The sequence below is a fragment of the Podarcis erhardii genome (assembly GCF_964252035.2).
Source record: "Podarcis erhardii genome assembly, chromosome: 1".
Lineage (NCBI taxonomy): Eukaryota > Metazoa > Chordata > Lepidosauria > Squamata > Lacertidae > Podarcis > Podarcis erhardii.
Genome location: NC_138497.1, coordinates 10,075,098 through 10,147,186, shown reverse-complemented (window position 1 = coordinate 10,147,186; position 72,089 = coordinate 10,075,098). Strand labels below are relative to the sequence as shown.

The 72,089-nt window shown below is 45.8% G+C and overlaps 1 long non-coding RNA gene across 1 annotated transcript; it reads left to right on the top strand.

Moving 5' to 3' along the window:
• The first annotated feature begins 14,016 nt into the window (after positions 1-14,016).
• On the top strand, positions 14,017-54,885 carry LOC309345584. The gene is made up of 3 exons (XR_014158313.1): positions 14,017-14,121; positions 26,270-26,940; positions 54,781-54,885. It is a non-coding gene; the product is annotated as an uncharacterized lncRNA (long non-coding RNA).
• Positions 54,886-72,089: the final 17,204 nt, after the last annotated feature.

Below are 72,089 nucleotides of genomic sequence, written 5' to 3'. Positions count from 1 at the left end.
AAATATCAATGACTTCCCTTCTTCTCTTCCCATGGTTCATTTTACATATCATAAATCTGTACATATTTTACAAAAACTATACCAATCGGTATTCCATTATTGCATCCATCAAAACCCATTATTGCATCCATCAAAACTTATTTATACTGTTGAATTTGTCTTAATGCTGCCAATGTTTTCAAATGTACACAATTTCCCCCCATATATTCAATAAACATTTTCCAATCTTCTTTAAAGGTGTTTTCTTCTTGTTCTGTTATTCTATACATCAGGTCTGCAAGCTGTGCATATTCCATCAGTTTAAGTTGCCATTCTTCTTTGGTTGAGACCTCGCTTGTTTTCTATTTTTGGGCTAACAAAACATGGGCTGCAGTAGTAGCGTACATAAATAACCTTTTTTTTGCACCTGGGAATTTCAGTCTCAATTATCCCGAACAGAAAGGACTCCGGTTTTGGGGGGAAAGTACTTTTAAACATTTTTTTTCAATTCATTATGAATCATTTCGCAATACTCTTTCACCCTTTTCCAAGTCCACCACATATGAAAGAACATTCCCTCTGCCTCTTTGCATCTCCAGCACTTATCAGATTCAGTCTTATACACATGATGGTGTTTCTTATTATCTAGCCCTTCACCCTAAGGTCCCAAGTAGGTTACGAAAATTAAAACAAAATGTTAAAATCAGTTAAGAAGCAATTTTCAATCACAGAAATTTGGTGGATCCTAAATTGTCAGAGACATCACCTTGCCAACAAAGGTCCATATAGTTAAAGCTATGGTTTTCCCAGTAGTGATGTATGGAAGTGAGAGCTGGACCATAAAGAAGGCTGATCGCCGAATAATTGATGCTTTCGAATTATGGTGCTGGAGGAGACTCTTGAGAGTCCCATGGACTGCAAGAAGATCCAACCTCTCCATTCTTAAGGAAATCAGCCCTGAGGGCTCACTGGAAGGACAGATCCTGAAGCTGAGGCTCCAATACTTTGGCCACCTCATGAGAAGAGAAGACTCCCTGGAAAAGACCCTGATGTTGCGAAAGATGGAGGGCACAAGGAGAAGGGGATGACAGAGGACGAGATGGTGGGACAGTGCTCTTGAAGCTACCAGCATGAGTTTGACCAAACTGCGGGAGGCAGTGGAAGACAGGAGTGCCTGGCGTGCTCTGGTCCAAGGGGTCAAGAAGAGTCGGACACGACTAAACGACTAAACAACAACAAACTGTCAGGTGACAAAAGCCAGAGCAGCGGATTCTCACATGAAGGTGAGTCCCTCACCTGCCGATCCTCTTGAGACCATTCTTCAGTCCGTGGCCTGTAGCTATTCTTGGGAGCAGAACAGGCCTGCCTCGAGGTCAACTCTCCTTCTTCTTCTTTAGCGATCACTCGTAGCCGAGTAAGATTGTCTTCCATAAACACAGTCTTAACAGTGAGTCTGTAAGTGACTGTGGAGGCCAATTCTGGATCCACACGCCCTTCCACAGTGGGGACCTTGGTTTCCAGGCGGGAGTTGATCATGGTGTGGATTTGCCAAGTGTGCCTTCCTCTTAGCACGTTTCTCCCTTTCATCCTGAGTTCGAGCATCTTCAGAGCCCATGACACCTTTGGTAAAGGCTGTTATCTGACTGGAGTGCTCGCAGGCCAGTGTTCCCCAGTTGTTGGTGTTTATACTACATTTTTTAATATTTGCCTTGAGACAGTCTTTAAACCTCTTGTTGACCACCAGCATTACGCTTTCCATTTTTAACTTCGGAATAGGGTAGTTGTTTTGAAAGACCATAAACGGGCATCTGCACAACATGACCAGTCCAACGAAGTTGATGTTGAAGAATCATTGCTTCGACACTGGTGATCTTTGCTTCTTCCAGTACACTGGCATGAGTTCGCCTGTCTTCCCAAGTGATGTGTAAGCCTTTTCGGAGTCATCATTGATGGAATCTTTCGAGGAGTTGGAGATGGCAACTCTTAACTACTCCCCTGCTCCATTGATGTCCATTCCCCACTTTATTTAAAAGTTATCAGGGATGACTCACACCCCGGCCATCACCTCTTTAATCTTCTACCCTCGGGCAGGAGATATAGAAGTACAATCAGCCGTACCAACAGGCTAAAAAATAGCTTCTATCCGTGGGCTGTTAGGCTGTTGAACAAAAAATAACATAGAGAAATTGACTTGCGAGGTGGTGTGTTGTTTGATAAGAGAGTGAGTGTTTGGGGGGAGGCTCATTTAATTTCATTGTTCACAGGTTGTACAGTGACTATAAAGGTATTATTATTATTATTATTATTATTATTATTATTATTATTATTATATAGCCCTTGATTTCTTTTTCTTGGTAAATGAGTTTCCCCATTTTCTGTTGTGACGTGGGGTTTGTGATTTCAGCTCTCTTGACATAATATGCTGGAGACAGTTCTCTAGTAACACTTCTTTATTAAAGCAACAAGACTGAGACCTGAGGAGGGGAGAGCTACATTTATAGGGACAGGGAACTAGCTAGAAAGGATACATTTTGGAGGGAACAATATCAGGCAATCACAGTCCTGCCTTTTGGAGGAAACCAATAAGACAGAGGATCCAAATACAGCAGCTTAAATGAACCAATAGTAGCTGTACCCTCTGGAACCAAAAGGCAGTTACTTTACCCTAATGCAAATACAGACAATAATAATAATACAGATATAAAATCCTTTGACTCAATACACAACATTTTCTCTGCTGCACTCCTTGCATTTGTAAAGTCCTGCTCTGTCCCCTCCTTGCTTCTGAATAGGCCTTTCTCTCTCCTTTCCTTCTTTTAGGACTCTTTTAATCTTCCAGGAGCCACGGAGAGATCTCAGCTAGAACAAAATGGCAGAGTCCATCCAACTGGGATAACCGTTCCCTTTGTCAGAGCAAGTCTTTTGTGTGAGGCAGACGGAGAAATGAAAATGACAGGGGCGGGTCCCACCCCCCACCCCCCACCCCCCAGTTTCCACCAGACTTAGTCACAAGTACAAAAAATAATAATCCTAGCAGGATGGACCTCAGTCCTTCCGGCAATGCAGCAGTTGGCTTAGCCAAGCTCTCTCACCCATTTCTCTATCATTTCAGAAGGGCAAAGTCCCTCAGCAAAAACGGCGGTAGCTACAGGCTCATCAAAGACCCAACTAATGGTAGGTTTTTAACTAGGTGAAGTCCAGAAAGTGTAGGTTTTCATGTGCATCTAATAGTTGTTAGTATTTCACTCCTGCCATTGCAAGGGTCCTCTGATCCTATTGTTTACTTTCTGTTCTGTGAGAAAGGAAACCTGTCTCTGTGACTTCCGTCTCTAGTAGTATTGTACTCTCTCTTTCTTTCTTTCTTTCTTTCTTTCTTTCTTTCTTTCTTTCTTTCTTTTTTTCCCCAATAATTTTTATTAAGTTTCATACAAATAGAACACATACTGTAAAACAAATAAAACAAAAGTAATAATAATAATAATAAAAAATTACAAATGAAACTAATAAGACATATGAAAACAAAAAATATAACAACAAACACATAAACAGCACAAATTCATTAATTAGTTAAAGTTCCAATCTCATAAACATATTATTTGACTTCCTCTAGTCACTCCCATCTGAATTTCCTTGTATCTGAGTGTAACAGCTTTCCAATATCATTATTCAAAAAAACAACATTCCATTTATAATCAGATTTCTTAACATTTCTTAACATTCTAGATCTCATTTATTTAACTAAGGCCTGATTGGTGCTTTCAAGTAACTTCTAATTTTTAATTACAATATTTATTCAAATAGTCTTTAAATTTCTTCCAATTTCTTCCAATCTTCTTGATATTCCTCTTCTTTCTGGTCGCAGATCCTTCTGGTAAGGTCAGCTAGCTCCATAAAGTCCATCATCTTCATCTGCCAATCTTCCACACTTGGTAATTCTCGCGTTTTCCACTTCTTGGCTATTCGAGCAGAGGTTGTATATTGTACTTTTTCGATGAGACAGGATGCCTGTATGAGGGCTGCACCTCTCATACGTGTTTGTTATGTTCTTTAATCTGTAATTAGTAGAAATAAAGTAAAAGGTAAAGGTAAAGGGACCCCTGAGCATTAGGTCCGACTCTGGGGTTGCAGCGCTCATCTCACTTTACTAGCCGAGGGAGCCGGGTCACGTGGTCAGCATGACTAAGCTGCTTCTGGTGAACCGGAGCAGCACACAGAAACATCATTTACCTTCCCGCCGGAGCGGTACCTATTTATCTACTTGCACTGGTGTGCTTTCGAACTGCTAGCTTGGCAGGAGCAGGGACCGAGCAACAGGAGCTCACCCCGTCGCGGGGATTCGAACCGCCGACCTTCTGATCGGCAAGTCCTAGGCTCTGTGGTTTAACCCACAGCACCACCCTAGAAATAAAGTAGGTATGCCCAGATACCTCCTCACCTCTGTCTGCACTGCTTGTACTCTACAGAGTGCTGGGTGCTCACAAGAGAGCAGCTGTGAGTCCCAGAACACCAGTGAGTCCCAGAGCTGTGAGTCCCAGAACACCAGGACCCCTTCCCAGGAATGCCGCGTAGCTGTTCCAGTTGCCGGAGAAGGCCATGGGGCCTGCAGGAGTGTTCCATTAATAGTCACTTGGGAAGAGAAATTCATCGGCAGAGTAAAGAACTGAAATCAGGGCCAATGCAAGTCGCTTTGCTGGGGGAGACAAAGGACAGAATCATGCCCCCCCCCCCGTGTTCCCTGCCAGACCCTCCAAGTGTCCCTGTTTTCTAGGTACAGTCCCTGATTTACAGAAGCCATCCCGGTTTCTGATCTGATCCTGGAATGTCCCGCTTTTCCTTAGGACATCGGTTCTCATACTGTGGGTCCCCAGATGTTGTTGGACTACAACTCCCATCATCCCTGAGCTCTGACCTTGCTAGCTAGTGATGGGAGTTGTAGTTCAACAACATCTGGGGACCCACAGGTTGAGAAAGGCTGCCTTAGGACTTTCCTATTTTCATTGGAGAAATGTTGGAGGAGATGGAGTTATGTGACCCCTGAGCCAAAGAGATACCGTATTTTTTGACACACACAACCCCCCCCCCATGTATAAGATGACTTCTATTTTGGGGAGCCCATAATTAAGAAATTTTAAAATTAAGCAAGTTGTTGAGCTTCTTTTGTAAGTTCGCTGAGCTGCTGGGCAGCCTTTTGATGATCTGGTGGGTGGAATTGGCGCTGTAATTCCCCTCATACTGGCACTCACCAAATACCCTTCTCTTTGCCGACATTCCCTGCTACCGCTGCAGCACCAGCCCTCGCTTACTTACCGTATTAACCCGTGTATAAGACGACCCTCAACTGATTTCAGAAAAAAGGTCATCTTATACATGGAAAAATACGGTAAGTAACTATACAACCTCTAGAAGACATCTGAAGGTTATAGGGAAGTCTTCTAATGTTTAATGTTTTATTGTGTTTTTATATAAGTTGGAAGCCGCCCAGAGTGGCCGTCAGATGGGTGGGGTATAAATAATAAAACTGTTGTTGTTGTTGTTATCAAGGAATAGGATGTCCCTATTTTCGTCAAAGAACTGTTGGAGAGTATGCCCTGCACAGAAGTTGGCTGAATTGTACTTCCACCCTAGCAACAGAATATTATTATTATTAGCTTTGCTCAGTGCTTTTTTCTGGGGGTACGCAGGGGTATGCGTATCCCTAAACATTTTGTGTTGCCCCGACTGACCAATGGACAGACAGACTGATATGCCAGCTGTCTCCGCAGTATCAGTGTGGATTAGAGCTCCGTCGTTCTCCTTGCTGGTGGCTTACGGTGAGATCTTGCAAGTTCTCGCTGGAAAACAATGGTGCAGTCAGTGCCACTCCTATGGTGGCAAGGCAGGTGGGGCAGCCACAGGGGTGCCACCTGTTGGGCTTCCATCACTCGAGGCAGTTGCCTCCCCTTGCCTCCGAAGAATTGATGCTTTTGAATTATGGTGCTGGAGGAGACTCTTGAGAGTCCCATGGACTGCAAGAAGATCAAACCTCTCCATTCTGAAGGAAATCAGCCCTGAGTGCTCACTGGAAGGACAGATCCTGAAGCTGAGGATCCAATACTCTGGCCACTTCATGAGAAGAAAAGACTCCCTGGAAAAGACCCTGATGTTGGGAAAGATGGAGGGCACAAGGAGAAGGGAACGACAGAGGACGAGATGCTTGGATAGTGTTCTCGAAGCTACCAGCATGAGTTTGACCAAACTGCGGAAGGCAGTGGAAGACAGGAGTGCCCGGCGTGCTCTGGTCCATGGGGTCACGAAGAGTCAGACATGACTAAACGACTAAACAACAACAACCTTCGCAGCAGCAGCAGCAGCAGCAGTCCCCCCAGACGTGGCTGGCATATGCTCCAGGGCCGTCTGTATGTGAACAGATGTTCCACGAGGCAGGCACAATCTGTACTCGCAGAAGCATTTTAGAGATCGTAGCCCTGGCGAGCATGGCGTGCAAAACTTGAGTCCTCCCAGGTGAAGGACAGCAAAAGGAGAAGTGCCCAAAATAATTCAATTGGCAAAGGACCACCAGTGGATGAGCAGTGCATCTTTATATTCAGTAGCCCTGCGTAAGTTGGGGACGCCCACAGCATACATTTAAAGAGCATGACTGCCCCCAAGAATCCTGAGAACCATAGTTCATTAAGAATCAGGGCTGTCTTTACTTGGGGGTGCAAGGGGTGCAGGGCATCCGGGCACCGAATTCGGGGGCGGCAGCAGGTGCCCGCCGCTGAAACAACATAAGCTCTTAACTATCTAACTGTTATGAAATCATAATTTTGATCAAGCTAGAAAAACAAAATACATATATACCTAGGTATTGCCGAAATGTATACCTACTGTTTCACTAAAGGATTTTCGACTTTGTGCGCTCATTTACCAAAGACGCGCCGTGCCAGCGGCAGCGCTTGTCAGACTCAACGACGCCGTGCACACAAAATTAACTCTTACAATAAAAGTTAATTTGGGGCTAAACTAAATTTGTGGGCGCTGGGCGGATCTTTGCACCCCAGCGGCGCATATGCTAAAGACTGTGCAGTTAAGGATGCTGGGGACTGCAGGTCTGCAAGGGACATACTACAGTTCCCAGGCTTCTTGGAGGAAGCTATGTGCCTTTCTCGCCCTGATCTGGCCACAGTGATCCATGCGACGGTCACCTCCAGGCTTGATTATTGTAACTCGCTCTACGCGGGGCTGCCCTTGAAGCTGACCCAGAAACTCCGGCAGGTGCAGAATGCCGCGGTGAGGCTCCTTACAGGGTCCTTGCCGTGGGATCACATTCATTCAGTGCTTTACCAGCTGCACTGGCTCCTGGTGGAGTTCAGGGTCAGGTTTAAGGTGCTGGTTTTGACCTTTAAAGTCCTAGGACCCTCGTACCTACGGGACTGCCTCTCCTGGTATGCCCCGCGGAGGACCTTAAGGTCCACAAATGACAACATTTTGGAGGTCCCAGGTCGCAAGGTGGTTAGATTGGTCTCGGTTAGGGCCAGGGCCTTTTCAGTACTGGCCCCAACTTGGTGGAACGCTCTGTCACAAGAGACCTGGGCCCTTCGGGACTTGCCATCTTTCTGCAGGGACTGCAAGACAGAGCTGGCCTTTGGTTTGGACTCAGTCTGACCCTTATGTTTTCTCTCCCCTTATGATTTTTATCTATGGGCTACTTTTAAAATGAGGCTGCATTTTAAATTGCATTTTAACCTGTATTTTAAATTGTCCCCCCCATTATGTTTTTTTACTGTGATTTTATTGGTGTTTGCCACCCTGAGGCCAGCTTTGGCCAGGGAGGGCGCGGTATTATTATTATTATTATTATTATTATTATTATTATTATTAATTATTTGCTTTAAATGTGCATTGAAAGTGCTTGTTGCAGATTATTATCACTTATTAAATTTGTATCCCACCCTTCCAAGGACAGCAAACATCAACATCCTAAAACAGCAGGATTAAATCAAAACACATTTTAAAAGAATTAAATACTTAGAACATCTAACAACCTTCTGAAGCGGGAGTGAAAATCATGAAACCATATCCAACGCTGACTTACTATTATCCTTAGCCTTTGTTTATAATATATGAGGCACCTCAAATAAAGATGCATTTCAAGATAACGAAAGATGACAGACTAGAGATGAAGATAAACTCAATTGTGACATAAAATATTTTTCAGATCTATTTGCTTTTTGTGAGATACTGAGTGTGCATGGAACTGTATACAGGAACTGGCTTTCATTTTGTTAGCTGCACATATGTATGTATTAAATACTGGGTTTTTTTTTACATTTATGTATATAGTTTTTTTAGCTCATTCAGAAAAAACCACAAATGAAATATTAATTGTGCAAATTTCTGTGCAGAAACACTTAACAAACAACTAATCCAGAACGCGGCAGCTAGACTGATGACTGGGAGCGGCCACCGAGACCATATAACACCGGTCTTGAAAGACCTACATTGGCTCCCAGTACGTTTCCGAGCACAATTCAAAGTGTTGGTGCTGACCTTTAAAGCCCTAAACGGCCTCGGTCCAGTATACCTGAAGGAGCGTCTCCTCCCCCTTCGTTCTGCCCAGACACTGAGGTCCAGCGCTGAGGGCCTTCTGGCGGTTCCCTCACTGCGAGAGGCCAAGTTACAGGGAACCAGGCAGAGGGCCTTCTCGGTAGTGGCGCACGCCCTGTGGAACGCCCTCCCACCAGATGTCAAAGCAATAAACAACTACCTGACATTCAGAAGACATCTGAAGGCAGCCCTGTTCAGGGAAGTTTTTAATATGTGACATTTTAGTGTATTTTTCATCTTTGTTGGAAGCCGCCCAGAGTGGCTGGGGAAACCCAGCCAGATGGGCGGGGTACAAATAAATTATTATTATTATTATTATTATTATTATTATTATTATTATTATTATTACAGGGGGGGAAATCACCTGACCTGTTTCAAGGAGATATACATTTTCTTCCATTAAGATGTCTACAGTGTTATTGTTGTTGTTGTTGTTTAGTCGTTTAGTCGTGTCTGACTCTTCGTGACCCCATGGACCAGAGCACGCCAGGCACTCCTGTCTTCCACTGCCTCCTGCAGTTTGGTCAAACTCATGCTGGTAGCTTCGACAACACTGTCCAACCATCTTGTCCTCTGTCGTCCCCTTCTCCTTGTGCCCTCCATCTTTCCCAACATCAGGGTCTTTTCCAGAGGATTTCCTTCAGAATGGATAGGTTTGATCTTCTTGCAGTCCATGGGACTCTCAAGAGTCTCCTCCAGCACCATAATTCAAAAGCATCAATTCTTCGGTGATCAGCCTTCTTTATGGTCCAGTTCTCACTTCCATACATCACTACTGGGAAAGCGATCGCTTTAACTATACGGACCTTTGTTGGCAAGGTGATGGACAGGTCATAGTGGAGAATTTTGACCTCTCTCTCTTTCTTTCTTTCTCTCTCCCTCCCCCCCCACTCCCCCCTTTCATATCCTGAATGCCCAATTTCAAAGGTGAAATCTGAACGTTCACATGGCAGTTAGTTAATTGAAGTGCTTTTGTAAGAATTGGACCTCCAAATCTCATGCAGTGGTCAGCTGATAAATAAGGCACTCAACTAGGGTGAATAATCTTGTCACATATTTTCCACACATTTGTTTCCACACATTTGCACTGCAGGATTCAGAAAAGTCCAAAATTTCAAAAGATGGTTGTGTTTTGGTTCACATATTGTTTTAGAAAGTGCAGATTTTTGCCTTTCAGTGCTAACAGAAACAGGTTTTTCTCTCCCCATTGAGGCACAACCCAAAACTCCTCCTTCCTTATTTGCAATAGTAAGAAAGGGTTGCTCTTCAGTGACCCAACCCTCTTGCATTGCAAGATGTTTCCAAAGAACGCTTCAATCTCCCAGGACATTCTATATAAGATCTCAAAATAGCTGTCTTATTACAAAAGAATTTCAGAAATAGACTGGAAAGAGAAGTTGATGAATTGCAACTTACTACCAAACTTAAAACCATGGAGAGACCTGGTCTGAATAGAGACATTGGATTCTTATCTCATTATACATGATAAAGCTATTTTTAGCCATCTCACTCCTTGCTTTTTCCTGCAAGACCAATTGCAGTCCTTAAGTCAACAGGTTTACCAAACCTATCAGCCAATCACCCATTCCCACCACCCTTCTGAGTAATACCCCTCCCCACCCTCTCACTACAGTGGTACCTCTGGTTACATACTTAATTCATTTCAGAGGTCCATTCTTAACCTGAAACTGTTCTTAACCTGAAGCACCACTTTAGCTCGGGGGCCTCCTGCTGCCGCCGCGCTGCTGCTGCGCGAGTTCTGTTCTCATCCTGAAGCAAAGTTCTTAACCCGAGGTAATATTTCTGGGTCAGCGGAGTCTGTTACCTGAAGCGTATGTAACCTGAAGCGTATTTAACCCGAGGTACCACTGTACATATAAGGGTCTAGTGACTTCTGTTTCAGTGTATCTGCATGAATGAATTTTATTATTTCGGTCACAGACCAGTTCCAGCCCACATACAATATCAAGGAAGTCATAAAACACGATAGAGATACATTTGAATTTGCAATTAGGTATAACAGGGACAGGGACGCGGGTGGCGCTGTGGGTAAAACCTCAGTGCCTAGGGCTTGCCAATCGCATGGTCGGCGGTTCGAATCCCCACGGCGGGGTGAGCTCACGTCTTTCGGTCCCAGCTCCTGCCCATCAAGCAGTTTGAAAGCACTCTTAAGTGCAAGTAGATAAATAGGTACCGCTTCATAGCAGGAAGGTAAACGGTGTTTCCGTGTGCTGTGCTGGTGCTGGCTTGCCAGAGCAGCTTCGTCACGCTGGCCACGTGACCCGGAAGTGTCTCCGGACAGCGCTGGCCCCCGGCCTCTTAAGTGAGATGGGCGCACAACCCTAGAGTCGGACACGACTGGCCCGTACGGGCAGGGGTACCTTTACCTTTTATAACAGGGACAATACAGATATAGCAACAGTTAAATATATAAATTAAAATTTAGTCACTAACATAGAACCTAAAATTATCATTATGATAGCACAGCTTGTTCCCTAAGTTTTATGGCAATCTCACAGAATTTGGTTACCCTTAACATGATCTCAGGATCCTTGTCCTCTACCAGTGAATTTAAACATTGAAGTTCAGATTCATTTGGAGATTTTTGCATAGCAGGGGTATTTTATTTGAATAGACAAACATTTAGTGTATCTGAAGAAGTGTGCATGCACACAAAAGCTCATACCAATAACAAACTTTGTTGGTCTCTAAGGTGCTACTGGAAGGAATTTTTTAATTTTGTTTCAAGGAACGACAGTTCTGCTGAGTTGATCTGGCTAAGAGAGAGGGGAAACTTGGGCTCCTCGCCTTGTAATTAAAATCCACCTCATCTTTTTCAAGTTTCTTCCTGAGAAGCTTGTTGTTCAATGCATTTTGGAACCAAAGTACTCAGCTATTAAGTCATATTGCAAAACGGAGCATTCTGACATGTTAATTATTAAACAAAGCTTTCATCCTTTCAAAGAACACTATTAATCATGTTAAAAGTCTCCTTTTCATGTTTAAGGAATATAAAGTCTTCAGAGGTAATTGAATTTTTTAAAAAAATCTTACTAAGAATTTTGTTTTGTTTTGCATTGCGCACCTCCCCCCCCCCAAAAAAAAAAATCCGCCCCAAACCACTTCATGTGATTGACTGCCAGAATAGCGCTGTGGCATGCTCCTACGTAAATCTAATTAAAATATTGAACACAGCCCAATTAAGAGCTATTCCCTTATAGCAACTTTTCTCTATTCAACTGAGCCAGAAAGCACCAGCTGTGCGAGATGGAAGGCTTTTTATTTATTTATTTATTTATTTATTTATTTATTTATTTATTTATTTAAAAAAAGATTGCAAAGAGACAACCATTGGCTCAAATGGTTCCCAAACTTCTGATAGCCGAAGCACGACCTTCCCTCGCGCCCTTTCCAGAATTAAAATTAGAATCACACTTCAATCTGACACCTACAAACATGCCAGGGGTGTGATAAGTCAGAATCTCCTGCCTTCAGAGGAGCCCAATCTGCTGTGCTGCTACATGAAATTCTGGCCTCCTAATGGGAAGAAGGGAAGTCCAGAACTCACGCAGAGAAGCAAAGGACAGCCTCTTCTGTGGATTGATCATCTTCCAACCGCTTTGCATCGAAAAGGACTGAATGCATGCTCCCGTTATAAGCAATGCAGAGGCTGCGGAATTCAGGCTGTACCGAAACCTCACATTTCTGAAGTTTTCTTTCCTAACAACTCGCAACTTGTGAACAGACTGCTTACAGATACAGACTTTGTTTAGATAAGTACAGACCCTCCAAGTGTCCCTATTTTCCAAGGATATCCCTGATTTAAAGAAGCTGTCTAGATTTCTGATTTGATTCCGGAATGTCCCACGTTTCCTTAGGATGTCCCTATTTTCATTGGATAAATGTTGGAGGGTATGGAGTTATCTGACCCCTGAGCCGTCTGAAGGCAATCCTTTATAGGGAAGGTTTTTTTAAATGTTTACTTGTGTTTTCATATATGTTGGAAGCTGCCCAGAGTGGCTGGGGCAACCCAGTAAGAGGTGTGGGGTACAAATGGAAAAAATGTCATTATGGAATGGAACGTCCCTATTTTCATAGGAGAAATGTTGGAGGGTATGTAAATATGATAACATCTGGAATGAGTTTATACAGATTGTAGCAGGCTATTGAAGCTCCAATACTTTGGCCACCTCATGAGAAGAGAAGACTCCCTGGAAAAGACTTTCATGTTGGGAAAGATGGAGGGCACAAGGAGAAGGGGACAACAGAGGATGAGATGGTTGGACAGTGTTCTCGAAGCTACCAACATGAGTTTGACAAACTGCGGGAGGCAGTGGAAGACAGGAGTGCCTGGCGTGCTCTGGTCCATGGGGTCACGAAGAGTCGGACACGACTAAACCACAACAAACAACATTAACATCTACGTAGGTATTAGGATAGTGACACTATATCAATTTATATAAGAATGTATCGGAGAATCTCATATTGCATTTTTGTCTATACCTCAAATATACAGTGGTACCTCGGGTTACATATGCTTCAGGTTACAGACTCCGCTAACCCAGAATAGTACCTCGGGTTAAGAACTTTGCTTCAGGATGAGAACAGAAATTGCACGGTGGCAGCGCAGCAGGAGGCCCCATTAGCTAAAATGGTACCTCAGGTTAAGAACAGTTTCAGGTTAAGAACAGACCTCCGGAATGAATTAAGTACTTAACCCGTGGTACCACTGTATAGTGTTCAGATCAAGGGAAGTAATAGTACCACTCTATTCTGCGTTGGTCAGACCACACCTGGAATACTGTGTCCAGTTCTGGGCTCCACAGTTTAAGAAGGATGTTGACAAGCTGGAAGGTGTGCAGAGGAGGGCAGCAAAGATGATCAGGGGTCTGGAAACCAAGCCTGATGAGGAACGGTTGAAGGAGCTGGGCATGATTGACCTGGAAAAGAGGAGACTGAGAGGAGATAGGATAGGCGCCTTCAAATATCTCAAGGGCTGTCACATGGAGGATGGAGCAACTGTACATGAAACCCTCATCATAAAAACTTAAAACCATCTTCATCCAAACACAGATCAAATCAAAAGAATACAGGTAACTAATTTATGTTTCTGCATAGGTTTTCTGAAACAAAAAGAAAGTTTTCAGCAAACTTTGGTTGCACAAACCTAATGAAAATGGCTCTTAGAGAGAGGTGACACACGTCCCATTTATTTCTCCTCTGATCACCATCACTGCTAATGCTCTCGACACAAGCAGACCCTCCCGGGGTGTTAAATGCAGATGAAGAAACACAGGAGGCAACAGGCCTCACCTGGTATGTCCTTTAGAGAAAGCCCATAGATTTTGCCCTGGGCCCTTCCTTTGAGCCCCCGTTGGAAAATTCCCCCAGAACCGGGTCACGTGTAGAGCGCAACTTCGGAGTCTGCAAAGCACATTCCGTCCTCAGACTGTTCTTGAGCTCACTAAGGGACGGGGAGTGCTGCAGCGCTAATGAGATGGCCTCGTCCAAACACATTAGCGAGCTTCGCGTCAGATTAAATCTGTACTTCTACGGGTAAGAAGCTTTTTTAAAAAGGGGGGGGGGGAGAAAGAAGGAAAGACTCTGCTAACAGGCTTTCAGGTTGTACTAATAAAAAAAAAAAATTCCAACGAAAAAAAGAGAGAGAAGAGGGGCAGTCTCTTCCTGGGAGATGCAGGACAAAAGAAGAGCAGCGAACATTGTGTTTGTGATGGACGTTTTCAAATAGGTTGCTGAGCAGCTTGCCAGAGATCTCGGAAGGCTGGTGGCAAAGGCCCAGAAAGCCAGCTTTGCAATGTCTGCATGAGACAAATTGGCAAAGCCAGCCACAGGCTGCAAGTCAGAGATCCCTCTTAGGCTTTCACATAAAATCATAGAATTGTAGAGTTGGAAGGGACCCCTCAGGTCATCTAGTCCAACCCCCTGCAATGCAGGAATCCCAGCTAGAGCAACTGTCCTGATGGCCTCTGTCCTGGTACTGTCATGCCCCACCTCACCTGCTGAAACAAACAGGGCTACCTGGAGGTGCCGAGACTTGAACCTGGGACCTTGTGCATGCAAGACAAATGCTCAGCCACTAAGCTAATGTGGAAACTAGGAGAACTGAGGCTGAGACTGGAGAAATGAGCAATGCAGAGCAACCCAAACTAACAAGAGTTGCCCATCTCTACCACCAGTCTGAAGTGGGTCCTATTTAGCATCTCAGATCTTCCCACATGCATTAACCAAGCCTGTATTACAACATTCCTAGAGTGAACATGTTTCCACATGGGGAGGAACACTTGTCCAGCCAGCAGGTAAACTTCCTGTTTCCTTCTGGGCTGGGACAGACTTCCTCTGCATGTGACTAGAGGTGGGCGTGGCCTCACCTGTGCAGGTAACGACAAAAGCACAGGGCAGGGCAGCCATCTCTCTCTATTTTGACTACATGCATCAAAGAAGCAACATCTGCTTAGCCAAAGATGCCCTCTTGGCTTCCAGCCAAGAGAGGACAAAAAGATTGTCTTCTTATGAGAGAGTTTCCAGGTATATGTTACTTTTCTAAGCTAAGTCTGCCTTCTGGGATCCTATTGTGAACAGAATGATATGTGAGTAAACTTTTTCTATACTTTTAGAGAAGACTGTGTAGTGTCTTATCTTTTATGGGGGAATAAGGGGAAAATACCAGAACAGTTATTATAGAGGCTTTAGCGAGCCTGAGCAAACGCATCCGCTGCAAGTTTAAAAAGGGGAATGTTACTCTGCTAAATTGTGGAACTTGTTAACACAAGTTGGAAAAGGATATAATCAGACAATATATCTTCTCCTGCATCCCTGAACATTCCCACCCCCACCCCCCTTTTTTGGCCACATTTGCTTGTTGCTGAGTCTGGCAAAGCAGTCAGGAGGAGAGATGGATGAATCACGACACTCGAAGTCAGAGGGAAAAATTCTGAAAAGGAAAAACGTAATTAAGGGATAAATTGAAACGTGAAAACACCTGTGATCCAGTGACCAGAAATGATTATTTTAGAAGAGGAAAATGATCCTCATCAGCTTAATTTTATTTTTATTCCATCACTCTGGGGGAAGATGAACATCTTAGTCATTTATGGAACATAAAACGAGCTCCTTCTCTTTGCTTTGTTAGCAGTAATGAGTGTTTCGTGGCAGTAAATTTTCATTAGGCGTGCGGCGGACAACATAACTGTCTCGGTGTATTCTGTGAGCTCTCACGCATGCCTGCAGCATTCGCCAAAGCTTGAAGGTAAACTTAGTGACCAGTGACAGTGGGAAACGTTTTCTTTTTTTAGCAGAAGTAGAATGGTGAGTGGAGAGATAAGTTTGTTCACGGCCAGTTCCAGGCTTGAGAAGATTTTCGGCACGAAAAAAGAGCATCAGAAGAGCCTGGCTGCTGGATCAGATCAAAGACCCACCTAGTCATAGAATCATAGAATTGTAGAGTTGGAAGGGATTCCTGGGGGTCATCTAGCCCAACCCCTCTGCAATGCAGGAATCTCAGCTAAAGCATCCATGACAGATGGCCATCCAACCTCTGCTTAAAAACCTCCAAGGAAGGAGAGTCCACCACCTCTCATGGGAGTCTGCTCCACTGTCAAACAGCTCATACTGTCAGAAAATTCTTCCTGATGTTGAGTCGGAATCTCCTTTCCTGTAACTTGAAGCCATTGGTTCAAGTCCTAACCTCCAGAGCAGGAGAAAACAAGCATGCTGCCTCCTCCATAGGACAGCCTTTCAGATATTTGAAGATGGCTATCCTATCACCTTTTCCAGGCTAAACATACCCAGCTCCTTCAAGAGCTCCTCATAATGTTTAGTTTCCAGACCCTGGATCATCTTGGTCACCCTCCTTTGCACACATTCCAGCTTGTCAACATCCTTCTTAAACTGGGATGCCCAGAATTGGACACAGTTTTCAAAGTGTGGTCTGACTAAGGCAGAATAGAGTAGGGCTATGACTTCCCTTAGGGGACGCAGGTGGCGCTGTGGGTTAAACCACAGAGCCTAGGGCTTGCTGATCAGAAGGTCGGCAGTTCAAATCCCCGTGATGGAGTGAGCTCCCGTTGCTTGGTCCCTGCTCCTGCCAACCTAGCAGTTCGAAAGCACGTCAAAGTGCAAGTAGATAAATAGGTACCGCCAGTGGTGTAGCGTGGGTTGTCAGCACCCGGGGCAAGGCAAGTAATTTGTGCCCCCTAACCCATGGATTTGCGCCCCCTAACCCGTGGATTTGCGCCCACTAACCCTAACCCCCAGATGTTGCGCCCGGTGCGGCCGGCTCCCCCCGCACCCCCCACGCTACGCCACTGGGTACCGCTCCAGCGGGAAGGTAAGCGGCATTTCCATGCGCTGCTCTGGTTTGCCATAAGCGGCTTAGTCATGCTGGCCACATGACCTGGAAGCTGTACACCGGCTCCCTCGGCCAGTAAAGCGAGATAAGTGCCACAACTCCAGAGTCGTCTGCGACTGGACCTAATGGTCAGGGATCCCTTTACCTTTACCTTTACCTTTACCTTTACCTTTATGACTTCCCTTGATGCTCTAACCAACTGAGCTATCCTCTTCTCACCATAGCCAATCTCCCACCTTGAGATTCCCAGCAACAGCCAACTGCCTCTCATAGTGGAGACAGAAGAAAGCCATCATGAAATTTTTGGTGGATAAAATATTACCTTTTCTCAGGATTGTGTGATTTGGGGTGTAAATTGACTAACCCACAACTCTTCTTGGCAAACCCATCTGTTCTGTGCTTTGATCTGACACCTAATCTATCTCCTTAATACCTCGGTAAGTTGTCAAAATATTATCCAAGGCTGGTTTTCACATCACAAAATGCTCCACGGAGAAGGAACACGGCACCAAAGGGAAAGATGTGTCTTCCTGCCACACAAATTTTTTATATTTCTGTCTCTTTCGTTCCTGGGGTGGGTGGTGGAGGGGAAAAAAGTGTTGTTCCAGGTGTGTATTTACTGCGCAGATTGCTACGTCTACGTCAAATCAAATGATAACAGAATGGAAAGAAGCTGTTATTAAACAAATCAGCATATTCTGGGCGTCATCAGTTTTCGTGACACACAGCTCTCTAAAAGCACTCCTTAAAACATCGACCCTGTTATTTCCAACACAGCGGTGCATATTTTGTATGGTTGGATGGAAATGGGATCAAGGATGGCGAGCTTTTCTTAAACCCTTCTGGTGGCAGGGAAAAGGACCCCTGCTTTCAGCGATTCTCTTGGGGTGTTAAACGGGGATCACCGCTGTAGACCACCCCTCGTTCAAGGGACTCAGGATTCCACAGGAACTGCAACCAGGTAAATGGAAAGCATGGAGACTAGTAAGCCGGATCTTTATTTTTTCGCAACAAAATTTTACTTCTAAGATAGCAGAAGAAGCAGCCCTGGGCAAAGGTTGCAACGCCTTTTTAAAGCTCAATTTTCCCCAAAGATCCACCCCCAAAAGCATCATACAAACATCATAACATATGACAGAAAGAGGTGGAAATTTGAGTCCTTAACCAGTCACTTTGTCAATCAAGATCCCCATGAATGGCAAGTCCCTGCTTGTCTTTCACCTTTCGGGCAATTGTTCATATTTTCCATTCATGTTCAATCAGTCATTTCCTTATCTGTGTTGCACATTTCTTTATTTGTGCATTGATAGCTGTGATCTTTGGTTTGACTTTTCTTTACAATTAAACCGTTTTTTATACAATTTCTAGTCTTCACTCATGTTTTCCTTGAGCTTTCATTCATAAAACTGGCTGAGATTAATAACCTCCACTAGTAGAAACCTTCTTTGACCTACCTAGTTTAATAGTTTAATAATAATAATAATAATAATAATAATAATAATAATAATAATAATAATTTTAGTACCCCACCCATTGGACTAGGTTGCCCCACCAACTCTTCGCAGCTTTTACCATATATGAAAAAGTAATAAAACATTTAACCTTAAAAAGCTTCCCCATATAGGACTGCCTTCAGATGTTTCCTAAATGTTATATAATTACTCATGTCCTTAACATCTGATGGGAGGGCGTTCCACAGGGTGGGTGCCACTACCGAGAAGGTCCTCTGCCTGGTTTCCTGTAACTTCGCTTCTCTCAGTGTGGAAATCACCAGAAGGCCCTCGGAGCTGGACCTCAGTGTCCGGATGAACGATGGTGGTGGAGACACTCCTGTAGGTATAAGGGCCGAGGTTCTGCTTGCAGTTCTTCTCAGAGGAGCTGTTGCATAAGGGAGTTTAAAGTCTAAATGACCACTGGGTCTGATTGGATTGCTCTCAGCAGAGTCTGACATCATGTGTGTACATGTGTATGTGCATTTATTCATAACAGGGGTGACATTGAAAAGAGACAAAAGAGACATATGCCCATTTGGAGTGAGGGCAACAGAACACCAGAAACATTACCTTCATTCTGAACTGGCTTCATTTGCCTTCAGTGGCATCATCATACGGTTGAGTCTGATTGGTTAGTATAATGACACCATCACATTCACAATGTGATCCTTGATTGGGTGCGATTACCATTCCGAATATGTTTCCGAGCACAATTCACAGTGTTGGTGCTGACCTTCAAAGCCCCAAACGGCCTTGGCCCAGTATTCCTGAAGGAGCGTCTCCACCCCCATCGTTCAGCCTGGACACTGAGGTCCAGCTGCAAGGGCCTTCTGGCGGTTCCCTCACTGCGAGAAGTGAGGTTACAGGGGACCAGGCAGAGGGCCTTCTTGGTAGTGGTACCCACTCTGTGGAACACCCTCCCATCAGATGTCAAAGAAATTAAGAGCTATCTGACGTTTAGAAGACATCTGAAGGCCTGTTTAGAGATGCTTTTAATGAATTATGTTTTAATGTATTTTTAACCGTTTGTTGGAAGCCGCCCAGAGTGGCTGGGGAAACCCAGCCAGATGGGCGGGGTATAAATAATAAATTATGCTTATGCTTATGATTATGATTATTACTATTCCTAGGAAGGAGACCACCCAGGTTCATGAAGTTGGCACCCAAGCAACAACTGATGGCTGGAGAGACCATGAATGTTGCAGGGTGCTCAAAGCCCTGGAAAGCTCTTCCACAGAGAGTACAGCCAGGATAAGGCCATTAGTCAGACTAAGTTTATTAAATTTAAATTACTTGCTGAAAAGTACTGATGAAAATTTAAATTTGTTGCAATTAATTATTTCTAACACTCCTAGGCTTCTCTCGCTCTTTTTGTTAACACGCCTCTGTGGAAGCAGCAGACTTTAATGATCCCTGAGACTATCTGATGCGATTCTTAAAACGAAGTGGCAAATTTACAATACTAATATCTTTTCTATCTCTCGCCATTAAAGATGCATGTGAGTTGAGGCAGCCCTGAAAACACTCCCAGCTTCTGTAATGGTCAGAAGCCGTGGGATTATTTGCAGAGAATTTCCACCCTAGCAGGTATTCTCAACCTTTGCCACAGTGTTTTGTGCCTAAGCAGTGATCAAAACAGCTTGAATTCCCCCCAAGCACTCGGCCAGTTAGCAATTATATGCTCGCATATTTGTGTATATTTGCACTTTTGCCTCATTCGTTTTATCTAATAGGCTGCAGCCCATATAAAAATAATAAGTACATGGATAGGAGTGAACCGGTAGATTTTCTAAAAGCTTTTGACACTGGCTCTCCCCAAAGGCTCCTGCTTAGGCATGGGCAGCGGCGGGGAGAGTAGGGGAGAGTAGAATTCAATTCAGTTTGCATTTGCAGTCAAAACTACATCAAATGCACTTTCTGAAACAACATGAGAACTGTGAAGCAGTGATGTAGTCCTCCAAACAAACAATATCTAAGATCTTCTAGGATCTAGGGGTCCAGTGCCAATTTTAAAGGGTAAAGGTAAAGGGACCCCTGACCATTAGGTCCAGTCGTGACCAACTCTGGGGTTGCGGCACTCATCTTGCTTTATTGGCCAAGGGAGCTGGCGTACAGCTTCCAGGTCATGTGGCCAGCATGACTAAGCCACTTCTGGCGAACCAGAGCAGTGCACAGAAACGCCGTTTACCTTCCCTCTGGAGTGGTACCTATTTATCTACTTGCACTTTGACGTGCTTTCGAGCTGCTAGGTTGGCAGGAGGTGGGACCAAACAACGGGCACTCACCCTGTCGCGGGGATTCGAACCGCCAACCTTCTGATCAGCAAGTCCTAGGCTCTGTGGTTTAACCCACAGCGCCACCTGTGTCCGTGCCAGTTTTATGTATAAACTAAACAAGCTATAGCTTAGGGCCCCACTCTCTTGGGGCCCCCCCAAAAAATATAAAGGGAAAAAACAAACTGGATGTACATTTCCAAAATATAAGATAAAAAACAAATAAAATAAAACCTACATACAGCAACAGTGTTTTGTGTTGTGTAGGCTCCTATGATGTAAGTAATGGGCCCCACCTGCTAGCCTGCTCCCTAAAATATCACTGGTTGGTTCATTTCTATAAATAGGGCGCCTACATTCTACATGTGCAAATGGCTTTAGGTACCTCTTAGGTCCATAAATTACCATAAAGCATATATTTGACACAAAAAACAGCAACAATTTGTTGTTGACAAAGGACAGCTGGACCTATAAAGGGCCCCATTACCTTCAGTAGCTTAGGGCCTCATCAAGCCTCAATCCGGCCCTGTAGGTTCTGGCCCTGTAGGGGTCTTAGTGGACTTCGTGCTATTTTTCTAGAAAAAGAGGTGCCAAACTCAACATGCATGCCTCCCTTGTTCTCTTTTAATGGCAATAGCCTGAGAGGTGCCAGAACAAAAAAAGCTAAAGCTAGGCTGCATCAATGGAAATACAGTGGTACCTCAGGTTACAGATGCTTCAGGTTACAGACGCTTCAGGTTACAGACGCTTCAGGTTACACACTCCACTAACCCAGAAATAGTGCTTCAGGTTAAGAACTTTGCTTCAGGATGAGAACAGAAATCGCACGGCGGCAGCGGGAGGCCCCATTAGCTAAAGTGGTGCCTCAGGTTAAGAACAGTTTCAGGTTAAGAACGGACCTCCAGAACAAATTAAGTTCTTAACCCAAGGTACCACTGTATAGTGTTCAGATCAAGGGAAGTAATAGTACCACTCTATTCTGCCTTGGTCAGACCACACCTGGAATACTGTGTCCAGTTCTGGCCTCCACAGTTTAAGAAGGATGTCGACAAGCTGGAAGGTGCGCAGAGGAGGGTGACCAAGATGATCAAGGGTCTGGAAACCAAGCCTGATGAGGAACGGTTGAAGGAGCTGGGCATATTTGGCCTGGAAAAGAGGAGACTGAGAGGAGATAGGATAGGCGCCTTCAAATATCTCAAGGGCTGTCACATGGAGGAGGGAGCAAGCTTTTTTTCTTCTGCTCTGGAGGGTAGGACTCGAACCAATGGCTTCGTTACAAGAAAGGAGATTCCAACTAAACATCAGGTGAAACTTCAACAATAAGAGCTGTTGGTCTGTGGAACGGACTCCCACAAAAGGTGGTGGACTCTGTTGGAGTTTTTTAAGCAGAGGTTGGATGGCCATCTGTCATGGATGCTTTAGTTGAGATTCCTGCATTGCAGGGGGTTGGACTGGATGACCCCTGGGGTCCCAAATCTACAATAACACGGTATTTACAAGAATGCATATACTGGAAGGAAATGTGCGCAGATAATAATAATAATAATAATAATAATAATAATAATAATAATAAGGGCAGCTAACATCATAAAACTAACACAGTATACAAAGAACATAAAAACAGGCAATCAATTAACTGATAGCATAGTGATAATAACAAACACAAATGCATTGAGTAAAGTATGGAATATTTCCCTCTGGAAAAGCTGGGAATGGAGTAGCTTGGAATTGTTAGCAGTGAGTCTTTAGAGAGGGAAAGTCTCAGGAGGTGAGATCTCCTCTTTCAAAAGTTTCTGTTCAGTAAGAAAAATAAAGACCAAAAAAATAAAAACAAAGTTGTTCTCGTACCCTGAGTAATATCAGCATCATCAAACTGTGCTCACCAACAAACGTAGCTTGGCATTTGTTTTCCATTCTCTCATATAAAAAAAAATCTTTTAAATTGTTAATCATGGTCTGTCTCCCAAGGAATTCATATTTTAATGGTCTAAGCACAGAGACCAAAGCACAGCATTCCTGCTAAGAGCAGGAGAGGAATTTGTGGGTAAATGGAGAAGGAAATAAAACCCTATCGGACATTATGTGTTGTGCACCTTTATAAAATAATGATTGAATCACTGGCAGGATATTTGAAAAGCAGCTGAAAATGAACCTGAAAGGAATGTTGTTGTTTTACTGCTATGTTTTATTTATTGACTCATTTTAAAAGAAATGTCTAGACCGGCCTTCATCCTACTGATTCCAGGGTGGTGTACAATAATAAAAACACAATATTTTAATACATTTTTTTATTTTAAAAACCGCAATATTGTTTAAAAGCAATAAAACTTAGAGGAAACACAGATGCACAAGAATTAAGCAGAACAGAGGCACTCTAAAATGTCTGGGCAAACAAAAATGTCTTAACCTGCTGCCAAAAGGATTGTTTCATTATTTCCAATTGAGCCTCTCTGGAGAGGATATTCCAGAGTTGGGGTGCCACTGTGAAAAAGGCCCTACCTCTTCTCGGCCATAGCCTTGTACCTTCATACCTATCACTTAAGAAGCCAATGGAAATACTGTCCTGGATGACACAGCCAATGGGCCAATTGTCAGTCAACAACTTATACGGCAACTTTGTGAATAATGTAAACAGATCAGGCCAAAGGTACTGCAGATATTAATATTGTGCAGCTTGAAGTGGCTGGATGCATTTAAAAAGACTTTTCCTTTTGAAATGAAGCATTGCCTAGAGTCATTAAAATATTCTTCAAAGTTTTACTTGCGGAACTCCTCAAAAGCAGAACAAAATATCTCATGCTGTCCAGCACAGGCTCAGCATCTTAGAAATAAAAGGTAACTCCAGCTTCATTATTTTCAAATAAGGGAGGCCTACAATTTGGATTAAAAAAATGGCTTCCAGGTGGAAAAATAAAAATTGGAAACAGAACTGTTAGAACCCAAAACTAAGATATTATCAAGAATGTATAACTTGCTGTTGAAATGGAATACACAGGATGAAACGGTAAAATCTGCTATGATCAAATGGGCACAAGATGTTGGACATAACATTATGTTTGCTGACTGGGAACAGTTGTGGACCACAGGTATGAAATTTACGGCATGTAATGCCTTACGAGAGAATATTATGAAAATGATATACAGGTGGTACATGACACCAGTCAAGCTTGCAAAAATCTATCATCTGCCTGATAATAAATGCTGGAAATGTAAAGAGACTGAAGGTACATTCTTTCACCTTTGGTGGACGTGCCCAAGGATTAAGGCTTTCTGGGAGATGATTTATAATGAAATGAAAAAGGTATTTAAGTATACTTTCCTGAAGAAACCAGAGGCCTTTCTCCTGGGCATGATCAGCCAACTGGTGCCAAAGAAGGACAGAACTTTTTTTATGTATGCCACAGCAGCAGCAAGAATACTTATCGCAAAGTATTGGAAGACACAAGATCTACCCACCCTGGAAGAATGGCAGATGAAAGTAATGGACTATATGGAATTGGCGGAAATGACTGGCAGAATCCGTGACCAGGGAGAAGAGTCGGTGGAAGAAGATTGGAAGAAATTTAAAGATTATCTACAAAAACACTGTAAAATTATTGAATGTTAAAATGAAGTTGGAACGAAATGAAGTGGTTTTAGCAATAAGGTTAGCAATAAGGCTGCTCTGTGGCAAACAGAAACTAACACCTTCCTCTTAGTGTGTTTCTCCCTTTTGTCCTGAGTTCAAGCATCTTCAAAGCCCATGACATCTTTGGTAAAGGCTGTTCTCCAACTGGAGTGCTCGCAGGCCAGAGTTTCCCAGTTAGTGTTTATACTACATTTTTTAAGATTTGCCTTGAGAGAGTCACTAAACCTCTTGTATTGACCACCAGCATTAAGCTTTCCATTTTTAAGTTCGGAAGAGAGTAGCTGCTTTCGAAGATGAGAATCAGGCATCTGAACAACATGGCCAGTCCAACGAGGTTGATGTTGAAGAATCATTGCTTCGACATTGCAAGCAGGACCTGAGTGTAACAGCACCCTCCCCACTTGTGTTACACAGTGACTAATGTTTGGTAGAATACTGCTTCAGGCAGTAGAGGCAGAACACAGCGATCATGGATAATAGCCTTACCCTCCATGAATTTCTCTAATACTCTTTGAAAGGTTTGTGGACAATTGAGTGCCTTTTTTGGACTATCTGAAGAAATAGTATGATGAACTCGCAAGCAGGATTTGAGCTATGAGCAACAGAAGTAATTAGATTTTGGCATTGTGGTTATCATTGGATAGCCAGAAGACAGAGAGCAGCAAAAGGGGAGAAACATCAACTCCATGGGAAAAGGTGGGATCAACAAAAATAAGAGAAAAGACAAAATGTTGTTTTGACTGTATAAGTCAAATAAAATGCAATTGAAAAGGGGGGAAATGCTCTTTTAAAGCCATCCTAATTGGTGGCCATCACAACATCTTGTGATATTCCTCTGTCATGCCCTATCCTTCCTCGCTGTTTTTCTAAACTGAAAAGCCCCAGTTGCTGTAAGCACATTGGGGAGTTGTTCCAACCCCTTGGTCATTTTAGCAGACCCTTTCTGAACTTTATTTCCAGTCCTGTAAGTTCCCTTCCTGAAGGGATGTGGCCAGAACAATAAACTGTACTTCTTCTCAAAGGCAGCTCCAGTTGGTGCCATATAATCTTCCTTCCTTGCCAACCACAAACAAACAGAGTGGTGTGTGATTTATCTGCTCAATTACTGTGCTGTGAGGAGAGCAGAGGGGACAGTTCAGTCCTAAGTACTGTAGATTGCATTTTGCTGGCCAAGAAGTCTTCCTCAACCAATTTTGGTCCAAGTTCTACTTGGGCAGTTTATTCATCAAGTCGAATGCATCAGGGAGACCAGAGTAGAGGTGTGCAATCTATCTTCCTACGCAAGCTTTCTGTTCCCTCCTTTTCTTTTTCTAGACCGGCCTGTTCTAGGTGTGTTACCCATCAGCGTGATGAATCACCAAAATGCTTTGTTTGCCCTATTCTCTATGTGAATCACTAGAAAGGTTTGCTGGTGGACAGTTGAGGGAATTAGATCATGATATGATACGATATCTTTATTGTCATTGTCCCATGAAGAACAATGAAATTGAAAAATCTACATAAGACATTCAAAAACCCCTAAAAACTCTGAAACCCCATTTTAAAATGCAATATACTATAGAGACTCCTTATGCTGCATTTAGAACCAGAATTGCATTTGTGTAGAAACTGTTTCTCAGACGGCTAGTCCTGGTCTTTATAACCCTATACCTTCTTCCAGAAGGCAGAAGCTGAAAGAGATCATTTCCGGGGTGTGTACTATCATGTGCTATCTCTGCAGCTTTCTTATGGCACCTGACAGCATAGATTTGATCTAAGGTGGGAAGAGTGCACCCAATTATTCTCTCTGCAGTCTTTACAACCCTGGACAGCATTGTTTTTTCCCTGGCCGTGCAGCTCCTAAACCACACACACAGACCATAAATTGTTTTTCCGGAGGATTCTGAGAAAATATAACCTCTGCTGTGCTCTCTTCATCAGGTCTTTGCTGTTTTCTACCCAGGTTCGGTCATCTCTCAACTCCATTCCCAGAAATTGAAACACCGAGACCTGTTCCACGCACTTCCCCTCAATAATAAGTGGCTGAACAATAATTCTCACTGAGGGGTCTCCTCTCAGCATGGTCCCACATCCTTCAGGGAACAATCCACACCATTGCCCAGAAGGAGCAAATGGAGGCTGCCTTCCTTATCCTGGATTCTGCCACTTGAAGAGGGCAGGAGGGAAGGAGAATGAGGTCCAAAAGAAGGAAGAGCAGTGGCAGCAAGGAGTTAGAAGTGGGGGCCCTACAGGCATGTAGTCCTTGGCTGATACCCAGAAACGCTGACCTTTGACAATGAACTTGCCTAAGCTATGGCACTTCAGATTACAGGAGGGGGCATGTATAGCTCAATGGTTCTCCATACAACAGGGGTGCAAAAAGTCTAGCGTAGACTTTTATGCCAGTGTAGCTTCCTGCTGGAGGAGACTCTTGAGAGTCCCATGGATTGCAAGAAGATCAGACCTCTCCATTCTGAAGGAAATCAGTCCTGAGTGCTCACTGGAAGGACAGATCCTGAAGCTGAGGCTTCAATACTTTGGCCACCTCAGGAGAAGAGAAGACTCCCTGGAAAAGATCCTGATGTTGGGAAAGATGGAGGGCACAAGGAGAAGGGGATGATGGAGGACAAGATGGTTGGACAGTGTTCTCAAAGCTACCAGCATGAGTTTGACCAAGCTGCGGGAGGCAGTGGAAGACAGGAGGGCCTGGCGTGCTCTGGTCCAGGGGGTCACGAAGAGTCGGACACGACTAAACAACAACAACAAGCTTCCTGGGGGAAAGGGTTGATTGTTAAACCTGGTCGGTCGGCATCCATCTGTCGTGGGAAACAAAGGAGGAATGTGCCTTTGGAGGTGAAGTCAAACTGTTAGAAGGTGCAGTGCTTGCTGTGGTTGTAGAGACCAGTACAGGAGAGACATGTTGTGTTGCACCCGGGGCAGATGAAGGTGTCCGGTTGTTCTGCTGCAGATGCAACATGGCATTTCTTCTCTCTGCACTCCTCCCAATGGTCATTCTTCCTCTGGTCACTGCTGTGGATACACAACCTGACTGTGTGTCATCAGTTACTGTGGTTGCCTCAAGGGATTCCCATAGGACAGGGTTGATGTTGCTAGACTTTGTGTCACATTTGCAGACATCTTTGCAATGCAGAGTTGGCCTGCCAACAGGCCTGGAGCCTGAAGCCACGTCCTTGGGGATCCTGCCATCTTCCATTTTTGGGAACATGACCAAGGCAGCGGCCGTAGACTTCACTGAGTCTGGGGTGCAAACATGCTGGGATTGTGGGCTTGGAGAAACACATCTTTGTCTGAGACTTTGTCCTGCCATGGGATACCCAAAATCCTCCTGATGCAACGGACATGTGGACAGTGGTGGAGGAAGGGCGTGGGGGGGGTGCGGTCCGCCCTGTGTGTGTGTGTGACAAAATGAGGGTTTTTTATTTTAAAAAATGGGCTCACAAAACTTTTTAGGAGTGATGTGGTGGCTTAGGCGCCTGCAGGTTCCACATCTGCCTACTGCCTCTCCATCAGCCAGTGTGGAGCCAGTGTGGTGTACTGGTTAAGAGCGGTAGACTCATAATCTGGTGAACTGGGTTCGATTCCCCACTCCTCCGCATGCAGCTGCTGGGTGACCTTGGGCCAGTCACACTTCTCTGAAATCTCTCAGCCTCACTCACCTCACAGAGTGTTTGTTGTGGGGGAGGAAGGGAAAGGAGAATGTTATCCGCTTTAGGACTCCTTAGGGTAGTGATAAAGCGGGATATAAAATCCAAACTCTTCTCCTCTTCTTCTTCTCAGCCGCCCTACAGCTGAGGGGGAGGCAGCAGAGGGTCTCCAAGCATTGGAGAGGCTCGCCCCATCCCCCATGGGTGGATTGCCCCGCCTCCTTGGGCAGCCCACTCCGCCCCCATGGGTGGATCGCCCCACCCCCAGCTGCAGGACATGCCCCTGCACCAGGCACCCGGGCAGTTAGCTACACCGCTGCATGTGGAAGAGGTTGAGATGTCGCTCCTGACAGGTGTAAGTTGCCCACGACTTGCATCCGTAAAGCAACATGCTCAATGCACAAGCCTGGTAGACCTTCATCTGGGTATCTGTTACATCACATTCTCCCATACCCTTTTGAAGAGGCAAGCCATTGCCATAGCTGCCTTGCCAATACGCCTGTTAAGCTCTTTGTCAATGGAGAGGTTGCTGGTTATGGTGGAACCCAGGTAGACAAAACTGTCACTTCAACCATATATGGAGGGCTGAAAATCCCAGCCCCTGATCTAATGAGAACATGGGAGGAGCCCTCCTGCCTCAAACTAAAGACCAGTCTTTTCCATTTAAGGCCCCATAACTGCCTTCCCAATAACTCTGGCATAAGGTAAAGGTAAAGGGACCCCTGACCGTTAGGTCCAGTCATGGATGACTCTGGGGTTGTGGTGTTCATCTCACTTTATTGGCCGAGGGAGCCGGTGTACAGCTTCTGGGTCATGTGGCCAGCATGACTAAGCCACTTCTGGCAAACCAGAGCAGTGCACAGAAACGCTGTTTACCTTCCCTTTGGAGCGGTACCTATTTATCTACTTGCACTTTGATGTGCTTTTGAACTGCTAGGTTGGCAGGAGCAGGGACCGAGAAATGGGAGCTCACCCCGTCGCGGGGATTTGAACTGCCAACCTTCTGATCAGCAAGCCCTAGGCTCTGTGGTTTAGACCACAGTGCCACCCGCGTCCCAACTCTGGCATAAGGATCTCCTAACAGCTCTCAGCACCCTTAAGAAACTACACCTCCCAGAATTCTTTGGGGGGCAGCCATGACTGTTTAAAGTGTTCCTCACTCTTGTCTTATGCAGTGGGGGCAGAGACCACGGATTCTGACACATCGCAGCGCTGAAGCGATAGGCCACAGAATCTGTGGCTGGATCTAGACACATTAAAAAAGCATTAGAGGAAAATGGAAAAAACCTCACATTGCTGAAACATCAAACTCCACAGCGCAATCTGGTGCCGCACGTTTATGATGCAATTATGACGATAGAATTGCCTGAATGCAGCTGAGTCCTGTGTCAGCTTTCAGGGTGTCACAGAGCTCTTTCTCCCCTTAGAAGCAAACACAAGGGAGCTTTCACAACATAATATTGCCACAGAAAGGAAGACCTGAAGGTCTAGCCCTTCTTCTAATGGAACGACTCATGAGCAAACTTGTCAGCAGCTAATTCTGCACCCCACAGCTTGATAACTGTGATGATGTTTGAGAGTGCCAGTGGCATCTACACAAATTGATTTTTTTTAATGTGAAGGAAGCTAGCCTTGTAACACGCGTCTGCAGCTGTGGCTCATGTCCTTTCCCATTTTGAAAAACGGCTGAGGAAACAATTTATTTACTTGATGTTATTCAGGAGAGTTTGTTTGCAGCCTGGGCATCTGAGTTGGCACACTGGTAGTTCATTAGAGCTTGGGATGAGAGTCTGCTCAGGAAGTTAGATTTCTGCCAGATGCTTTCACCCTCCTGACTTCTTACATATCAGGGTTTGCCTCCTCCCCTTCCCCTTCTTCTTCTTCTTCTTCTTGCCAGCTTGAGAAATCAGCAAAACTCTCCTCTAGTCAATTACAAATGGAAGATGATGCAGAAATGCCACCTCGAATCCTCATGTAAGTTGATCAAAACCAATTGAATTCCAGCGGGGGGAAGATTTCTCCTCCTCATCAGAACTCCGTTAGCAATCTGAAAATTAAACTTGTGCCAAAGGATGGATTGGCCCTGATGGGACGACTCGGTGAGTCTGCCAGCCTCCAGCAAACCCTCAAAACTAATGGCTCGGAACTGTCACAGGAGCAGCATCGAGGGCCAAGCTTAGTTGCTTTCTTCCTTGGACTCGGAGGGTCTATTAAATGACCCCTGAGTGCAGCACATCAGGAGAACGCTACCTCTGAGTGCCTGGCGAGACATAATGGCTCAGATTCACAGAAAGTGAAATTGAAATCCATGACTATTTTGGTCTTTGGGAAAGATGATAGGCAAGAGACCTGGCATAGGGAGGGCACTGCCCCCAAGAAATCTCTCTGGATTTCAGGGAGCATGCAGGTCTCTTACGAGCTGACTTTAAGGTGGCCAGCTGCTCATCACCAAACATGAGAATTAATAGAGCTATGGCTCAGTGGTGGGGTATCTGCTTTTCATGCAGAAGGTCGTTGGTTCAATCCCCAGCATCTCCAGGTAGGACTAAGAATGTCCCTGGAGAGCCTCTGCCAGACAGTGTAGAAAATAACACTTGGCTCACTTATAGACTTTCCAGAAGGAAGCTGGAAGAAAGATCATGAGTAAATATGGAAGAAATTTATTTACAGGACCACCTCTCCTGGTATGCCCCGCAGAGGACCTTAAGGTCCATGAATAATCATAGTTTAGAGGTCCCAGGCCCTAAGGAAGTCAGATTATCCTCCACCAGGGCCAGGGCCTTCTCAGTGGTGGCTCCAACCTGGTGGAATGCTCTGTCCCATGAGACCAGGGCCCTGCAGGATTTAACTTCCTTCTGCAGGGCCTGTAAGACAGAGCTATTCTGCCTGGCTTTCAATTTGAACTTAGCCTGATCTTTTATTCCCCTTCCTTCCCTTCCCCTCCCCTTTTTATGAAGATTACCCGCTCTGGGATCCCACAGCTAATTCTCCCCTGGTCTCCTCACTGGCCCAAATAGGACTAATTTAGCCAGCTAGCCCTGGTGATCATCTAATGTTTATTGGATGGATTTCCCCCCTAAATTTATTTTTGAATTCTGAATTTATTGTTATTCAGGTTTTATACTGTATTTTATGCTGTTTTTTGTTGCATCAATTAAGTGTTTTAAATCTGTTGTTAGCCGCCCTAAGCCCGGTTTTCTGAACTGGGAAGGGCGGGGTATAAATAAAAAATTATTATTATTATTATTATTATTATTATTATTATTATTACTCCAAGAAGGCAATATAAAACCTTGGATTTTCAGAGTGATTGGACTTCCTTGCATTTGAGCCTTTGGACGGTCTGCTTTTTTGCTACCTCATTAAACCCCTCTTAGATTTAGATTTAGATTTAGATAAATTTATTGTCATTGTCCGTATATACACAGTATACACAACAACGAAAATCAAACACCCAAGACCGGATTCACATACACATTTGCACGTATCTCCAACACTCTCATCCTATTCAGACATAATCTATTAAAACATACATAATCCAGAATATAACACAACCTATTAGAAGCATAGCATAACCTAAAACCTATCTCATTCCTTACTACTCACTGCTTGCTATTTCTTACAACTGGCCCTGAGATCATTATTTAGTGCAATCAGAGCTCTTGGATAGAAACTATTCAGAAGGCGTGTGGTTCGTGTTTTCATTGTCCTGTATCTTCTGCCCGAAGGCAACAGTTCAAAGAGGTTGTGAGCAGGATGGGTTGGATCTCTCAGGATATTGTGTGACTTCTTCAAGCTGCGAGACGTGAAGATCTCATCCAGGGTTGGTAGTTGGAGCCCAATAACATTCTGGGCAATTTTAATTATTCTCTGTAAAGCTTTTTTATCCATTCCAGAGCTGCTCCCATACCACGATAATATACTATAGGTTAAGACACTCTCAATGGTACTATGATAATAGGACAGAAGTAGGTGCTGAGATAGATTCAATCCTCTGAGCATTCTCAGGAAATACAACCTCCCCTGCACCTTCCTCACAACCATATTAATATTTGCAGTCCATGAGAGGTCCTCAGAGATGTAAGTGCCCAGGTATTTAAAACTACCAACCCTCTCCACCTCCTCGCCCTTTATGCGCAATGGTAAAAATACACTTTTCTTTCTCCTAAAATCAATTATGAGTTCTTTGGTTTTTCTGGTGTTAAGCATAAGATTATTTTCTTTACACCATTGAATTAACCCCTGTACTTCTTTCCTATAAGCAGCCTCATCATTCTCACTAATGAGCCCCACCACTGTTGTATCATCCGCAAATTTGATGATTGTGTTGGACTTATACAGTGGGGTGCAGTCAAATGTGTACAGGGAATAGAGAAAGGGGCTTAACACACACCCCTGAGGGGCTCCTGTGCTTAATACTAGAGTAGAAGAATAGTAAGGTCCCATTCTCACTGTCTGCGGCCTATCGGTCAGGAAATTCCTTACCCACAAACAGATCTTCTGATGTATACCCAAATTGGTCATTTTAAGGAATAACCTGTCTGGTAGAATTGTATTAAAGGCAGAACTGTAGTCCACAAACAACAGCCTTGCATAGGTTCCCTGTTGTTCTAGATGACTCAGTACAGTATGGACAGCGATGGAAATGGCATCATCAGTAGATCTATTTCTTCTGTATGCAAACTGGAACGGGTCTAGAGTGGATGGAAGACCAGCCTTAATATAATCTAGCACCAATCTCTCAAAGCATTTCATAACGACAGATGTTAGGGCTATTGGTCTGTAGTCATTGAGAGATACCACCACTGACTGTTTAGGGACTGGCACTATAATCGATGTCTTCAGGCAGGTAGGGACAGAACCCTGCAACAGGGATAGATTAAAAATGTCCGTAAATACACCAGCTAATTCTGCAGCACAGTCCCTAATAACTCGTCCCATAATTCCATCCGGTCCAGCTGCCTTCCTAATATTAATGCTCCGAAAAGCACGTTGTACGTCGGAGGTCTGTAATAAAAGTGGTTGTTTATCAGTAATAGTTTCTGATGATGTGCTGGTAGCCAATGCTGTAGTGACGGTGGTTCCAGTTCCCACCTCAAAACGACTGAAGAATTGATTCAGCTGATCAGCCAGGTGCGCACTGCTGTTAGCCAGTTCGTTTTAAATATTTTGCCCTGTAATTTGTCGCAGGCCTTGCCATACACGACGAGGGTCGGAGCTCTCAAAATGCTTTTCGATCCTCCGGCAGTACATAGCTTTGGCATCCCTAATGCCCTTTTTCAGTTTGGCTCTAGCTTCTCTATACTGTTGCGCATCGCCAGAGTGAAAAGCAGCATTCCTTGCCTTTAACAGAAGATACACATCCCTGTTTAGCCAGGGCTTGTTGTTAGGAAACACCCGTATTTGTTTGGTGGTAGTAACGACATCAATGCAGCTTTTGACATAGAACAGTACTATTGAAGCGTATGTGTCCTGTGATGGGATAATGAGCTGCTTGTGCGTAATCCCTCTGCTTGTGCTTGATCCCTCTGGGGTTTGGCTGGTCATCCAAACCGAGGCACTAACGGAGCCCCCAAAGCATGACTCCGTCAGTCGCTGGTAGGATCTGACAGTGGGCGTCTACGGAATTTACGCCAACATAAAAGCTGTTTGACGGACATGCGCCTTCGTGACTCTCTGCGTGACAGTTTCCGGCGAAGGGTGGGAGTTCCCAACGGGGGTCCCGTTACCTCTCCACTACTCTCACTGGAAGCATCCCAGAGCCTCCCCTCCGCTGTGACTCCTGCACTCCCCCTGCTGGTTCCCTCTTCTGCTGCAGATTCTCTCCTATTCTCCTGGAGCCTGTCCACCACCTGTCTCTCCGATGGCAGTTCCCTGATATCCACCTCCCCCCCAGGGCCCCCTTCACCCCCTCCCGCCTCCTCTCCCACTGGCGGTGAGGGCGGAAAGCCCCTGAAGGAACTCTCCTCGTCGTCTGAGGATTCTAACACTTCTAGCCACGGCGTACCGTCTCTCTCCCCATCTTCCTCTTCTTCGTCGGAGTCGGCTTCTTCACCCACCCCTAACTCTGGGAACCCTTCAAACTCTCCTTCCTCATCGGTGGTCCCAAAGTGTTCGCTTCTAAATCGTGCCACGGGTTGCGGTTTTCTTGGGAAACGCTGATGAAATGTTTCTATTAAAACCTCGTCATTGACTACCTCTGCTGGTACCCAAGTGTTTTCCGACTCTACTTCCCCCTCCCATTCTACCAGATATTCCACCTGATTCCCCTTCCACCTGGAATCAATGATTCCTGCCACGTTCATGTCACGCTCTCTCTCTTCTATCACGGGCGTTTGGGTGGCCTCTCTCTCATGCTCCCCCCACTCACGTCCCTCTCGGTACGGCGACAGTAATGACCTGTGAAATACTGGGTGTAATTTCATGTGACTGGGCAGCCTGAGTTTGAATGCCACTGGGTTGACCTGCTGTATGACCTCAAAGGGTCCCAATCTTTTGGGCCTCAATTTCTTACTCCCGCCCTTGAACGGTAGCCCTTGGGTGGACAACCACACCCGGTCCCCCACCCTTATAGTTTCACCTTCCCTCCTATTTCTGTCTGCTTGCTTCTTATATTCTTCCTTGGCTTTCTCTAAGTTAAGTTGAAGCTGACGGTGGATCGCCTCCATCTCTTCAAAAAAATATTCCGCCGCCGGCACGCTCCACCTCTCCCCTCCCTCTCCTGGGAATGCCCGGGGGTGACACCCATAATTTGCCAGAAAGGGACTCATCCCTGTGGACACGTTCTCCGCGTTGTTGTAGGCAAATTCTGCTAGAGGTAACTTATCCACCCAATCATTTTCTCTGTCTTTTACATAACACCTCAGGTATTGTTGTAAAATCCCATTTGCCCTTTCCGCTTGCCCATTGGTTTCTGGGTGCCGGGCAGTTGAGAAATTGAGTTCTACGTGCAGTAAGCTCATAAGTTGCCTCCAGAACCTGGAAGTAAATTGTTTCCCTCTGTCGCTCAAAACCCTCAAGGGGGCGCCATGCAACCTAAAAATATGTTCTACAAACAACTTGGCGGTTTCCTCCGCTGTGACTGCATGTGAACAAGCTATAAAATGACACATCTTGGTTAATAGATCTACCACCACCATGACAGCTGTTTTGCCTTTGGATTTTGGCAGGTCCGTCATAAAATCTATGGATACTGCCTCCCATGGCCTTTCGGGCGTGGGTAAGGGTTGTAATAGCCCCGCTGGCGCCACCCTCTCTCCTTTCGCTCGCTGGCACCTGTCGCAACCCCTGACATATTCCCGTACGTCCTCCCTCACCTTTGTGCTGTCCAAAATGTCCCGCTGTGGGGCTGTCATGCAACTGCTTGAGTACTCTGCCCCTCAGTTCCCCGTCGGGTATGTACAGTGCCCCTTTGTAATACAACGCCCCGTTCTTTTCTTCAAACCCCCCTGTGTTCTCCTCTGTCCTCTGGAGCTCTCTGAGTTTCTCTTGGGCGTATTCATCGTTCTCAGTACCCTCTATCAGTTCCCTCTGCCCCACCAATGCCGCCCCACACACCCAGCGGTCTTCAGGGATTACATGCCTTGCCTCAGGCGCTCCCTCCCCCTCTAAGTACTCAGGTTTCCTGGAAAGAGCGTCCGCCCTCACGTTCTCGGAGCCGGGCACGTAACGAATCTCAAAGTGGAATTTGGAGAACTCCTGGGCCCATCGCACTTGTCTCTGGTTCAGCACTCGGGCTGTTCTCCAGTATTCCAGATTTTTGTGGTCAGTTCGGACTTGAACCTTGTGCTGCGCCCCAATCAGCAAGTGCCGCCATTTCCGGAATGCTTCATGAATGGCGAGCAGTTCTCGGTCGTATACTGTGTAGTTCCTCTCGGATTTGTTCAACTTCCGCGAGAAGAATGCACACGGTCTCCATTCAGACGTATCTTTTCCCGGCTGGAGAAGAACGGCCCCCACCGCTCGGTCTGACGCGTCAGTCTCCACTCTCATTGGTTGTTGTAGATCCACGTGCAAAAGTTGCTCTTCCGACGCAAACGCCTGCTTTAAGCGTTCGAACGCCCGCTGCGCTTCTTCCGTCCAAACAAATTTCTTTTTGCTACTAAGACAATCCGTGATGGGCGCTGTTAAATGGGCAAAGTTTTTTTTTTTTTTTTAAAAAAATAATTTTTATTAATTTTACAACATAAACAAAAAACAGACAAACATAACACGACTTCCCCAAACCTCCCCTTCGCTGCATCCTTATTTTAAAATTTTTTAGCAATCCTTCATCCCTTTTTATATTTAATTCTCTTTAAAGTTTTTTTAAAGTTCAATTTTTACAGCTGTAGTTCTTTATATCCAATCCCTTGACATCTTAACATTCCGAAATTTTACAACAATTTTTAAGATAGATTTTGAATTTTTTCCAGTCTTCTTCCACTGTCTCTCTCCTCTGGTCACGGATTCTGCCGGTCATCTCTGCCAGTCCCATAAATTCAGTCACCTTGGTCTGCCATTCTTCCAGAGTAGGTAATTCTTTAGTCTTCCAATACTTCGCCAAAAGAATTCTTGCTGCTGTTGTTGCGTACATAAAGAATGTTCTATCTTTCTTTGGAACCATTTGGCCTACCATGCCCAAGAGAAAAGCTTCTGGTTTCTTTACAAATGTCCACTTAAGGATTTTCTTAATTTCATTATAGATCATTTCCCAGTAGGCCTTAATCTTCGGGCAGGTCCACCAAAGATGATAAAAAGTTCCTTCGCATTCATTACACTTCCAGCAATTGTTATTGGGCAGATGATATATCTTTGCAAGCTTGACTGGGGTCATGTACCACCTATAGATCATTTTCATTATATTCTCTTTCAAGGCACTACATGCCGTAAATTTAATACCTGTGGTCCATAACTGCTCCCAGTCAGCAAACATAATATCATGACCAATATCTTGTGCCCACTTAATCATAGCTGATTTAACCGTTTCATCCTGTGTGTTCCATTTTAGCAGCAGATTATACATTCTAGACAAATTCTTAGTATTGGGTTCTAGCAATTCTGTTTCTAACTTTGACCTCTCCTTCTGAAATCCTAGTTTCCTGTCCTGCTTAAAGGTTTCATTAATCTGGTAATAATGTAACCAGTCTCGGACTTTAGGTTTCAATTTCTCAAAACTCTGTAGTTTCAGGTTTTCACCATCATATTCTATAATTTCACAATATTTTGGCCAATCTGAGTCCATGTTGTCAGGGGTTCAGGGAGAGAGACGCAGAGTGAGGGGGAAGGATTCCAGACTGACGAGGAAGAGGATGACAATGACCCAAGATTGTCCATGAGTCCGTCCAGTGAATCGGAGGACTCCCAAAAGGGAGCCCCTCTGGTCAAGCCAAGGGGAGCTAGAGGGGGAAACAGTCAGGAGCAGGGAAAGGAAGGGGGAACCCCCAGTGGGAGTTGGAGAGCGAGACCGGCTGCTCCGCTGGAACGGAGTGAGGGGGGAGGAGTGACCAGTGTGTCAGAAGGAGCAGAACAGGAAGCAGAGAGGGGAAGGAGATCAGGGCAAAACGTGCTGCCGGAAGGGGAGGAAAGTAGTATTGAGGGCAATGTAACGGTCGAAAGGAAGGTCAAGAGCAACGTAAGCGCGCCAAGTTCAAAATGGGAGGCGCGCGAAAATGAAGAGAGTCCTGGGGAGGAGCCTGGTCCCAAAGCCCGAAGGAGGGGGGAGGAGGCGGCAGAGGATTCAGCCTCGGGAGAGTCCCGAAGGGAGAGAACACAGGGGGGCAGAAAGACCCTGCGGAAAAGGAAAGAGAGAAAGAGGTGGACCAGTACAAGCCTCTTAAACTGGTGTCGAGGGGGGAGCGAGTCAGAGGGGACTTCAGCGGTCTAAGGGTAACAGACGTAGGGTCACGGACTTCGGGTCTAAAGCTACTGATGTTCTTGAATAAAAGCTTTTGTACATAAGCTGGAGTGGACTTTGGTCTCTTGTGAGCTGGGACCACGGGTGACTCTGACAGTAAGTCCCCTCTCCTAGAACGCAAAATTTTTTTTTGCAAAGCTCACGAACGGTGGCAGCCATGAGTGCGGAGGAACAGCTGACAACACTGCGCAACGCAGTTACAGAACTCACCGCTGCAGTCATTGCATCTCAGAAGAAGAGTGATGAAGCGGAGAAGCGCTGCCAGGACCTGCAAATAAGGTGGGAGCGTGCCAGCAAGGAGGGGTTCCCAGGGTCCAGATCAGAGGGAATTGGACTTGGAAGGCGGGGGGGCAGTCTAGTCACCCACTTCGATGGGAACCTAAAGCACTACCCAAGTTTCAGAGCAGACGTCTTGTATGCACTGCATTTGCTTCGTAATGACTTTAAAGATGAAGAGGAGAAAGTGGGGTTTATTGTGTCTCATTTGCATGGGGAGGCAAGAGCTTGGTTGCGCAATTTGTGGCGCGAAGACGGCCCTGCCCGCCGCGATTCTGATGAATTTATTAAAGCGATGGATGCTTGTTTCCAGTCAACCGTGGATCTTGATCTTGCACGCAGGGAAATGCACGGGTTGCGGCAAGGGAGAGCCACTGTGCGTCAGTATCATTCGCGATTTTTCGCCTTACTGACTGTATTGGGCTGGGAGAAGCACTGCAAACCAGTGAGAGATTTGTTCTGGGAGGGTCTCAGCGGCCCCATAAAAGATGAACTTGCCAGGGGAGACAGACCTCAGACCCTGGAGGACGTCGTGCAGAGGGCTCTTGCAATAGGGGTACGCCACGAAGAACGTCCTTGGCACAATGAGGAGGGACGCCAGGCGCGTGCACCGGCAAGGACGCCTCCTTTTCTCCCCAGAGACTTCAGCCAGGCACATCCCTCGCCTCTGGCGCGGCAGGGGGAGGAACCGATGGAAATTGGTGGTGCTAAGGCTCAGGCAACAGCCAGAGTTCCAGCTTCCGGTGCAGTAAAGGCGAAGCCTCCTAGAGGGACCAGGAAATGTTACATCTGTGACAGTGCACTACACATGGCGAAAGAGTGCCCCCAGAGGCCCCAGAAGCACACTGCAGCCTTAGCAACAGTGGCAGCAGAAGTGATGCAAGAGGAGCAGTCTCAGGGAAACGACAGTGCCTGGCTGGAAGCAGAGCTGCTGGGGCTCAGCCAGGCGAATCTGTAGAGCAGTCCCCAGTGCCTTTGCAACGTACAGACCCTTTACCACCCAAGCCAACGGTGCAGCTCACTGCAACACTCCAGTTGCCGAACGGAACCACCCTGGAAGTCCCCATCACGATCGATTCTGGGAGCAACGCGGACTTTGTGGGGGTGCAGTTCGTCAAGCAGCATCGCATAGCGCTTCTGCCCGCGACAACGCCTCTAAACGTAGTCACGGTTGATGGCAGGAAATTGCTGGGAGGACAAGTTGTGCAACAGACGCCTCCCATGGAGATGCGGATTGGACATCATAGAGAAGTCATCAGCTTCAATGTCACCCGCCTGTCGGACACGCCTATAGTACTAGGCATGAGTTGGCTGGAGAGACACAGTCCTGCGATAGCGTGGTACCAACGGCAGATCACCTTTTGCTCATCGTACTGTGCTCAACATTGTATCCAGTCCAGCCAGGAGGAAGGGGCGGAGCAGCAGCTGCAACTTGGCATGGCGCAGGCAGTTCCTCGCAAGTACGAGAGTTTCCTGGAGGTTTTCTGCGAGAAGGAAGCTGACCGGCTGCCGCCCCACAGACCTTACGATTGCGCGATCGACCTGTTGCCGGGGGCGCAGCTGCCGACGGCGAAGCTGTATTCCATGTCTGAGGACGAAATGCAAGAACTCAGGGAGTTCATAGAGCATAATTTGAAGCGTGGATTCATCCGGGAGTCCAAAGCAGTGGGGGGCAGTCCTGTGTTTTTTGTAAAGAAGAAAGACACGCCCCAGAAAAGACTCATTGTGGATTTCAGGGCCATAAATTCCATGACCAAGCCCAAGGCCTTCCCCATGCCCAAGATTGATGACCTCCTAGCGACCGTGCGGAAGGGGAAGATCTTCACCAAGTTGGATCTGCGTGGAGCGTATAATCTCATCCGTATCCGGGAGGGCGATGAGTGGAAGACGGCCATGTTCACGCCTCTGGGCACGTATGAATACAGAGTTATGCCGTTTGGTCTCCAAAATGGATCTCACGTCTTCCAAGCCTTTATGCATCACGTGCTGGCGGGGCTCCTCTACAAGAAGTGTGTGTGTTTCCTCGACGACATCCTGATCTTTTCGGAATCGCAGGAGGCTCATGAAAGAGACGTGAAGGAGGTCCTGCAGAGACTGCGAGAACACAGGCTCTACGCCAAGTTGGAGAAATGCCAGTTTGATGTGACGGAGGTGGATTTCCTCGGCTACAAGCTGTCTGACAAGGGGCTGGCCATGGACAGCGTCAAAGTCCGCGCCGTGTTAGACTGGAAGAGCCCACGCAATCGGAAGGAGGTCCAGAGATTTGTCGGGTTCGCCAATTTCTACCGCAAATTCATCAGGGGTTTTGCAAAGGAGACGGCAGCAATCACGGACACCCTCAGTTCCAAAAAGAAGAAGTTTGCTTGGACGGAACAGGCGGAGCGCTCTTTTAGGAAGCTTAAAAGCCTCTTCGCTTCCGAGGAGCAGCTGATGCACGTGAATCCGGGCAGACCCATGCGAGTAGAGACCGACGCCTCAGACAGAGCGGTGGGAGCCGTGCTCCGGCAAGAAGATTCCCAAGGAGATTGGAGACCCTGTGCCTTTTACTCCCGAAAGCTCAGCAAGGCGGAGCAAAACTACACCATATGGGACAGAGAGCTGTTGGCCATCCACGCTGCCTTCAAAGCGTGGCGACACTTCCTCATAGGTGCCAAGCACACAGTGCAGGTCCGCACAGATCACAAGAACTTAGAGTATTGGCGCACGGCGAAGCTCCAGAGCCAAAGACACATGCGCTGGGCTGAATTCTTCACGGATTTCGACTTCAGGATAGAATACATCCCGGGAGAATCCAACGTTATAGCCGACGCGCTCTCCAGGAAACCGCAATATCTCGAGGAAGCAGCGCCAGTGGCAGCCAAGCACATTTTCGCACCGCAGGCGTGGACGTGCGCTACCATCGCAGTCGACCTGGACGCGGTGCGACGTGCGTTGCAAGTAGATCGATTTGCACAATCCAAGATGGAGGCGCTGCGCAGGGGTTCGCAGAGAGACGATGAGTTCCAATTACGCGACGGGCTGTTAACTCACAAAGGTGCCCTCTACGTACCGGGCGAAGAGCTCCGCGCGAGGGTTCTGCAGCAGTTGCACGACGCCCCCAGTGCGGGCCACTTCGGCAAGGAGAAGACAATAGAACTGGTGGCCAGGGACTTTTGGTGGCCCCAGATGCGGGGAGAGATAGCGGATTACGTCGCCAGGTGTGACACTTGTCAGAGGTCCAAGCCAGTGCACCAGAAGCCAGCGGGGTTACTGGAACCGCTGGAGACGCCACAGCAACCGTGGGAGAGGGTGGCGCTGGACTTCGTCACTGACCTGCCCAGCTCCAGAGGCAAGACGGCGGTGCTGGTGGTGGTGGACTTGTTCACCAAGATGGCGCACTTCATTCCTTGCGCGAAGGTGGCGACGGCGGAACAGACCGCCAAACTCTTCATCGATCACGAGTTCAAGGTGCATGGGCTGCCACAATCCGTCCTGTCCGACAGGGGGCGCCAATTTGTTTCTACCTTTTGGCGGAAGCTTCTAGGTATCCTGCATGTCAAGATCAACCTAACGTCGGCAAGGCATCCGCAGACCAACGGCCAAGCAGAGAGAGTCAACGCGATCATGCAGCAGTACCTGAGATGTTACGCCAATCAGCGCCCGGCGGCGTGGGTAGACTACCTGCCGATGGCGGAGTTTGCCTACAACAACATGAAGCACGCGTCGACGGGGGTGACGCCGTTCTTCGCGAACAATGGTCGTCATCCCAGAACCTTCCCGGGGTTCGTAACACCGGGAGAGGGGGTGACGCAAGAGGCCGACCAGTTCGCAGCAGAGCTGCAAGAGGTGCACGAGGAGCTGCGGAGACATTTGGAGCTAGCCAAACAAGCATATAAGGTGCAGGCAGACAAAAACAGGAGAGTGGGAGAGGACATCCAGGTGGGGGACTGGGTATGGTTAGCGGCCCAAGCGATGCCAGCCAGGTCGTTGGCTAAGAAGAAGCTGGGACACAAGCAGCTAGGGCCATACCAGGTGGAGGCTAGGATTAACCCTGTAGCTTTTCGACTGGCCCTCCCCGAAGGTTCCAGAGTGCACCCGGTCTTTCATAGGTCGGTGCTCACTCCCTACAAGACCCCGCACAGGTTTCAGGAGTCTGACACAGTACCGCACGCACGCACTCAGTCACCCGAGAAGGAGGGGGCGCCCAGGGCCGAACCACTCAACGAGGTCACTGAGATCCTGGACTCGAGATGGGGGGTAGAGGGAGTAGAATACTTTCTAGCCAGAGAGGGTACCCCGGCCAGTGCCAATATTTGGGTGCCGGACTACGCTTTAGACGAACCTCTTCTGAAAGACGAGTTCCATGCACTTTTCCCGCATAGACCCATGCCAGCCGAATATTTTGATGACTGGCTCTTTACGCCCACACTTTCAGACAGTACTTTCAGGGGCTTTTCTTCCGCCGAGGAGAGAACGCCAGAATCAAGCCCGCCCAGGGGATCGAGTTCGGGGGTAGACACAGAACCCTCTTACTGGTGGGACGAGCAACCAGAGGACGACTGGCGCAAGAAATGGCTGACGGGGCCTTGGCAGGCAGCACCAGACGAAGTAGCAATGGAAGAGGGAGCCGAGAACACCTTGGGTGAAGAACCCGCATTCGAACACACATACACCGAGCTGCTAGCAGAGGACATTGAAGCAAACGAACTGTATCCTGCATCTACCTCCGAGGAGATGCGGCTCCCACGACCTGCCTCCGAGGGCCGGGAGGGGGGAAGGGGGGGCTTCGAGGGGGGGATGGATGTCAGGGGTTCAGGGAGAGAGACGCAGAGTGAGGGGGAAGGATTCCAGACTGACGAGGAAGAGGATGACAATGACCCAAGATTGTCCATGAGTCCGTCCAGTGAATCGGAGGACTCCCAAAAGGGAGCCCCTCTGGTCAAGCCAAGGGGAGCTAGAGGGGGAAACAGTCAGGAGCAGGGAAAGGAAGGGGGAACCCCCAGTGGGAGTTGGAGAGCGAGACCGGCTGCTCCGCTGGAACGGAGTGAGGGGGGAGGAGTGACCAGTGTGTCAGAAGGAGCAGAACAGGAAGCAGAGAGGGGAAGGAGATCAGGGCAAAACGTGCTGCCGGAAGGGGAGGAAAGTAGTATTGAGGGCAATGTAACGGTCGAAAGGAAGGTCAAGAGCAACGTAAGCGCGCCAAGTTCAAAATGGGAGGCGCGCGGAAATGAAGAGAGTCCTGGGGAGGAGCCTGGTCCCAAAGCCCGAAGGAGGGGGGAGGAGGCGGCAGAGGATTCAGCCTCGGGAGAGTCCCGAAGGGAGAGAACACAGGGGGGCAGAAAGACCCTGCGGAAAAGGAAAGAGAGAAAGAGGTGGACCAGTACAAGCCTCTTAAACTGGTGTCGAGGGGGGAGCGAGTCAGAGGGGACTTCAGCGGTCTAAGGGTAACAGACGTAGGGTCACGGACTTCGGGTCTAAAGCTACTGATGTTCTTGAATAAAAGCTTTTGTACATAAGCTGGAGTGGACTTTGGTCTCTTGTGAGCTGGGACCACGGGTGACTCTGACACATGTTCAGTCTTTTTACCGCCTTAGCTTCCATTGGTGACAACCACCTGGGGGTTTTACTCTCTAACAAATCTTTATATCGATTCCATACATTATACAGTGCTTTCCTGACAATATGGTTTTTAAAGTTTCTATGTACCTTTACCTTGTCATACCATAAATATGCATGCCAATAAATGGGCAAAGTTTTTGATGAACTTCCTATAGAAGTTTCCGAAGCCCAGGAACCTTTGCACGTCCTTCTTGGTCTTTGGTGTTTTCCATTCCAGTACCGCTTGAACCTTGCTGGGATCCATGGCCAATCCCTTGTCAGACAACCGGTACCCCAGGAATTCCACCTCCTTGGTATGAAACTGACACTTCTCCAGTTTCACCCACAGCCGGTTTTCTCGCAGCTTGCTCAGTACCTCTCTTACATCTCGCACATGCTGCTCCTCATTGTCTGAGTACACCAGGACGTCATCTAAGAACGCTACGCAGTTCTTGTAGAGCAGTGGCCCCAGGACGTGATTCATGAATGATTGAAAGCAGGCGGAGCCCGCTTGTAATCCGAAAGGCATAACGAGGTACTCAAAGGCCCCCAAGGGGGTGAACATAGTGGTCTTCCACTCATCCCCCTTTCTCACACGTATCAAGTTATATGCCCCCCTAAGGTCCAGCTTGGTAAAAATTTTCCCTTTTCTCACCCGTGTTAGAATGTCATCAATTCTAGGCATAGGGAAAGTCACTGGTTCTGACACTGCATTTGGGGCCCTGAAATCACATACAAGCCTGGGCTTGCCCGTGTTTTTTTTTGTCCACAAAGAACACTGGGCTGCCCCCCACCGCTCGTGACTCTCTGATGAAACCTCGCTTGAGATTCTTGTCAATGAACTCCCTTAACTCCTGCATCTCACTGTCTGACATTGCATACAGCTTGCCCACTGGCAATTGTGCTCCTGGGAGTAAGGTAATTTGACAATCAAAGGGTCTGTGCGGGGGCAGTTTATCTGCTTCTTTTTCGCTGAATACGTCAATCAAGTCAGCGTATTGTGGTGGCACCCTCCCCTTGTCCATCACTTCCATCCCTGCTAGAGTGGCCCTGGCGCCTGCCTGAGCCTCTCCCTCCTTGCAGTGTTCTATGCAATGTGCTGATCCAAAGGAAACCACTCTCTGATGCCAGCCTACTAGCGGATCGTGTAGCGCCAGCCAGCTCATACCCAAGATAATAGGAGCTCCTCCCAAGGTGGCTACGTTAAACGCTATCAGTTCGGTGTGTCGTGCCACCCTCATTATCATTGGTACAGTCTGTTGGCTCACTTCTCCTCCCAACAGCTCCCTCCCATCAATCGTGGTAACCTGCAAAGGCTTACTCAATGGGATAGTCTGTATCTGGTGTTCAGCTGCAAACTCCTTGCTCATGAAATTACATGAGCTACCTGAATCCAATAGCGCTTTTATCTTCAGTGGGTGTCCGTTTGCCAGTTCCAGCAACACCTCTATCACAAGCGCTGGTCTTGGAGGTTCCAGCGTGGGCACATTCATTACTCCCTGGCCTGGCTGCTGTGCCCTGATGTTGGCAACCAGGCGTTGGCTTTTACTTGCTCCGTGATTTCTTCTTCCTCCTTCCCCCCAACAGTTCCCGCCATCCCTTGCCATTCCTTCCTTTGCGGACAGACTCTGGCAAAGTGACCTGGCTGTTGGCAGAGATAGCATCTCTTGCCGCTCTTTCCCTCCTTCTTCCGCCCTTCACTGGTGTTTGAAACTGCGCGCGCGCGTGCTGTTCCAAGTTCCATCGGCTCTGCTGGCGGGAAAGGCTGCTCCGGAATCTCTGGAATGCGGAAGTCCTTCCAACGTTCCCCCTTTCCTTCCCGCTTTTCCATAGCTCTAGCCTCCTGGCGTGCTCCTATGGACAGCGCTGATTTAGTCAGCTGATCCATAGACTCCGCCCTAGGCGCCCGGGAAAGTTCATCTTTCACTGCCGGAGAGAGACCTTCTTCAAACAGCATTTGAATAGGTTCACTAGCAAGGTCCCACCCAAGTCTATGAATCAGCATGGTGAACTCAGTCCAGTACTCACGTACAGATCGGCTCCCCTGTTTACACGCCATTAACTGCCTGCGCACCACTCCCTGCTCGATCTCGCTGGAAAACATCAAGTCCATGGCGCGAAAAAACTTCATTGTGTCCTTTAAGATTTCATTATTGGCTGCCATCAGGGGCCGAACCCAGTCCTGCGCCCCTCCCTCTAGATGGCCAATCACGTACGCCACTCTAGAGTTCTCGTCGGGGAAGTCATCAAACAGTAGATTGAGAGCATATTGCATCTCTGTCCTAAAGGCTTGATAGTTCCGGGGATCCCCCCCAAATTTCTGCACCAATCCAGGCACCCGTCTGGCAAGTGGGGTGGTCTTCCCCTTATCTGCATCTTGAGCCCTCCTCTCCTCGAGCCTCGCCGTTTGCAGCGCCAGCTGGACCTCCAACGCCCTGTACCTTTCTTCCAGGCTTGGACCTGCTCCAGCTCCAGCTCCTGCTCCTCCGGTTCCGGCTGGTTCGCTCATGATGCCTTCTGCTTGCACAAGCTGCTTTCAAAGACTGTCAGATTGCTGTGATGGGATAATGAGCTGCTTGTGCGTAAAAGCTTGATCCCTCTGGGGTTTGGCTGGTCATCCAAACCGAGGCACTAACGGAGCCCCCAAAGCATGACTCCGTCAGTCGCTGGTAGGATCTGACAGTGGGCGTCTACGGAATTTACGCCAACATAAAAGCTGTTTGACGGACATGCGCCTTCGTGACTCTCTGCGTGACAGTTTCCGGCGAAGGGTGGGAGTTCCCAACGGGGGTCCCGTTACCTCTCCACTACTCTCACTGGAAGCATCCCAGAGCCTCCCCTCCGCTGTGACTCCTGCACTCCCCCTGCTGGTTCCCTCTTCTGCTGCAGATTCTCTCCTATTCTCCTGGAGCCTGTCCACCACCTGTCTCTCCGATGGCAGTTCCCTGACATGTCCACATTATTCTCCACAAAAAGTGACCATTCAGTGTTCCGAAAGCAATCTTGAAGTTGCTCGGGTGCATCTGCTGGCCACACTCGTATCTCTCTAGTTGATGGTCTAATTCTGCGTACGAGAGGTCTATATGATGGTATCATAAGTAAGGATATGTGGTCTGACTGTCCCAAATTGGGCAAGGGCTTGGTCTTGTATCCATGCATGATGTTGCTATATACTCGGTCTAGGGTATTCCCCCCCCCAGTGGGACAATCAATATACTGGTGGAACTTAGGAAGCACAGTCCTTAAATCGGCTCGATTGAAATCACCAGCAACCACAAATGCTCCATCCGGGTGGGCCCGCTGCTGTTTGCTAATAGCAGTTAGCAGGTGACCCATAGCTGTAGTAGTATTTGCATCGGGAGGTATATACACCGCTGTTATTATGACAACATTAAACTCACGTGGCAAATAAAAAGGGCGGCACTTCACCACTAGGTACTCCAAGTCAGGAGAACAATGCGTGTCCATTTGTTTAATGTCCGAGCTCCAGTTGTTATTTATATAAACGCAAATTCCTCCTCCTCTGCTCTTCCCGGATTCGGCGGTTCTATCCGCTCTAATTACTGAGCGTCCTTCTAGCTGCAAAAGTCCCTGTGGAAAGGAGGAATCCAGCCACGTCTCTAAAAGGACCATAACACAACAGTCCCGGATACTTTTCTGCCGAGAGGTAATAAGTTCCAACTCCTCTACCTTGTTGGGTAAAGATCTAACATTTGATACAAGGAGACTTGGCAATGCAGGCTTGTGAGGATTTTTACTTAGCCTCACTCGTAGTCCAGCCCTACAGCCCCTCTTCTGCTTACGCCCTCTCCGTTTTCTTTTCTTTCTGGCCAGGAGAGCAAGGGGAGTATCCCAAGGATATGCAAGATATGGAGGCTCTCTGATAAGCTCAGCTGGAATGTTGTAGGTTGAGACCTCCTGGCTGCAGCCTTCTCTGCCGATACTTAAGAGCTCTTGACGACTATAAATTACTTGTCCCTGAGTGTTCACAGTCCATAGCAGCAGTAAGTTCACAGATAAAAATAAAACACAACTCACTGAAAACCGGTCTTCGGAGTGCCGAGCCGCTGCAAGTGCTTGCGCCGCCATCTTCTCCTCCAACTCTTGTTAGCAGAACACTCTAAGCTTCTTTTGATTGATCTCCAATGCATCTGCGTGTTCACCGATAGCCGAGTCTGCTACTGGCCTTACTCGGGATTTCTGTGTTAAGTTGTGGGTGAACATATCAGACGACACAGCGATTCTTCAAACAGCTCTTGTTTATTCACAGGCCAGGACAGAACTGAACTGAAGGATTCAGTCAGCCTGCTTATATAGAGCAGGGTTTCCCAAACTCGAGCGTCCAGCTGTTTTGGACTCCAGTTCCCATAATCCCTGACCCCTGGTCCTGCTAGCTAGGGATGATGGGAGTTGTAGTCCAAAAGCAGCTGGAAGCTCAAGTTTGGAAAACCCTGATATAAAGCTCCAGTACAATGTTACTGTAACAACTTTCTAAAACTATCCAATCACTGAACGTCACTTTCGATCCCTTATTTGCATAACTATCTACAGTATCCCCCTGCTGGCCCAGGGTGAGAACTTCAGTACATAACATTATGTAAGACATTTCTCCCCAACCTGGTGCTCTCCAGATATTTTTGGACAACCGCTCCCCAGCCGGCACAACTTAAAGACACACAAGGAGCCCAGGGAGGCAGACACGCAATTAAAAACAAAAACCAAGCAAAAGCATTCTAAAACACCCTTAGAACAATCACGATTAAAAACATTCTAAAAGCAGTTACGAGTAAAAACATCCTTCCACCAGTTATCTTGAGGGTGCCAGAAGAAGTTCTGCATACCGTCCAACATTTCTCCAATAAAATAGGGACATTCTAAGGAAAAACAGGACATTCTGGGATCAGATTAGAAACTGGGACAGCTTCTGTAAATACAGGACTGTCCCTAGGAAAAAGGGACACTTAGTAGGGCGGTTCATTAAAAATGGGTTTTTTTGGTGTGTGTTTTTAAATGCCTGCTCCAAAGGTCTTATCTTACTACACTAGGAATTATATAGCTATATCTGAAATTTCATGCACATCAGTTAATACCTTGGCCCTCCTCCACTGAAAAGCACTGGGTGTTCAGTAGGGCGGTTCATAAAAAAACCCCTTTTTTTGAAAATGCCTGCTCCAAAGCAAAGTTATCTTACTACACTAGGAATTATATTCCGGAGTGTATATTTGAACATTCTGGAGCCCCGTTTGCAACATGAGCAAAACTCAACGCGCGTCTGTGTGTGTGTGCAGGTTGCGATTCGCCGCTTCTGCGCATGCGTGTGACATCATTTTGTGTATCTGCGCATGCACGAGCGGCGAAACCTGGAAGTAACCCTTTCGGGTTGCCGCGGGATGCAACCTGAAAATGCGCAGCCTGAAGCAAGCATAACAAGAGGTATGACTGTATCTGAAATTTCACGCATATCAGTTAATATCTTGACCCTCCTCCACGAAAATAGCTGTTTACTTGGCCGTTTTCCTATATTGTAAAGGCTGAAATTTCAATTCATTGGATCAGGGTCAAGATATTAACTGATATGCATGAAATTTCAGATATAGCTATATAATCCCTAGTGTAGTAAGATAAGATCTTTGGAGCAGGCATTTTTTTTTAAAAAAAAATTATGAACCACCCTAACACTTAGAGGGTCTGATCAGCCACCACCTGTGTAAACCATCATATTTTCAAATTCCTCCTGAAAGTTAATAATGATTGAGAACAGAACATCTCACTAGGGATGGCATTCCACAACCAGGGAGCCACCATTGAAAAGGCCCTGTCATGGGCACTCACCAAGCAGGCACCACCAACAAGGCCTACGTTTTGTTTTTTAAAAATGTAAAGACCACTTAATCAGAAAAGTCTCTAAGCAGTATGCACAATATAGAGATAGAAAGACACCCCCCCCCAAGTGGTCTCAAAAATAGCTTCTAAGGAGTCAGGACATAGACATAGTTTTAAAATGCCATCTTAAGGTTTTTGCTTTCTAGATCATTCGTTTCATTGACTTGTTAAGTGGAATTATAAAGGGTTTTTTTTAAAAAAGAGAGAGAGATAAAGGAACACAGCCTTCAAGTATCTACCAAATGTTGACATTTTAATTTAATCAGTTTTAATTGTTATTCCTTTTAAATGTCAGCTGGATGCATTATCCGGAGCTGGAGAAGCTTGTTAAAATGACTTCATGAGCACTTGTCTTCAACAAGGAGTCAATGGCACTTTGCTGGCTGGGCTTCTCCCATAGATTTCCTGGAACCGAGAAGCGCAAAAAAGCAGAGAGGGGGAGAGAGACAAAACATCTCATGCATTTATTTTTATTTATTTACTTCTTTGACCACCCATTTCAAAGTAATAGCCATGACAAGGTTGGCTCGATGGAAATAATCTAAAATAAGAGCCAGAACAATGCTGACGAATCCAAAAATATGCTGTGTAGGCATTGAAACAATGGCCTCCCGGTGGAGTTTGTAACTGTCTCTCTGCTGTGGTTTTGCCATTCGGCATATGGTTCAATCTAACTGCCCATAGCGCTATTAAATTATGGAACTCACTGCCACTGGAGGCAGTATTAGCCACCAGCTTAGATGGCTTTGAAAGAAAATCAGTCAAATTCATGGAGGAGGTAAAGGTAAAGGTAAAGGATCCCTGGACGCTTAAGTCCAGTCAAAGGCAACAATGGGGTTGTAGTGCTCATCTTGCTTTCAGGCCGAGGGAGCTGGTGTTTGTCAACAGACAGCTTTCCGGGTCATGTGGCCAGCATGACTAAACCACTACTGGCGCAACGGAACACCATGATGGAAACCAGAGCGCATAGAAACACCGTTTACCTTCCCGCCACAGTGGTACCTTTTTATCTACTTGCACTGGTGTGCTTTCGAACTGCTAGGTAGGCAGGAGCTGGGACAGAGCAACAGAAACTCACCCTGTTGTGCAGATTCGAACTGCCGACCTTCTGATCAGGAAGCCCAAGAGGCTCAGTGGTTTAGACCACAGCGCCACCATCATCCCTATTGGTGACTACTAGCCATTGTCAGGAGTTCAGTGAAGATCTTACTTGGCAAATAAATACAACCCAGGTGGTTAAGAAAGCCCAACAGAGACTCCATCTCCTCAGAGTATTGCGGAAGGATGTCAATCAACATCTGATGATCTCCTTCTACCGGTCAACAATAGAAAGTGTCCTTTCATATTGCATCATGGTGTGGTACGCTGGTTTGACATCAACTGATAGGAAGTGCCTACAGAGCGTGGTGAATACAGCAAAAACAGATGGACCTCAGCATAACACTCAAAACGGAAGTGTGGCACTCAAATCAGTAGCAGAACACTCAAAATGGAGTACATTTGACTTCCAAAAAAAGTTCGCAAACCGGAACACTTCCTTCCAGGTTTGCAGTGTTTGGGTTCCAAGTTGTTTGAGTACCAAGGCATTTGAGAACCAAGGTACCACTGTAAGAGGAAATGGATCACTAACACACACACACACACACACACACACACACACACACGTGTGAGATGACATTGATTTGCATAAAATCTGCTTATTCTATATTCCTATATAACCCACCCTAACACCCCTCTGTGGTGTTCTCTGTTCACCCCCTCTTGTCAGAAGGAATTTGTGACAGTTTATTTTGGAAAACCTATGAATTTTCATTGCCCCAAAAAGAGGGGGGAAAGAGGGACACACAGAGAGATCCAAGTCCCATAGATGCCTCAAGTCCCACTGCTATTCTTTTGAAAGTGTTTAAAATTAGCCAGCTGATCAAAATTATTCAACAAGCGGGAGTAAGATCAAACGAGGCCTGTCAATCAGCATGAGGGGAGGCTTGTGGCTGATTGGAAAATAATCCTTTATGGTCCTTGAACAACAACCAAAAAAACCTCTGGATGCAGATGTTTTCTAGAACAAAGGAGTGGGACTTCAGGCCTGAGCCCTCTCTGTCTGGCCCTCCAATTTGCCCCAGGTCACGACCCTCACCAACCCTGCTTCGCACCCTCATCAAGTTATTTTTCTTGGCTGGAATACGTCCCTCTGCAGTTTAAGAAGGATATTGGCAAGCTGGAAGGTACACAGAGGAGAGCAACCAAGATGATCAAGGGTCTGGAAACCAAGTCTTACGAGGACCACTTGAGGGAGCTGGGTATGGTTAGCCTGAAAAAGGGAAGACTGAGAAGAGAAGTCTGAGAGGAGATATGATATCCATCTTCAAATATCTTAAGGGCTGCATATGGAAAAGGGAACAAGCTTGTTTTCTCTTGCTCTGCAGCAGGCATAGGCAAACTCGGCCCTCCAGATGTTTTGGGACTACAATTCCCATCATCCCTGGCCACTGGTCCTGTTAGCTAGGGATCATGGGAGTTGTAGTCCCAAAACATCTGGAGGGCCAAGTTTGCCTATGCCTGCTCTGGAGGATAGGACTCGAACCCATGGCTTCAATTTACAAGAAAGGAGATTCCGACTAAACATTAGGAGGAACTTTCTGACAGTAAGAGCTATTTTGACAGTGGAACAGATTCTCTCAAGAGCTGCATGCTGACTGGAAAATTGGAGGGGAAAGCAGACAGAATTAAAGAGGTGAGAGAAATTGTTATCAGATTATTTTATTTGGGAGGTTTATACAGTGCTACCTCGGGTTACATACGCTTCAGGTTACATACGCTTCAGGTTACAGACTCCGCTAACCCAGGAATAGTACCTCGGGTTAAGAACTTTGCTTCAGGATGAGAACAGAAATCGTGCTCTGGCAGCGCGGCAGCAGCAGGAGGCTCCATTAGCTAAAGTGGTGCTTCAGGTTAAGAACAATTTCAGGTTAAGAACGGACCTCCAGAACGAATTAAGTACGTAACCCGAGTTACCACTATATTGCAAAATAATAATAGTAAAAATATTGTAAAGAGTCGTGCAAATTATGGCTGTAGTCCTGTAGGCACCTGAGAGTCAGTCCCCATTGAATAGGATTCTCCTGCAAAAGTGCAGAAGCATATTTACGAAGCAATGCTTCTGTAGCAACCTTATCCACCCTGATGCCCTACAGATGTTCTGGAATACAACTCCCATTATCCTTGACAACTGGCCATGCTGGATGGGGTTGATGGGATTTGTAGGTCCAAACATCCAAATGGCACCGCATTGGGGAAGACTGTTCTGAAGCTTCCTAGCAGGCTGCTCCAGAGATCAGGAATACAGATGTCCATTTCTTCAATACGCAAAGAGTGCTGCTCATTATAACTTTTCAGTCCCTGACACTATTTTTGCAGCAGAGGAATATTATATAAGCAGTCTTTGCATCACCTTTCCTCTCAAAACACAGAGCAGTTTCCAGATGGTAGTCATGAGATGCAGCCAGGCATGTCACGTTACGAATCGGCAGAGGCAACTTTCAGGTACTCCAGAGCCTGAGTAGACAGAGAGACATTTTTCTCTCTCCTTTCCTAACAATACAACCTGAGGACATCTACTGAAATTGATGGGCAGGAGATTCAAGACAGACTCTTCTTTTCTTTTCTTTTTCTGAAGCACACTTAACCCATGGAATTCTCTGCCACGCAGATGCTAACAAGCAGTTTTGAATTCCACACAAAAGGATTTCACAATAGGCATCCAGAAAATATTTTCAGAAAATGTGAGGTATTTGACAATGGGACAAGCTGCCTTGGAAGGAGGCAAACTCAGTGTTGGAAATGTAGAGACTGAAGGTACATTCTTTCACCTTTGGTGGGCGTGCCCAAGGATTAAGGCTTTCTGGGAGATGATCTATAATGAAATGAAAAAGGTATTTAAATATACTTTCCTGAAGAAACCAGAGGCCTTTCTCCTGGGCATGGTCGTCCAACTGGTGCCAAAGAAGGATAGAACTTTCTTTATGTACACTACAGCAGCAGCAAGAATACTCATCGCAAAGCATTGGAAGACACAAGACCTACCCACCTTGGAAGAATGGCAGATGCAAGTAATAGACTATATGGAACTGGCAGAAATGACCGGCAGAATCCGAGACCAGGGAGAAGAGTTGGTGGAAGAAGATTGGAAGAAATTTAAGATCTATTTACAGAAACATTGTAAAATTTTTGAATGTTGATGACGTTGAAATGAATTGAAGTGGTTCTAGTAACAAGGTAAAATAAGAATATGCAAGAATGGATTGATATTAGACGAAAATTTGAAGTTAAAATATGTGAGGATAAATAATTAAGGATAAATTAAGAGGTATGAATTTGCTGAACCATTTTTTCTAAATGGAATACAAAAAAGGGAGGTGTGAGGAAGTCAGGAAAATAAGTTAACGAATGGTGAGAAATTAAAAAGAGGGACTTTTTATTTTTATTTTTTATTTTTATTTTTCTCTTTATGTTAAATTTAAATTTTTGTATTTTTGTATTTTTGTGTTTTTGTATTTCTCTTGTGTTTTTTGTTTATTGTCTTGCAACTTTCTTTTTGTTAAAAACTTAATAAAATATCATTTAAAAAAAAAGGAAGGAGGCAAACTCTCCTTTGCTAGAAATCTTTGAGCATCATCTATGCCACCTATGCAGAAGTGAATTTATCAGTTTGGCAGGGTTTGGGATTAATTACCTTTGAGATGGTGACAGCAGCTACGAAATTAAACGACACCTGCTTCTTGGGAGAAAAGCAATGACAAACCTAGACAGCATCTTAAAAAGTAGAGACATCACCTTGCCAACAAAGGTCCATATAGTAAAAGCTATGGTTTTCCCAGTAGTGATGTATGGAAGTGAGAGCTGGATCATAAAGAAAGCTGATGGCCAAAGAATTGATGCTTTTGAATTCTGGTGCTGGAGGAGACTCTTGAGAGTCCCGTTGACTGCAAGAAGATCAAATCTATCCATTCTGAAGGAAATCAGCCCTGAGTGCTAACTGGAAGGACAGATCCTGAAGCTGAGGCTCCAATACTTTGGCCACCTCATGAGAAGAGAAGACTCCCTGGAAAAGACCCTGATGTTGGGAAAGATGGAGGGCACAAGGAGAAGGGGATGACAGAGGATGAGATGGTTGGACAGTGTTCTCGAAGCTACCAGCATGAGTCTGACCAAACTGCGGGAGGCAGTAGAAGACAGAAGTGCCGGGTGTGCTCTGGTCCAAGGAGTCACGAAGAGTCGGACACGACTAAATGACTAAAGAACACCTTTGAGATGCAGGAAGATTCAGGCCAGATAAGAGAGTCCTTTCTTCACACAGAACACATTTCAGCTTAACATTCCCCTTCTTTTTATTTAAAAAGGAAAATAGTAGGAGTGTGCACATGCCCATAGATTTGTCTTATATGTGTATCTGTTGTTGTTTTTAATGGCGTGTTCTGAGTCACCCAGTGCTCTCTCTTTGTGTCAATCTATTTTTTGTGTGTGTTGCAAGCGGCTCTGCTTAAAATAAAGCTCTGCGTTTCACATTCACTATCAGATTATCTAAAAAGAGCTATAACTTTTTTTCCACCTTTGGACAAAGTGGATGAAATTTGCAGGTGTAAGAGCCACTCCAGTGTGGATTACGCCTGTCAGATTGCAGACATAAGAGATCCAGGGGCTTTTTGTGAGGAAAGCAAAAGTACAGTGGTACCTCGGGTTACATACGCTTCAGGTTACATACTGTCAGGGCTGCCTCTAGGTCCCAGCTCACAGAGGACCAACGCCAGGCTGATATTATGTACAAAAGTCTTTATTGAAGTATAATTTCCATTTTAAAGCCAGAGCGTGCAACCCTACGTCTAGACTCTAGATCGGCGAAGTCCCCTCTGAGTCACTGCCCCTTCCGCACCAGTTTAATATCCTAGCCCGGCTCCACCTCCTGTGCTGTTCCTTCCTCCTCTGGGTCCTTCTGCCCCCTGGGGTTTCCTCCCTCCTGGACTCTTCTGACGCTGACCCCCCTGAGTCTTGCCCTTCCTTCCGGCGGGCTTTAGGACCTGGCTCCCTATCCGGGCTACCTGCTGTGCCGCTCGCCTGTACATTTGAACTTGGCGCGCGCGCCCAGCCGGTAACTTTCCTCTTGACCGTTTCCCTGCTCTCCGATGGAGGCGTGGTCAGTCCTGACTCATCTCCTCTCGCTGGTGGTGAGAAGACTGGTCCCGATGCCTGGGACTACTCCCCCCCACTACGCTCTGGTGGGGACGCTGGTCCTGATTTCCAACTGCTGCTCAGGGAGTCCCCGCTGGCCCCTTCCTTCTGGGGTTTCCCCCTTGGCACCCCCCTTGCCCTGGCCATCGGCGCTCCTCTCTGTGAATCTTCCGATTCGCTGGAGAGACTCGTGGAATCTCTCTGACCACTGTCACTGCCTACACCCCCCTCGTATTCCTCCTCCTCACTCTCCATTTGCTCCTTCTCCTGTGTCTCTGCTCCTGAACCCCTGACACATACGCTTCAGGTTACAGACTCCGCTAACCCAGAAATAGTGCTTCAGGTTAAGAACTTTGCTTCAGGATAAGAACAGAAATCGTGCTCCAGTGGCGCGGCGGCAGCGGGAGGCCCCATTAGCTAAAGTGGTGCTTCAGGTTAAGAACAGTTTCAGGTTAAGTACAGACCTCCGGAACAAATTAAGTACTTAACCCGAGGTACCACTGTATTCAGTTTCCTCTATCATCCATATTAGGCCCTTATTTTTATCAGGCTAACTGAGCATCCAAAATCTATATTAGCGTCTATTTTCAAGGGCAGGAGGGATTTCTCTCCTGCTCTTTCTTAGTTTCGGATAATTAAGAGTGGGACAAATTGTGTGTATTCTTCTACATGTTTATTTTTAAAAAAATAATATTTATTAACATTTTAAAGACTGCAAAAGAAAAACGAAAGAAAAACAAAGAATTAAACAAAACAAAACGATACAAAAACAAAAACACCACACAACACCAACCCACCAACTACATTTTTAAATACTTGACAACTTCACAGTGATCTTTTCTTACAGGCCTTTACAACATGAGGTTGTCCGGAACACTGCCTGACAAGTTCTGAAGAGCTTTAGCTTGCTCACTCTTTTTTGTTACAGCTGAGTAATGTGGAATTAAAAAACAACAACCCTAAGATTTTAATTTGTTTATTTTTTAAATCTTTTCTGCTACTGTTTTAACAAAAACTTCTGTGCTCTTCAGGCACCATTTTGCAAATCTCATTGACCTAGAGCAGGCATGTCCAACAGATAGATCGTGATCTACCGGTAGATCACTGGACATCTGCAGTAGATCACTGGTAGATCATTGGCTCCCCCCAAAGAAGCTGAACAACTGTGGCTCCCCTAAAAAAAGCTCAACATTTTACGGCCTCCCTGAAAAAAAGGGACAACTTGGACCCGAAACCCCCCAAAATGGGCCTTCCTCCTTCCTAAAAAAAGCTCAACAACCTGGTTAGGGTTAGGGTTAGGGTTAGGGTAGATCTGTGAGTAGATCGCAGACTCTTGGGAGTTGGCCACCCCTGACCTAGAGAAACATGCAGGAAATTATAGAGCTGTAAATTCAGAAAAGCAGAGAAACCTCAGAGTGACACAATGCTTTGTGGGAGCCCTAAAATGATCCAGAGGCATAGCTGTCAACCGTCCCTTATTTGGCGGGAAACTCCCTTATCCCAGTGCCGTGTCCTGCTGCTGTCCCAGATTGATGATGTCCCTTAAATTTCCCGGGTTTCATGCTCGCCCGGCTCGGGAGGCAAGCAGCAGCTCGGGGTCCTCCGACTCGAGAGAGCACATGCACATGAGCTGCCGCGTCTCCGTCTCTCCCTTTTCCCCCTCAGGGGGGCGTCGTGAGGAGATGGGTAGCAGCAGGTAGGCAGGCAGCCCCTCTCTTGCGAGACTTCCGCCGCATTGCCAGGGGAAGCCGGAGGCGGCAGCGGTGGCGGCGGCTGAGGAGGCGGCCTGAGGGAGGAGGAATGGGGAGGGACGCACAAGGGCAGCGCTTCAGCGGCCGTGGCGCCACCGCAACCGCCTCATGCCGGGCTCGTGGGCAGCGTGGTCGACAGTCTCTCTCCCTCCCTCTCGGGCAGAGAAGGGCCGATGGAACTCATAAACTAAGCAAAATCCCTTATTTTGGCTGCTGATCCCTTATTTTCGAGGCTGCTGGTCCCTTATTTTCAAATCTATAAGTTGACAGTTATGTCCAGAGGGAAGGGGGTTATTGACATTCCACTTTGCCTCTGAGGTGTGGGAAATACCCTTGAAACACCCCAATTTCCCTCAGCATTGCACTCTCTACAAAGACGAAGAAGAAGAAGAAGAGAAGAGTTTGGATTTGATATCCTGCCTTTCACTCCCTTTTAAGGAGTCTCAAAGCGGCTAACATCCTCCTTTCCCTTCCTCCCCCACAACAAACACTCTGTGAGGTGAGTGGGGCTGAGAGACTTCACAGAAGTGTGACTGGCCCAAGGTCACCCAGCAGCTGCATGTGGAGGAGCGGAGACGCGAACCCGGTTCCCCAGGATTACGAGACTACCGCTCTTAACCACTACACCACACTGGCTCTAGACCTAAGAAATGAGATCATCACCCCACTCGTACTAAACATCCCAGGGTGGCAACCACTGCCACAATGTCCTTTCTTCTATCAGATCAAAATGAGCAGATAACAGCAAAGGTTGCTGGGTTAATAGCTGGGGCAATCAGAATAAGGGCCACTAACTGACTGCTGATTCAGGACTTTAAATTGTGCTCCTATATCAAATTTCCCTTTCTGCGTATACTGTAATGTTTTATTGTTGCTATGGCCATTGGCTAATGCGAATCAAGTTTTATCTATCTATCTATCTATCTATCTATCTATCTATCTATCTATCCATCTATGTATCTATCCCTCAGCATTTGGTCCTCAGAGCTGATGAACACTGTAAAAAAAGGTGTTGCCATAGCTAGGACACATGAAGAATACATCATTGCACACAAGAATTAAACGAAGATGATGGTGTTCAAGTGTGCGGGGGGGGGGGGGGAGAGTAAGGACTTCTAACCTCCTATGTTGTATTCTGCAAAGAGAGGTACATCACACTCTAGTCAAACCCACCAGAACCTCTTTTCGCTGAATTTGCAAAAATTCACAGCATTCAGTGTTTAATCAGCTCGCATTTTCCTAGTGCTGTCGGCCTGTGTCAGAATTTGCTGATCTCTGGAGTTTCTAAGGACCTTTTCATATTCAATGAAATTCCTATCTGGAAGAGCATGATGAGCACAGCAGCTGTCCTAAATAAAGGAGCAATCTTCCCAGGAGACATCAACGTGGCTTTGGGTAGCGCTTCCTACCAGACTGAATTTTTTCAGTTTATGGGAGAGTTGAGGACGTTGAACAGTTTGCAACTGATTTGCAGGATACATCGGGCAAGATTCTTGTAGCACAGGGGCACGGTGCAGATTTGCATAACATTTGCATATGCAAATTTTCTATTTAGAGAAGCACAATCTGCTGTTGGGGTTTATTGTGAGATACGGGGAACACTGTGCTCACAGACTTGTAGTGTAGTGGAAGATTTTGCCATGCCCTGTCTAGCTCTGTGTGTGTGTGTGTGTGTGTGTGTGTGTGTGTGTGTGTGTTCCCCCCCATCACAGAACAACAAAACAGTATTAAAACCAAACCCCACACTCCCATCCTTTCTGAGGTTGAATTACATCAGAACTTGCATCCCGTAAATTGTTGCATTTCCAGTTGTGCGGCAGTTAATTATCACACCAATCCATTGAACATGTGTACAGTAGCCAGTATCTTCTTGTTTGTGCAATACGATTTTAGATATTCTTTAAATATTTTCCATTCTCCGTATATTTTCTGGTTTGACTCTCCTCTGATTCTTCCTGTTAATTTTGCTAATTGCAGGTATTCTATCATAAGTGTCTGCTAAACTGTAATTGTTGGTAAGATTTCATTTTTCCAGTTTCTTGCCACTATTATTTTATTTGTAAATAAAAAGTGTATAAGATACCATACTGGATTATATGTATATATACAAAAAGAAACAACATAAATCTGTGCAAGAAACGTAAGACAACATAAGCAGTATAATGAGAATTATTGGAAGTTTTACATTTTAATCTGTTATTTTATATTGTATTTTGCTCTTCTTTTTTCATTTCTCTCTCATTTCTTTCTATCTCATTGTCCTTTTGTATTTGTATGATTTGTATTTGTACGATTGTATATGTATGATCTCTGTTCTGTATTTATGTGTATATGTTTTTGTGCAAAACTAATAAAGAGTTTTTTTTCAGATGATCTTTATCAAATTTTTAGTTACATGCTGTACATACACATACATTATATTTCACATTTGTTCTTGCTCTCCCGAGCTGACTTCCCTCCTTCCTTCTTCTGGCTTTTTTATGTCCTCTTTGACTTATATTAGGACTATTATTGAACAATATTTGTAAATGAATATAGACAGACAACAAGAACTTGTATATATAGAAAGATTTATTTGTTTACGGACATTTAATGGAAAAAATGAAGAAGAACAATCTTATTGAAAATGGACAAAGACAATGCGAAAAACTAATAAAGATTTAAAAGAAAAAAGGAAAAGGAAAATGTGTACAGTTGCACCTCGGCTTACGTAACCCTCTGGTTACGTAAACTTCACGTTATGAAAGTGGCAAACCCAGAAGTATCAGATCGGGTTTCGCCGCGTGCGGATGTGCAGATCCTCGGGTTGTGGAAATCTCCGCATCGGGCCAGACCTTCGGAACAGATCCCCTTTGCAACCGGAGGTACCACTGTATTTTGTTTCATCCCCCATGATATTTCTAGGTTAATTGTTCTACTGTCGCTTATTGTCACACTTTTTGGGTAGCATGTAGTCGATATTGCACCCTCTAAGAACTTCTGGCTATTACTAGCCTGGCTGCTAAGAAAACCTGGCCAATAAAAAAACCAAGGAGCAGTTGGAGGAGCTGAGTATGTTTAGCCTGGAAAGGAGGAGACTGAGAGGAGATATGAGAGCCGTTTTCCAGTATCTCAAGGGCTGCTACATGGAAGGTGGAGCAAGCTTGTTTTCTCCTGCTTTGGAGGGTAGGACTCGAACCCATGGCTTCAAGTTACAAGAAAGGAGATTCCAACTAAACATCAGGAAGAACTTCCGCCACAGAAGTGGCCACAGGAAGAGCTTCCGCCACAGAATCCAAACAGATGTGACCAGAAAACACCATCGCTTACAACAAAATCTAAACCATGTTGAAAGGAGAGCCATAGATAATCTCTGAAACAACCCAGACATTATAATTAAAGAAGCGGACAAAGGTGGAGCTGTCGTCATCATGAACAAAACTGGCTACGTTCAGGAGGCTCACAGACAACTTTCCAATACCGCCTTTTACATAAAATTGGACTCAGACCCCACACAAGAATACAAAAAAGAACTGAACAAGATTGTTAAGGAGCTACCCCCACACATCCAAGAACAGATCCTCACAAACACACCAACAGAACCTCGACCAGGAACTTTCTATCTTCTACCTAAAATACACAAACCAGGAAATCCAGGACGCCCCATCATTTCAGGTATTGGCACTATTACAGTGGGTGTCTCCGGTTATATGGACTCTGTTCTGAAACCATATGCCATCAGTGCTCCCAGCTATGTACGTGACACCACAGATTTTCTGAGGAAAATACAATCTTTAAATAATCTTCCTAACAATACTATACTAGCTACTATGGATGTGGAATCTCTGTATACCAACATCCCACACAACGATGGTTTACAAGCTATAAGGAACACCATTTCAGATAAAACCACAGCGGACTTTGCTACCAAACTCTGCCAATTTGTCCTTACCCAAAACAACTTCAAATTCGGTGATGACCTGTTCCTTCAGATCAGCAGCACAGCAATGGGCACCCGCATGGCCCCACAGTATGCCAACATCTTCATGGCAGATTTAGAACAACGTTTCCTAAACTCCTACCCACTCAAACCTCTCTTGTACCTGCGATACATTGATGATATTTTTATCATCTGGACACATGGTCAACAGACCCTGGACACCTTCCACCAGAAATTCAATGATTTTCACCCCACCATCAACCTAACAATGAATCAATCTATGCAAGAAATACATTTTTTGGACACTACTATAAAAATACAGGATGGGCGCATAGACACCACCTTATGCTGTAAACCAACGGACCGACAAACATATCTACATGCCTCTAGGTACCATCCCAAACATACCAAACAGTCCATTGTATATAGCCAGGCACTACGTTACAGCTGCATCTGTTCCAATTCTACAGACAGAGACTCTCATCTAAGAGATCTACAGCAAACCGTTTTAGAACTAAAATACCCAGCAGATGAAGTTAGACAACAGATCAACAGAGCCAGACTGATACCCAGAGAGAACTTGCTGCAAGACAGACCCAAAAAAGAAAATAACAGAACACCTCTAGTCATCACATACAGCTCCCAAGTTAAAACAGTACAACGCATCATCAGAGATCTACAACCTCTCCTGGACAATGACAGTTCTCTTTCTCAAGCTCTGGGAGGAAGACCTTTCATTGCCTACAGACAGCCACCCAATCTTAAACAACTCCTAACCCACAATAATACTACTACCAGACTTAACACGGACACTGGCACCAGAGCCTGCAATAAACCCAGATGCCAACTTTGCTGCCACATACCACATACCGGACAACATCATTACTGGCCCCAACAACATCACAAATACCATCTCGGGATTATTTAATTGCTCGTCGTCTAACATTGTGTATGCCATCAAATGCCAACAGTGTCCTTCAGCTCTCTATATTGGACAAAGAGGCCAAACCTTACGCCAAAGGATAAACGGACATAAATCTGACATCAGGAATCACAAGACAGAGAAACCAGTAGGAGAACACTTCAATCTCCCAGGACATTCCATACAAGATCTCAAAGTAGCTGTTCTATTACAAAGGAATTTCAGAAATAGACTGGAAAGAGAAGCTGCTGAATTGCAACTTATTACCAAACTTAAAACCATGGAGAGACCTGGTCTGAACAAAGACATGGGATTCTTATCTCATTATACATGACAAAGCCATTTTTCACCTTCTCACCCCTTGCTTTTTCCTGTTAGACCTATTGCAGTCGTTAAGAGTCGTCAACAGGCTCATCACAGCTATCTGCCTATCACCCATTCCCACCACCCTTCTGAGTAATACCCCTCCCCACCTTCTCACTATATAGTAGGGTCTGGTGACTTCTGTTTCAGTGTATCTGAAGAAGTGTGCATGCACACAAAAGCTCATACCTAGAACTAACTTAGTTGGTCTTTAAGGTGCTACTGGAAGGAATTTTTTTATTTTGTTTTGACTATGGCAGACCAACACGGCTACCTATCTGTAACTGAAACTTTTTGATGGTAAGAGCTGTTCAGCCGTGTAACGGTCTCCCTCAGGAGGTGGTGGACTCTCCTTCCTTGGAGGTTTTTAAGCAGAGGTTGGGTGGCCACCTGTCATGGATGCTTTAGCTGAGATTCCTGCATTGCAGGGGGTTGGACTAGATGACCCTTGGGGTCTCTTCCAGATCTATGATTCTATGATATTAAGATATTTAAAATGCAGGTGCATATTTTCCCCAGGTAAAGTTTATTTTTTAAAATAATTTTTATTGACTTTTACATTATTATTATTTTATCACAATTGCATCATAACAAATAATAACAAATTGAATTCCCCGCTTCCCACCCACCCCCATGACTTCCCTCACCTTCCCCTACTGGTTTTTTTTACATATAAACTTGTCCTGCTTAGTATACTTCAATATTATATCCTTAAATTGAATGTTGTTATATTCTTATCATTTTAACCTCATCTTTATAACTTCTATGTTTATATTATTAATTGTAAGTTTTTACTCAAACCCTGCTATTGTTGTTTAGTCGTTTAGTTGTGTCCGACTCTTCGTGACCCCATGGACCAGAGCACGCCAGGCACTCCTGTCTTCCACTGCCTCCACAGTTTGGTCAAACTCATTCTGGTAGCTTCGAGAACACTGTCCAACCATCTCGTCCTCTGTCGTCCCCTTCTCCTTGTGCCCTCCATCTTTCCTAGCATCAGGGTCTTTTCCAGGGAGTCTTCTCTTCTCATGAGGTGGCCAAAGTATTGGAGCCTCAGCTTCACGATCTGTCCTTCCAGTGAGCCCTCAGGGCTGATTTCCTTCAGAATGGATAGGTTTGATCTTCTTGCAGTCCATGGGACTCTCAAGAGTCTCATCCAGCACCAGAATTCAAATCATGGATCCTTCATAGATCACTGCCTTGTCATGGCGAAGTGGCTTGAATTACTCAGAGAAGCTATGAGCTATGCCTTGCAGGGCCACCCAAGAACGGCAGGTCATATTGGAGAGTTTTGACCAAACGTGATCCACCTGGAGCAGGAACCGGCAAGCCACTCCAGTATCCCTGCCAAGAAAACTCCAGGGACAAACCCTGCTAGTGGGTTCATTTCTTTACATTGATTCCACAGATACAGCATAAATGGTTCCCCAATCTTCTTTAAAATCTCTGTTGTCTTCGTCTCTGAGTCTTTCAGTTGGCTTCGCCATTTCAGCATATTCCATCAGTTTAAGTAAAGACAACTCTGGGCCTTTTACTATGTTTTGTCCTATTATCTCTCTGATTTCTTCAAATGCATCCTCCCAGAATGTAGGCCACCTTATCACAGGCCCACCACATGTGCTGATGGAAGCTAAGAACCTCAGGTGATCAGGCCAGAGACCTATTTAGTTCAGCATCCTGTTTTCACAAGTAGCAAATCAGATCCTTTTGAGGAATCCGCAAGCAGAATCTGAGCACAATAGCACTCTCCCCTCCTGGGGTATCCAGCTACTGGTATTCAGAGGCATTGCTGTGTTGGAATGTTCTAGAAGGAACTTGAAAATGGTCTTGAACAAGTTGCTAGGCAACGGAAAATTTCCCCAGCAATAGGTGTCCTTATAGGGCATGTGATCAACTAAGTCAGTGTAAATGAGTATGTGAATGAGTCAGCGTTAGGTCTCTGGCAGGATGGCTAAAAGAGAAAAAAGATTATGTTGCTTCATTTGTTTTTATTCATTTATCAGTGTAAAGTTTTGTAAATAATAAAGACTCTGAGAAACAGAACCAAACGGTGTTTATTCCTGTAGTGAGAATTTCACTAAGAAATAGCTGGATAGCTGCTACTGTAAAGAGGTAAAAAGATGCTGGAAAGCTTTTCTGTAAAAGGAACTCTACCTTATTTCTACGTGTGAAGCACCTCCCCCTAGTCAGGGTGCACCCCCTTTATATTTGCAGAATAGAATATCACCTGATCTCTTGTAAACCGAAAGTTATGGCAACTTCCTATGTCCTTACATGGGATTGCCCCCCCCCCTTTCCTTCCTGCACCAGCCTCTCCACACCATGAGCCTCCAGTGGCGTAGCGTGGGGGGTGCAGGGGGGGGGCGGCCGCACCGGGCGCAACATCTGGGGGTTAGGGTTGGGGGGCGCAAATCCACGGGTTGGGGGGCGCAAATTACTTGCCTTGCCCCGGGTGCTGACAACCCACGCTACGCCACCGTGAGCCTCAACACGTGTTCAAATGTAAAACATGTGATTTATATTAAATGGGGCTTTGTCTCCTGCATTACCCTCCTCATCTTCGATCTCCCCCCGTCTGGGGCCAGAATGAAACATCCATCTAGCCTTGTTCTTATCTTTCGCCCGCCTAAGCCTAGACATTCCAAATTTACACTGTAACATTTAAGCAAGGGAAAAAAGCCTTGTTCTTCTGGCTGGTGTTCTTCTGGCTGGTGAAAAACCTTTGGGAAAACCTCGCCTTAAACAGTTTTTGGGATCATATAGAGAACAATATTCTAATGCCCCCCCCCCTTCAGACACTGCATATTTGCAGGATATTGACTGTTGAAACCTACTACAATTCCTATTGGTTAAGAAATTGCAGTTTACAGGCTTCCTGATCCGCCTACATCATGTTTGCTCCTAAACATGTAAAAGAGGTACCCTCAACAACAACATGTATCCCATGTCCATTCAAATTAGCAGTTTTTACAATAGGGGTGTGTTTTATAATATTCGTGAAGCATTTGAGCATGCGTACTAGTGCTTAAACTATCATCTGCTATTTCTCCTTGTTATCTCAGGTCACCTCTAAGCTATAAATCTATCCCTCTTTCAAGGCTAACAATCTACAGTGCATGCTCAGTGCATTTGTGCATGCGCAGGTTGCGATTCGGAGCATCTGCACATGCGCAAAGCGCGATTTAGCGCTTCTGCACATGCACGACCGCAGGAACCCGGAAGTAACCCGTTCTGGTACTTCCGGGTTTCGGCAGTCCGCAACCCGGAAAAAACTTAACCTGAAGCATCTGTAACCCAAGTATGACTGCACTTCTAACACATTCTTTACTTAATTGTAACATTAGCCAGGAAATGAGCCCCTTAGGGAGTCAAGCTTGTGAGTCCAACATTTGCTTTGTCTCAGCAACTCAGGATGTAAGACATTTGCAACTCAGGTTGTAAAACATGCTGATAAACAGTTCTGCAAAGGGGCCCTCATTACGGCTCCTTTGAACCTCTTTAATCACAGAATCGGTCTTAAGGCAGGCATGCTCATCCTCACCATACCTTCCCAAAGAATAAAACTCATTTTCATTCATTTATCCCACAAAAGGCTTTTTGCCTCCATCTCAGTGTTCTTTGATAGTTACTGGCTATGCCTAATAAGGGATGCAGGTGGTGCTGTGGGTTAAACCACAGAGCCTAGGGCTTGCCGATCAGAAGGTCGGCGGTTCGAATCCCCGTGACGGGGTGAGCTCCCGTTGCTCTGTCCCTGCTCCTGCCAGCCTAGCAGTTTGAAAGCATGAAGTGCAAGTAAATAGGTACCGCTCCAGCGGGAAGGTAAATGGCATTTCTGTGCACTGCTCTGGTTCACCAGAGGCAGCTTAGTCATGCTGGCCACATGACCTGGAAGCTGTATGCCGGCTCCCTCGGCTAATAAAGCGAGATGAGCGCCGCAACCCCAGAGTCGTCCACGACTGAACCTAACAGTCAGAGTTCCCTTTACCCTTTACCTTATGCCTAATATTTCTGTTCATGGAATATTTCTTTGACTCCTATTATTTGTGACTTTATGCACCTTTAACATGTTTGCTGTTTATGAATTGTGAAACAATATAATGTTATAAATTTATTGTCAGTACATTATTAGCTGCGTGTTGCTTGTGGATGTTTAGAATTTTTTTGGCCAAGGCTGACACCAGTTTAAAGGGGAACTTGCCACACAAGGCAGTCCAATCTGCCTCTTCAGCAGAAAATTTACCAGTCTGTGTTTGTTTCAAAACACAGGCATCCATTCAAATAGCAAGCTCAGCAAGGCCTGGAGTGATCCTGCCACAGAGACGTCAGCTGTGTCCAGCTAACACTACCTCGGGCTTCTTGGACCTCTGGCCCCGGCTCCTTTTTAAAATTTTGTTTTAGAAAATGTCTGGAGCGTTTTTCAAACCGTGCGTGCAAAACCCTGCAGTTTTCAGAGCTAATCCACCCAATGTAAAGTTGGGGACATCTGTTCTGGGCATTGAACCTGCTGGGGGCATCTTGTGGCTCGTTGGCCAAAGTCAAGCCGGAGCTGAGCATTGCTTCCAGCAAGCCAATGTGCCAGTTTGAGAGAAGGGGGGGAGGAAGCAAGTATGAAAGAGAACTCGGCATCCTGTGTTGAACTTCTGCCTGTCCAGTACGTTTCCCTGTGCATAAAGCACAGCTTTTCCCTGTGTGCAATCATCAGGGAAATCTTCACCTAAGGCAGAGTAGCAGAGTAGCAGCGGTTGCCTTCGTGTGGAAGGAGAAGGAAAAGAGAGTCCAGAACACTGTACTTCTATTCTACAGCGTTTTATTTACAAGCAAAGCAGCAAACTCCGTCAGAGCTAGAGCACATTGTGTCTTTCTCCTCTCACTCCCGGAGGAGTGCATTTCCATTGGACAACTGCAAATAAGATGTGTGTGACTGCCACACTGAAAACATCTTTTAGTGGAGGCGAAAGCTTTTACAGTGTTCTCAGTGCTGCCTGCCGCCACCCCCACTCCTTCTAGGGGTACAGCCTGCGTTCTCTCTCACAGCCCCCCGCCTCCTGGCTTCTTCATCAATCAATCTCCCGCTTATATAATCAATAGTCAGAATCATAGAATCATAGATTGGTTTCTAGTTACTTAGGGTCCCAGAGATTTGGCTGGAATAGTATCTGGGAACGCTGGCACTGTGCGTTGCATTTTGCTGTTTCAGCTGTCAGGATGGTCCAGTGATCTCAGGCGCTGTGTTCAGAGTGCAGTCTCTCCTGGAAGCATGGGTTTGAATCCCACTTCTGACAATAAATTTTTACCTGGACCACTGGATAGCTCAGTTGGTTAGAGCGTGGTGCTGATAACACCAAGGTTGCAGGTTCGATCCCCAAATGGGACAGCTGCATATTCCTGCATCCTTGGGATCCCTTCTTCCAACTTTACATGATTCTATGCCTGTTACAAACTGAATGGTTGCTGGACTGCTTGGCAGAATGAAGCTCTTCCTTGACTCTTTGCAAACACATTTGTTGTAACTCTTGTTTCAAAGTGCACCATTTAAGATTTGGCCTTGATTATTGGAGCATAAATGTATGAACCTACCAGTTAATCTATCAATCTCTCTGCACTTCATATAGTTTCATCTTTGGAAGTAATGAAAGGTCACTTTGTGGTTCCTTATTAAACGTGTCTTATTAACACAAACCCCTCCCCAAAAGCAGGCGTTTTGTATTTTAAAACCTGTCTTGCAGGTGCCCTTCCTTTCCCTCTAACCGATTTTAACAAAACAAACTCAAAATGTCACTTTAGACTATCAAGACGGAGACAATTACTTGGTGTTCTAAGGAAGGATTGATTTATTGCTGTCACGGAATATATGTGTGGGGTTTTTTTTTTTTTTGTTATACTTTATTTTGATGGAATTTGATGAATTGGACTTAAAATGTCAATCCACAACAAAAAAAAGCATGATAAAATATAGTAAGTAAGGAGTGCCTCTTCCCCACATCAAGTTGCTGAAGCCAATGGAAAAGGACTCGCTTAGGATGAGTGAAAAGCAATCAATGAAACAAGCAAGACATTGGCAACGTCATCTCCCAAATGTTTCAATCACAAAACTTTCCACAAGGTGTCTGTTGGATGTCTTCCAATGATGTGCAGGGAAGGGTATGGGCAGATTCTGCAGGGGACGGAGATACCAGTGCTTTCCACAGTCCCCATTCTGCCAATCCATCACTGAGGCCAGCAGGGATAGCAGAGAAGTCCGATGGGAACAGAAACGGGAGGGGGGAATTGCAGAGCTTTGCTGATTTGACTCATGTCCAGAACGGAAATCAATCCAACTAATAACAGTCAAGTGTCCCCTGCTGTTGTTTTCAGCCTACAAAGGATGCATAATTGATTGCATTCCCTCATCCATTTCCATTGTGTTTCCTTTGCGTTGAAACAAACGGAGCTGAATTCAACACAATGGCAATGTAATTTACCTAATTGCATAAATTGCATAAGTTCGTAAGCTATGTCATCTTGCCACAGTGGACAGAGAGGTGAATAATGTAATTTTGGGTGGAAGTCGAACTGCAGTAGAATGGAAACGTCGCTGCATGTGACAAATAGAGGACGGACTGGAAAAGAGTTCTTTCTTACATTCCCATAGGCCTGTGTCTCTGGCAGAGCAATATTTTATTCTGCCTAATGTGAGGCACCAAGAATCAAACCAGCCACCCGAATCTCCATCATTCTGCCCTGGGTTCTCATTTCTTAGAATGCGATGATGTTGCCAGCCAGCTCTTTCTATCGATGTATGTAAAATATAGATATTAATGTGGCAGGGAAGATGTACGACACTACGACAGGCTACAGTTTAAAAGCCCACAAAACACACTTATGCGCTGTGTCTCTACAAGCCATAGATATATTGCAAAACAAATGAAAATGACTATTTCCAGACCAGACAGGGGTGGGCAAAATGAAGGAAATTTTGCTCAGGGAAATGTGAGTTTACAATTCAAAGGAAGGAACAACAAAGCAGTAAATCATCTACCTTGCTAAAGCCACACAAAAGAAATAAATATTGTCGGAACAGTTCCACAGCTTGCTAGCCAAGGCTTTCCCCTAAAGGAGTACAAGAAAGTAACGTCAGCCAGACACAGTAAATCTGAAGAATGCAACACAGTGTGAACTGAGGGAGAATAATGAAACAGAAACTGATCCCAGGCAATATGGTAAACAGGCAGTCAGGGACTGCAGGGCAGGGATTTGGTTTGTTTTGGATTGTTAATGTGCACCTGACCTAACTCACAGAACTGAAGCACAGCTATCGGTTGAAATTCACACTTCTTTGAATATCTCTGTGCAGTTCTGCAACCCAAGAACATGTCCATGCACATTTGATTGTTCGGAGAAACCATAGGAGCCAACTCCTAGGGACCAAGATCCCTTCGCCCCTCACCACCACCACCCCCCAAAAAAATCTGAGGAGGCCAACCCCCCCCCCCCATTGATGGGCATTTGGGCATTGCCATTCAAATGGTGTTTGTGTGCTGCATCTCAAGATCGATTGTGTAGAATGGGGCTTCCCTGGCCCCCTCCCCAGTATTTTATTGGGAGAAACTCTGCATAAATATCCATATATTACTGAAAGTCATATTCAGATATACAGGATATTGTGAGAAACTGCCTGCACAGATATTTATGTTCAGCAAAATTGCATGCAAAACTATGTATATTAGGGTAAATCCATACTTCAATGCAGGTAGAATTTCAAGAGGACTGACACTGATTCTTGCAAACTGATGTGAAGATTTGGAGATCCGCACCAAACATGGGGGAAATGAGAAATTAAAGGCAGATCCACAACATTTAAAGCACAAAGAATCCTGGAATCATCCACACACAGCACGCTTAAGAAACCAGAGTTCCCAGGATTCCTTGGGGGAGTCATGTGATTTAAATGTATTGTTGTTGTTGTTGTTTCCAGGGAGTCCTCTCTTCTCATGAGGTGGCCAAAGTATTGGAGCCTCAGCTTCAGGATCTGTCCTTCCAGTGAGCACTCAGGACAGATTTCCTTAAGAATGGAGAGGTTTGATCTTCTTGCAGTCCATGGGACTCTCAAGAGTCTCCTCCAGCACCATAATTCCAAAGCATCAATTCTTCGGCGATCAGCCTTCTTTATGGTCCAGCTCTCACTTCCATACATCACTACTGGGAAAACCATAGCTTTAACTATACGGACCTTTGTTGGCAAGGTGACGTCTCTGCTTTTAAATGTGTGGTGTGGTGCTAATTGACCAGCTAAGCATGCTTAGGATTGCAGCCCTGTTTTAAATTCTAGTCTGTGTTGCCATTCTTATGTGTAGATGAAATGTATTTTTCACTCAAGTAGTCCAAGGAGTAGAGGAATAGGTGTGAGTAGGTTATTGGGGGTGGGCAGGTGCCCTATTATTCCCCTCCCACCAAGTACCATCTGTGTTTTCCAGTCGGAGTAATTCTGAAGACCCTGTTGATGGACTGTTCTAACTCCTGAGTGCATCAGATCATAGCAAAGCAGCTTCAGCTCACTGTGTTGTCTTTTGCTTGGGAGTGTGGATGCTAAATTTGCATGCCATTAAAATTACATCATGGGCTCAGAGCTCTTGCAGTGCTGCTGCTTTAGACAGTGGCTGTCCTAAAGGCTACTGGAGGAGAGAGACTAAAGCTTGCTTTTATGTCCACCCCCCACCCCACCGTTCTGGTTTCAAATGCTTGTACCAGGTTTCTGTTTACAGAGAGAGAATCGGGAAGAGGGGAGCAACAAGGAGGAGCCTGCTTATGTAACCTGACATGTTTATCTTGGACTTTTTAGCCCTCCTGGCAATTCCCTTTGGAATTCACGTTAATGGCCTGGGTTTGTTTCTGCTGAAATCACCGGCAGCAAATCCATGCCCAAAAGGAACAGCGCCAAACTATTTAAACTCAAGAGACAGCCTCGCTTTTGCCTAATAGTTTCATCAAAGCCAATTAAGCAATTTCTCTTGAAGTCCTCCCCTTCTCAACTCTACCGGCCTTGAACCATAGTTGCAGCTTTGCTTTCTTCTTATTCGGAGAGTCACAAGTGAGCGCGGAGACAAAACAGCCTCTTTCTTCCTCTTTTACATTGGTCCTTAAATGCTGCTTCATAGATGTGTGCAAATGGCTTCAGTCCATGACTGTCTTAGGGACTAGCCTTCCATGCGCTAAGATGTGAGATAGCTCATCTCTATGCCCCGTCTGGAGATTTGACTGACGTTCAATCCCAGGCATTTTACAGGTAGGGGGTTGGTAGGATTCCTGCTTGAGAGAGAAAAAAAGTGAATGC